Raw genomic sequence first — 72,089 nt, 5'->3', positions numbered from 1 at the left:
TGCTTTTGACAAATTTCGTTCATATCTCGTTCTAGCTAAAACAATGGTCTATACTGATCATTCTGCTCTTAGATACCTATTTTCAAAACAAGATGCCAAACCACAATTAATCCGTTGGATCTTACTCTTACAAGAATTCGATATTGAAATCCGAGACAAAAAAGGAGCAGAAAATCTCGCCACTGATCATCTTTCTCGCCTTGAAAATCCTGAATTAGAAGTTCTAAATGAATCGGCCATACAAGACAACTTTCCAGATGAATATCTTTTGAAAATCGATTATAATGTAATTCCATGGTTTGCAGACTATGCAAACTACTTAGTATGTGGATTTCTTGAAAAAGGGCTGTCATACCAAAAACGAAAGAAATTCTTTAGTGATATAAAACACTATTTCTGGGAAGATCCACATTTGTTTAAAAGTTGTCCCGATGGAATAATCTGCCGATGCGTATTCGGGGATGAAGCTGGTCAAGTCTTAAACCATTGTCACACAGGACCAACAGGAGGGCATTATGGGCCTCAACTCACAGCAAGGAAAGTCTACGATGCTGGATTCTATTGGCCTACAATTTTCAAAGATGCACACCTTCTTTGTAAATCCTGTGATGCTTGTCAAAGGGCCAGAAAAATAAGTCAACGTGATGAAATGCCACAAAATGTCATTCAAGTATGTGAAGTATTCGACGTTTGGGGTATTGACTTTATGGGCCCATTTCCAAAATCTCATAATAATCTCTATATTCTCATTACCATTGATTATGTATCTAAATGGGCGGAAGCACAAGCTCTCCCAACTAACGATACACGAGTTGTAGTCAACTTCTTAAAACGTCTTTTTGCTAGGTTCGGAACACCGAAAGCTTTAATAAGTGATCGGGGTACTCATTTTTGTAATAATCAACTTGAGAAAGTTCTCAAAAGATATGAAGTAACTCATAAAATCTCAACCGCTTATCATCCACAAACAAGTGTACAAGTTGAAAATACCAACCGAGCTTTAAAACGTATTCTTGAAAAAACCGTAGGATCAAATCCGAAGGAATGGTCCATGAAATTGGAGGATGCACTCTGGGCTTTTCGAACAGCCTACAAAACTCCAATTGGCACCACACCTTTTAAACTCGTTTACGGAAAAGCATGTCACCTTCCAGTAGAAATTGAGCACAAAGTATTTTAGGCTTTGAAGACATGTAATCTTGATTTGCATGAAGCCGGACGTCTACGATTAAGTCAATTAAACGAACTAGAAGAATTAAGACATGATGCATATGAAAATTCGTTAATCTATAAGGAAAGAACGAAGAAATGGCATGATAAAAGAATCAGAAGTTCAAAAGAATTTAAGGGAGGAGACAGAATCCTTCTTTTCAATTCACGATTCAAGCTATTTCCTGGAAAATTGAAATCTAGATGGTTTGGACCATTCATAGTCAAAAGAGTTTTCCCATACAGAATAATAGAGTTGATAAATTCAAACGAAATTAAATTTAAAGTTAATGGTCACAGAGTTAAACTTTACATACATGATCCGATGGAAGTTGACAATGAAGTCAATCATAATTTCACCACCAAAGAAAACCCTCATAATGAAAACATAAATATGTTTTCAACGACATATGAAAAGCCAATATTGGAAGTTGGGGAGGTTTCAGAAAGGAGTGATGAAGAAGAATTTTTATATGGGGCCTCCCATTCCAAGAAACGAGGAAAAATATGAACAAGAAGTCCAAGCAGAAGTGGAAGAACCAAGAAAGGATCACTCGAAAAAAGTTAACAAACCAACTTCACCTCCTAAATTTGGAGACCCAGGTGAATTTATCATTTTTTGCTTACTTAATGATGGTGCTATGTATAATGGGCTCGCAGATTTAGGAGCAAGTGCGAATGTTATGCCTCTTTCCTTATACAAAAGATTAGGTGTGGGTAAATTAAGACCAACCAGCATAGGTGTTCAATCATTTAACCTAACCATTAAACACCCGGTTGGAATAGCCAATAATTTACTTGTTAAAGTGGGAAGTTTGACCTTTGTCGCAGATATCATAGTAATTAATATGGAGGAAGACATTGATATTTCTCTAATTTTAGGTCGCCCATTTTTAGCAACCACCGAGGCATTCTTTGATGTAAGAGAGGGTAAAATGACACTTAGGGATGGTGACAAATTAGTCACCTTTGTGAACCGAAAGTTTAAATCTCCACCAACCAAAACTACTGAACCAATAAAAATGCCTAAGTATGGGTAAGATGAAGAAATGCCTAATGATGACCTGATAACAAAGAACCCCGTTGTTGATACGAAATTAGATGAACCCGTTTTTAACAGTTCAACGAAGAAACTTTATAAACGGATTCAAGATGCTAGGATTAAGGGGAACTTTAAGTTATGTAACCGATTAGTATCCAATTTGTTGCCTAAAGAAAAGGCGATGTTAATTGAATTTGTAAATGTTACAGAGGAAATCAACAAATGGCTTGAAGCAAAAGTCAGAGATATGAAAGTTGTTGATGGTTCAATTGAAGTTAATAATGAAGTTAATCACAATTTCGATACCACAGCTAACTAAGTGTGGGGAGATTTGAATGTTCTAAGAAATAATATAATGCTATCTAGAGTTAGATTTTCTGTTTTTGTGTAGTTCTCGAGAATGGAATCCGATTGGTCTTTCCCTAGCAGACCCTAAAGAACTAGTCTTCTCCCTCCATCCTGAATTTGTTTTTAGGTTTTACGAGATGAAGAATTCCTTTAATTTGAACCATGGCCTACTACTACATGCTATGATTACTAAACATAATAATAACACCATCTCGAGTGAACTGGTACCATTCATAAGAGGCAAAATGGATGAAGTAAGGAAAGAACTCAGGAAAGAACATCATAAGACACATTTTGGCAAAGGGAAATCAAAATCCGCAACAAAAAGAAGAGCACGACACCTTGAAAGATGTCATAAATGCAGAAAATGGTCACATGAAGGGAAATGTTAGAACAATCAAACACATTCCAATACCGAGTTCGTTACTTTATGCAGAGAAGTACCGTTCATATGTTTAGAAGAAAAGTTATTGAAAAATCGAGGTTACGCTTATGTAGCAAAGGAAAACCAAATCGAACGACTCTCCTATGAGTCAACTAAAGCAGGTATCGGAGAATTCTATCTCATATGTAAGTATGTACAGTTTTTATTTTATTTTTATTTATTGCTTTTAACCTTTTGATTATAAATGCTGAATCGTTCGCTATAAAGTATTAAATTGATATTCAATAAAATTAGGTATAATAAACCGAAATTGTTGATATCATACAAAAATTTAATTCATCACTGCGAAATTTACCGTTTATTCATAAGGTATAAATATCTTTAATCAATCAATTAAAAATATTTCAGAAATTCGTCAGGAGTAAAACTAGGTAATATAGCCGAAATTACTTTACCCAAAAGAGGGACGTATATTTTTGATAATATTTGATTGATTAAAGTGGGATAAAACACCAAAAAGATTTTAATTTTATTTTTTACCTTGTTTTTAAAATTAATATATAAATATTAAATTATTATTGTAAATTTTTAAAACTAATATATAATTATAATATTTTAAATGAAAGTTTGTAAAATTACTGTATATAAATATTAATAATATTTATATGAAATTTTATGCATTTTAAATTTAAGTTTGGTGTGAATTTAAAAACAAAATTTACTTAATTTCATTAAGTTAAAAAATTGATTTTTAAAATTCGTCTTGAGATGAAGACTAGATCGTTGAACCGAAATTGCTTTACCCGAGGGCGGGACGAGAAATTTTATTATCATTATTTTTAATTTTATTGATCTAAAGTATGCCAAAAACATTAAAAAACCCAAAAAAAAATCTTTGCTTTTAAAACAATCGCTTTAAAATGACAAATTTTAAAATTTTGTCGAGAGACGAACTAGGTAAACTTACCGAAACGCCCTCAATCTAAAAAGAAACAAAAATTTTAAATTAAGTAATTATTTGTTTTATTAGTTAAAAGTTTATATAAAAAAAGGAAAATACACCCCATGCGATTTCATGGTGTTTGGCCTTCTAAACCATGCGATCGCATGGTGGCCCATACCTGATCAGAATCATAAAAGCAGTCGACTAGTGTTCTGCCTCCTCACTTTCACATACACAAACGACCACACCCATAAACACTCCTTAAATCTTCAATTTTTCACCAAAATTCACAAAATTTGTTACTACAATCTGCTATAATCATGCGTTTGTTCAGATTGGGGAGCAAAAAGTTAGAAATTTCATCCCTAAACTCTTTAATTTCTCAGTTTTAGTGATAATTACAACTATTTGTCCTAATTTAATTTTGATGATTTCTAGTTTAATTAGAGTTAAATTGTTTATATATTATGTTTGTATAACCTAGATTGATGTTATTTGTCATGATTTGAAGCCTTAAACTTCAAAAAAAATTTAGAAATCTAGGGTTTGAGTTCTTGAGCAATTTGGGGTTTTTTGATATAAACAGGTTATGGCCGATTTTTGTTATGAATTAGTACTAAATTAAGTAGTGTAACATGTTTAGGTTGCTAAATGATCTAAACTTTGATCCTAAACATGATTTTTGAGCATCAAAGTGGACTTTTTAAGTCTAAAATTCATGAACTTGATTATTTTGATATAATTGCCATTTGAAACTTGTTTAATTGCTAGTAATGGTTATTTTAACATGTTATTTGAGATGAATGCTTATGAACATTGTATACATTTTCATATATGCTTATTTGAAAAATTGTAAAATTGATAAAAATATGAAAATGTGTATAAGTTTAATTTTGATTAAGCATGTTATTGAAATTGTGTTAATCTGTTATTTTGCTAACACTAATGCATATTTGGATGCACAAAATTTTGTGTTTAATGTGTTTTCCAGAGAAATATAGATACTGACGGTGCATCATTGTCTAGACAACCTGTACAAGAACCACAGCCAGAGATGCCACCTGAGCCACAGCAAGAGCAACAACATCATAATCAACACCTACCATATTATGAACCGGAACCACAATTTTTTACTGCCTACATACAATTTCCACCTCACCAGTTAATAGAACACTCAAGATTTCATGAACATGAGTTACATCCCAATCTAAGATTTGAGCGAAGCTGGAGAGATTACCCAACGTACCAACGTAACAAATTTAAGCTTTTGTGGAAGTATCAAGGGTAATAGATTGGAGAGCTTTGGAAGAAGTCAACCTAGCTAACTCAGTTAGGCTGTTACTAATCCAAAGGTATGGTAACTCTTCTTTTCCTGACTGGGAACGTTTGTTTACCATTCGTAGGCCTGTATATAAGAAATGGTGTGTTGAACTAATGAGTACTATAGCATTTAATAAGGATGTAGATATATTAGACGATAGGACTTTTCTTAGATTTTTACTTGGAGGTAGGATGTACAGGATGTCCATGCTTGACATGGCTAGGGCTTTACAGATTTACACCCCCTCTGAATTATTATCACCTGATTGTACAGCTTTAATTTATGAAGGTGAGAGGGTAGATAGAAATTTTGACGCTAACGCCATTTGGAGGCGAATGTCAAAATTTAATGTGTTTACGCGGGGTGGTAGACACTCCTATTTAGATATTGACAAGGCCGAGCTCTGTATAATGCATAGATTTTTAGCAAACTTGATTACACAAAGAGGTAGAAACAAGGAGAAAATGACCTTAAACGATTTATTCTACCTTAAGTGCATTCGAGAAACTAGAGGCTTTGTTAATATCCCCTACTGTGTTGGTTATTATTTGTCCAAAATGGTGAAAGGAATACAGGAGGGGGGAATAATAGGAGGAGGAATTTTTGTTACTCTCATTGGAGAGTATTTAGGTGTAGATAGGGAACAAGGGGGGGTCCAATGATGGTGGTTCAGGAACAAACCAAGAGTATAGGATTGCATGTTTATCAAGGTACAAAGGTACTAACTCTGTAGTGACCCGAACTTTTCCATGATTATATATTAAATGAAAACTATATTTGCATGATTAAATGTTTCCAACATGTTAAGCAATCAAACTTGTTAAGACTTGATTAATTGAAATGAGTTTATGTAGACAATTGACCACCCCGTTTGCCTGATGATTCACGAACGTCATAACTTGTGATAATTATATAATCGTTTTATTTTTTATGATGTAAGTTTTTATTTTATACATATATATACATATATATATATATATATATATATATATATATATATATATATATATATATATATATAAGAAAAAATACAATTAAATCAAAGATGTACAACTAAAACACTATTTGCTACAGTAAAATACTATTTGCTACAGTAAACACTATTTACTACAGTAAATTTTCGCTTTGCTACAGTAAACACTATTTACTACAGTAACACTATTTACTCGTATTCAATCCGTATTCGTACTCGTACAATACACAACTTCTAAATGTATATACTATTGATATATACACTTCAATGATCAGCTCTTAGCAGCCTTAATGAGTCATCTAAACATGTGGGAACCATCATTTGGCAACTAGCATGAAATATCTAACAAAAATACAAACTAATGGAACCTTATATTCAAGGGTAGGATCACGTTTTTCTTCACCAACCATAACACTTTTATTTTTCAACTTTCATGCATCAAACTTATCTCTCTCAAATTCTCTCTTGGTGTTCTAAGTGTTCTTCATCATCTTCAACAAAATCTAGCTCAATCTAGTTCATAAATCCTAACCTAGATCAACTTTCAAAACAACTACTCAAGTAAACTTCAAGAACACTTTCAAGTTTGTAAGTCTACTTACAAGCTTTCTAATCCATTCCAAGTAATCATTTAAGATCAAGAAACCTCTGTTATTTACAGTAGGTTATCATTCTAATTCAAGGTAATACTCATATTCAAACTTTGATTCAATTTCTATAACTATAACAATCTTAATTCGAGTAGAAATCTTACTTGAATTTGTTTTCGTGTCATGATTCTACTTCAAGAACTTTCAAGCCATCCAAGATCCTTTGAAGCTAAATCATTTCTTGTCACTTCCAGTAGGTTTACCTACTAAACATGAGGTAGTAATGATGTTCATAACTGTAGTGACCCGAACTTTTCTATGTTTATATATATTAAATAAAATTGTTATTTACATGATTAAGTGTTTCCAACATGTTAAGCAATCAAACTTGTTAAGACTTGATTAATTTAAATAGGTTTCATATAGACAATTGACCACCCATGTTGACCGGTGATTCACGAATGTTAAAACTTGTAAAAACTATATAATGACATATATATGATTATATATATAGTTAACATGATATTATGATAAGTAAGTATCTCATTAGGTATTTTAACAATGAGTTATATACATAAAATTGAGTTTATTGAAATAAGAAACTCGAAACGATATATATAACGATTATCGTTATAACAACGTCTTACTAAATACATATGAATCATATTGATTTAGCTAAAAACGAACATATATTTCATAACATTATCCCTCAAGAAAGACAAGCTTTTAGTTGCAATTGTTCTATTTACAAGTGATATTCGTTTAAATAATAAAAGGTGAAGATAAAAGACAGATTCGACGAATTGAAGATGCAAACGACCAAAAAGCTCAAAAGTACGAAGTACAATCAAAGTGGTTCAAATTATTGATGAGAAACGTCTAAAAATTACAAGAGTACAAGCCGTGAAACACAAAGTACAAGATATTAAATTGTACGAAAAGGCATTCGAAAATTCGGAACCGAGACATGAACTAACTTTCAGTGCGCGACGCAACGGACCAAAAATTACAAGTTTACTATGCACAAGAATATAATATTATATATAATTAATTATATATATTATATATTATTTTAATCAAAGCAGCCCACGTTTAATTCAATTTGTGAGCTGGATTCCAGACCTCCGCACTCGCGGAGGTTTAAAGCTTAAAAGTTCAGCACTCGCGGAGATCTACAGTGAAATGTGGGGCTATAAAAGTCGCGCATTCTAATCGATTTTAACACAACCTTTTTCTAATCTATCTCTCAATCTCTACGATATATATATATATATATATATATATATATATATATATATATATATATATATATATATATATATATAATTTATAATTTTAATTTTAATGTAATAATAATAAGGGTATGTTAGCGAATGTTGTAAGTGTATAAGTCGAAATTCTGTCCGTGTAACGATACGCTATTATTAACTATTGTAAGTTATGTTCAACCTTTTTAAATTAATGTCTCATAGCTAAGTTATTATTATGCTTATTTAAGCCGAAGTAATCGTGATGTTGGGCTAAATATTAAAATTGGGTAATTGGGCTTTGTACCATAATTGGGGTTTAAACAAAAGAACGACACTTGTGAAAATTAGACTATGGGCTATTAATGGGCTTTATATTTGTTTAATTGAATGATAGTTCATTAATTTAATATAAAGATTTACTAATAATCGTTCATTTAACCGGACACGGGAATGGATTAATAGTTAATGGATTTATTAAAACAGGGGTGAATTACATACAAGGAAAATTGGTGTAATTATAGTTTAAGTCCCCAATTAGTTGGATATTTGACTCCGGATATAAGGATAATTTGACGAGGACACTCGCACTTTATATTTATGACTGATGGACTGTTATGGACAAAAACCAGATGGACATATCGAATAATCCAGGACAAAAGACAATTAACCCATGGTAATAAACTAAAATCAACACGTCAAACATCATGATTACGGAAGTTTAAATAAGCATAATTCCTTTATTTCATATTTCATCGCATTTTTATTTACTGTCATTTTATTTAATTGCACTTTTAATTATCGTACTTTTTAATTATCGCAATTTTATTTATTGTCATTTTATCGCACTTTAATTTATCGCACTTTAATTATTGTCATTTACTTTACGCTTTAAATTAAGTTATTTTTATTTTACATTAGGTTTTAACTGCGATTAAAGTTTTAAAATCGACAAACCGATCATTAAACGGTAAAAACCCCCTTTTATAATTATAATACTACCTATATACATATTTATATATAAATATAGTTTTAAAAATATAGCGTTAAACTTGGCTAGATCCCTGTGGAACGAACCAGACTTACTAAAAACTACACTACTGTACTATTAGGTATACTGCCTATAAGTGTTGTAGCAAGGTTTAGGTATATCCACTCTATAAATAAATAAATAACTTGTGTAAAATTGTATCGTATTTAATAGTATTTCCTAGTAAAATATAAGCTATTTCGTATACACCTCTACGCACATCAAGTATTTTTGGTGCCGCTGCCGGGGAACTCCTAAACACCAAAAGCGCAACGCTATAAAAAAAGATTTTTATTAAGTCGTAATCTATTTCTGTAAAAATATACGTTTTAAATATTAAAAATACAAGAAAAAGAAAAATATATCTATATTTTTAAGTTTAGTTAAATTAAAAAGTTTATATATATTTTTTTATTTATTGTGAAAAAGTTATAAAAAAAAGTAATAAGTTATATTTTATTTATATTAAAAACAGAAAAATTAAAAAAAAAAAAACACTGAACCTGCACAAATTCGACCTGCACCTCAGCTGAGTCTGCATATTCCGCACTCGCGGTACTTTTTGCCAGCTGGGATCCGCACTCATTGAGGTTTCTGACAGGTCAACCATTGGACAGTAATTATTACGATTTAGGGTTTAAATTAATAAATATTATTATTATTAAACCCTAATTAGGGTTAGTTATTTTATTAATTAGTTTTAATTTTATTTAATTTGTAATATTTAGTTTAAATTAGTTTTATTATTTATAAAATTAATACTTTTATAAAAATAATAATATAAAAAATAATATTTTTATAAAAATTAGTAATTTTATCATTTTTTGTCTCTTTTTATAAATTGTATATTTTTATTATTTAGTACGTAATTTGTATTTTTATCGCTCGTAACTAGTTTTAAGATATAGTATTTACCGTAGTTATTTTTATTTCTAGATTTTTAAGCTTTGCCGTAAAATCCCTTAAGTGCTTTTTCTTTAGACTAAGATTTAAGTGCTTTAGAATTTTGCAACGCCGTTTTAATATATTTTAGTACCTTTTTAAGTTATTGCCGTTTTGGATATAGTATTCCTTTTAAGGTTTAATACCTTTAGACGCAAGTTTTAATATTTAGTTTTTAGACTTTTAAGTTTCGACACTTTACTTTCTTATTTTTGTATTTCGACCTTTTATTTTTTTCGACGTTTTTCGACGCACTCTTTTTCTTTCTTATTTCTCGGCGCTCTAGTTTTTAGGACATAAAATTTTCTTTATTTTCTTTAAATTTCACCAAAAAATTATTTTAAGCAGTTAAATTGATAGACATCCAAATTTTCTGCTTCGTAGTAATAGTTCGATTTGTTAGTGGCTGAGTTGTGAGCTTCCAATTTAAAGGGTTCTGGCTCCCTGCTACATCTTTTGGCTATTCGAAACGTGGACAAAAGCAGAAAAGTCTATTAATTTGATAGCTTATATAATTTTTATTTTTATAACTAATAGGATATTCTGTAAATACACTGAGCAAAACGTTCACCACCTTTTATACGTTCACCACCTGTAACCAGATCAAGACATCTAGCCAATATTGTCGCCGTTGATTTTTCTTTAGAATCGTCATAAAGTCGACCAAGTACTCCAATTCAAATTTTCGATAATCCATTTTTTGGACCCGACCTCACAATTGAGAATCTGGAGGATATTCAGGGACAATTCAGAGATCCTGAACCATTAATCTTTCCTCCGGAACCACCAATCATTCAAACAGAGATTGTCGAGGAAAAAACCATTAAATCGGAATCCTCTAGTGATTCAGATTCAACAAATTTAATCATGGAAAATCTGGAACCATTAAGTATGGAAGACCTAATGAGAGCTAAACGCACTGGCCAAGGTCATGCAATTACTCAACCAGACATTAATGCGCCAGATTATGAAATCAAAGGACAAATTCTACTCATGGTAACTAATCAATGCCAATTTAGTGGTGCGCCGAAGGAAGATCTAAATGAACATCATCGTACCTTTAATAGGATTTGTACTCTATTTAAAATCCGAGAAGTGGAGGATGAACAGATATATCTCATGTTATTTCCCTGGACTTTAAAGGGAGAAGCCAAAGATTGGTTAGAATCGTTACCTGAAGGGGAAATTGATACATGGGACGTTTTAGTTGAAAAATTCCTTAAACAATTCTTTCCGGAATCTAAAGCCGTAAGACTTCAAGGAGAAATAGTTACGTTCACACAAAAGCCAAATGAAACTCTATATGAGGCGTGAACAAGATTTGGAAAGTTATTGAGAGGATGTCCGCAACATGGTTTAGACACTTATCAAATAGTACAAATATTCTACCAAGGATGCGACATCACTACAAGAAAAGACATCGATATAGCAGCTGGTGGTTCCATTATGAAGAAAACCGCAACTGAAGCTTACAAAATTATTGATAACACTGCTTCCCACTCTCATGAGTGGCATCAAGAAAAAGATATCGTTAGATCATCTAAAGCAGCTAGAGCCGATTCTAGCCATGACTTTGATTCCATTACCGCAAAGATAGATGCTGTCGAGAGACGAATGGAAAAGATGACTAAAGATATTCACTCAGTAAGAATTAGTTGTGAGCAATGTGGAGGACCACATTTGACAAAAGATTGTCTCAGTATTGAACAAATAATGGAACAAAGAGATAATGTTTCATACATTAACCAAAGGCCTGGAAATAATTATCAGAATAATTATCAACCGCCAAGATCAATTTACAATCAAAATCAGAATTATAACCGAAGTGTTCCATACAATAATCAACAAGGTCCTAGCAATTAACAAGTATCCAACAATACTTACAATCAGCAAAGACCTATTGTTCAAAACAAATCACCACAAACCGATGATAAAAAGACAAATTTAGAAGATATGATGTCAAAGCTAGTTGAATCTCAAACGCAATTTTTCACATCTCAGAAACAAACGAATGAACAAAATGCCCAAGCATTTAGAAATCAACAAGCTTCTATCCAAAATTTGGAACAAGAAGTAAGCAACCTAACAAGGTTGATAGGTGAAAGAAAACCGAGAAGTTTACCTAGTGATACAAATGCTAACCCCCGGAATGAAACAGCTAAAGCTATTACCACAAGAAGTGGTATCACACTTAAACCACCTAAAATACCTGTAATTTCTGTTGACTCTATTCCTACTACACAAGAATCACAGTCTGAGCAAGAAAAGGAAAAAGAACCGGTAGTTAAAAAGGTTAATGAAGATAATACAGTTAAGGCTAAACCTTATGTTAAACAATACCAACCACCACTTCCTTACCCGAGTAAAATGAGAAAAGAAAGACTTGAAGCCGAGTAATCCAAATTCTTGGATATGTTTAAAAAAATAAATGTAAATCTTCCTTTCATTGATGTAATTTCAAGAATGCCAAGATATGCTAAATTCCTAAAAGATCTAATCACAAATAGAAAGAAAATGGAAGAACTCTCGGCTATTACAATGAATGCTAATTGCTCTGCAGTAATATTGAATAAGATACCAGAAAAATTATCAGATCCAGGAAGTTTCACGATTCCATGTTTTCTGAGAAGTCTTAGCTCAATAGAAGCATTGGCAGATTTAGGTGCTAGTATAAATTTAATGCCGTATTCACTATACGCTAAACTAGACCTTGGAGAATTGTAACCAACACGAATAAGCATACAACTAGCCGATCGATCAGTAAAATATCCTAGAGGGATAATGGAGAACATGCTAGTTAAAGTTGGTACTTTAGTATTTCCAGTAGATTTTGTTATTCTAGACATGGAAGAAGATTCTCGAGTTCCTCTCATATTAGGAAGACCATTCTTAAACACGGCTAAAGCAATTATAGACATGTTCGGTAAGAAACTGACCCTAAGTATAGAGGACGAGAGTGTTACCTTTTCAGTTGATAGAGTCATGCAATAACCGCAATCTATAGATGATACATGTTATTATATTCAAACTATAGATTCACATGCAGAATTGTTAGAAGAATTTTCAGAACTACAAGGAACAAGAGAATGTTCTTTAGGAGAAGGAACTTAACCAATTAATGAAGCTGAAATATTAGCTACACTCATAGCTAATGAATATGAACCAAAAACAGAAGAAATTCAAATGCGAAAAGAAGAAGACAGATATCGATACAAATCATCGATTGAAGAACCACCGACATTAGAGTTAAAGCTACTTCCAAACCATTTGGAATATGCTTATTTACATGGTGAATCTAAATTACCTGTAATAATATCGTCTTCTCTTACTGAAAATGAAAAATATCAGCTCATTTCTGTGCTAAAAGCTCATAAACCAGCTATTGCATGGAAGATTCATGATATTAAAGGCATAAGTCCTTCGTATTGCACACATAAAATCCTTATGGAAGAAGGTCATAAAACGTATGTGCAACGCCAACGAAGACTAAATCTTAGTATGCAAGATGTTGTCAAGAAAGAAATTATTAAACTGCTTGATGCAGGTTTAATTTATCCAATCTCTGATAGACCATAGGTAAGCCCGGTTCAATGCGTACCTAAGAAGGGTGGCATTACTTTCATCACAAATGAAAAAAATGAGCTTATTCCTACTAGTACTGTAACAGGATGGCGTGTTTGTATAGATTATAGAAAATTAAATAACGCCACTAGAAAAGATCACTTTCCCTTACCTTTCATTGATCAAATGTTGGAAATATTAGCCGGAAATAGTTACTATTGTTTTCTTGACGGTTTTTTCGGATATTTTCAAATCCCAATAGCACCCGAGGATCAAGCGAAAACCACGTTCACGTGCCCTTATGGTACTTTTGCTTACAAACGCATGCCATTTGGACTTTGCAACGCCCCTGCGACCTTTCAATGGTGCATGATGGCGATTTTTCACGACATGATAGAAGAATGCATGGAAGTTTTCATGGATGACTTTTCAGTCTTCGGTGATACTTTTGAAACATGTCTAGTCAATCTTGAACGAATGCTTATTAGATGCGAACAATCAAATCTAGTTCTTAATTGGGAGAAATGCCATTTCATGGTTAAAGAAGGCATTGCTCTTGGTCATAAAATTTCAAAGGAAGGAATTGAAGTGGATAAAGCTAAAGTAGATGTAATTGCTAAACTTCCACATCCCACCAATGTTAGAGGAGTTAGGAGTTTTCTAGGGCATGCCGGTTTTTACCGATGTTTCATAAAAGATTTTTCTAAAATTGCCACTCCTATGAAAAAACTCCTAGAAAAGGATGCTCCATTCATCTTTTCAGATGAATGCATCAAATCTTTTAATATTCTTAAAAAAAAACTCACTAATGCGCCAATCATGATAACTCAAAATTGAAATCTACCGTTTGAACTAATGTGCGATGCAAGTGATTTTGCAATGGGAGCCATTTTAAGACAAAGGATTGAAAAACAATTTCAACCTATTTATTACGCTAGTAAGACGTTACAAGGAGCACAAACAAATTACACAACTACTGAAAAAGAGCTCCTTGCTATTGTCTTTGCTTTTGACAAATTTCGTTCATATCTAGTTCTAGCTAAAACGGTGGTCTATACCGACCATTCTGCTCTTAGATACCTATTTTCTAAACAAGATGCCAAACCAAGATTAAACCGTTGGATCTTACTGTTACAAGAGTTCGATATTGAAATTCGAGACAAAAAGGGAGCAGAAAATCTCGCCGCTGATCATCTTTCTCGTCTTGAAAATCCCGAATTAGAAGTTCTAAATGAATCGGCCATACAAGATAACTTTCCTGATGAATATCTATTGAAGATAGATTATAGGGAAATTCCATGGTTTGCAGACTATGCAAACTACTTAGTATGTAGATTCCTTGAAAAAGGGTTGTCGTACCAAAAATGAAAGAAATTCTTTAGTGATATAAAAAACTATTTTTGGGAAGATCCACATTTGTTTAAAAGTTTTCCCGATGGAATAATACGCCGATGTGTATTCGGGGATGAAGCTAGTCAAATATTAAACCATTGTCACACAGGACCAACAGGAGGGCATTATGGGCCTCAGCTCACAGCAAGAAAAGTTTACGATGCTGGATTCTATTAGCCTATAATTTTCAAAGACGCACACCTTCTTTGCAAATCCTGTGATGCATGTCAAAGGGCCGGAAAAATAAGTCAACGTGATGAAATGCCACAAAATGTCATTCAAGTATGTGAAGTATTCGACATTTGGGGTATTGACTTTATGGGTCCATTTCCAAAATCTCATAATAATCTCTACATTCTCGTTGCTATTGATTATGTATCTAAATGGGCGGAAGCACAAGCTCTCCCAACTAACGATGCACTAGTTGTAGTCAACTTTTTAAAACGTCTTTTTGCTAGGTTCGGAACACCGAAAGCTTTAATAAGTGATCGGGGTACTCATTTTTGTAATAATCAACTTGAGAAAGTTCTCAAAAGATATGGAGTAACTCATAAAATCTCAACCGCTTATCATCCAAAGACAGGTGGACAAGTTGAAAATACCAACCGAGCTTTAAAACGTATTCTAGAGAAAACCGTAGGATCAAATCCGAAGGAATGGGCCATGAAATTGGAGGATGCACTCTGGGCTTTTAGAACAGCCTACAAAACTCCAATTGGAGCCACACCTTTTAAACTCATTTACGGAAAAGCATGTCACCTTCCAGTAGAAATTGAACACAAAGCATTTTGGGCTTTGAAGACATGTAATCTTGATTTACATGAAACCGGACGTCTACGGTTAAGTCAATTAAATGAATTAGAAGAATTGAGACATGAAGCATATGAAAATTCATTAATCTATAAAGAAAGAACGAAGAAATGGCATGATAAAAGAATCAGAAGTTCAAAAGAATTTAAAGAAGGAGACATAGTTCTTCTTTTCAATTCACGATTCAAGCTATTTCTTGGAAAATTGAAATCAAGATGGTCTGGACCATTCATAGGCAAAAGAGTTTTCCCGTACGGAACAGTAGAATTAATAAATTCAAATGGAATTGAATTTACGGTTAATGGTCACAGAGTTAAACATTACATAGATAGTCCAATGGAAGTTGAAGATGAAGTTAATCACAATTTTGATACCATAACTAACTAAGTGTTGGAAAATTCGAATCTTTTTAGGGTAATATGTATTTCTGTTAGAGTCAGATATTCTGTTTTTGTGTAGTTCTCGAGAATGGAATCCGCATGGTCTTTCCCTAGCAGACCCTAAAGAACTAGTCTTCTCCCCCCATTCTAAATTTTTATTTTTTTTAGGTTTTACGAGATGAAGAATTCCTTTGAACTAAAGCATGGTCTAATGCTACACGCTTTGATTACTAAACGTAATAATGACACACTCCCGAGTGACCTGGTGTCAGTAATAAGAGGCAGATGTGATGAAGTAAGGAACTCATGAAAGATCATCATCAGACACATTTTGGTAAAGGAAAATCAAAATCCGCAACAAAAAGAAGAGCACGACACCTTGAAAGATGTTATAAATGCGGAAAATGGTCACATGAAGGTAAATGTTCAAACAATCAAACATATTCAAATACCAAATTTTTTACTCTATGCAGAGAAGGACCGTTCATATGTTTAGAAGAAAAGATATTAAAGAATCGAGGTTACGCTTACGTAGCTATAGAGAACCAAATCACACGACTCTCCTATGAGTCGGTTAAAGCAGGTCTCTGAGAATTCTATCTCACAGGTAAGTATGTACATTTTTTATTTTTATTTTTATTGCTTTTAACCTTTTGATAATAAACGCTGAATCGTTCACTATAAAGTATTAAATTGGCATTCAATAAAATTAGGTATGTGTAACCAAAATTATTGATATCATACAAAAATTTATTACATCACTGCGAAATTTACCGTTTATTCTTAAGGTATAAATATCTTTAATCAATCAATCCAAAATATTTCAAAAATTCGTCAGGTGTAAAACTAGGTAATATAGCCGAAATTACTTTACCGAAAAGAGGAGCGTAAATTTTTGTTAATATTTGATTGATTAAAGTGGGATAAAAGACCAAAAAGATTTTTCATTTTAATTTTTACCTTGTTTTTAAAATTAATATATAAATATCAAATTATTAATGTAAATTTTTTAAAATCAATATATTTAAGTTTTTAAGTATTTTAAAAATTAATATTTTCAATATAAAGTTTGTAAAATTAATGTATAAAAATTTTAATGATATTTATATGAATTTTTAATATTATGCATTTTAAATTTAAGTGTGATGTGAATTTAAAAACAAAAATGTACTTTATTTCATTAAGTTAATAATTTGATATTAAAAATTCGTCGTGAGTTGAAGACTAGGTCGTTGAACCGAAATTGCTTTACCCGAGGGCGGGACGAGAAATTTTATTATCATTATTTTTAAATCTTATTTAATTTAAAGTATGCCAAAAACATTTAAAAAAAAAAACTCAAAAATCTTTGCTTTTAAAACAATCGCTTTAAAAACGACAAAATTTAAATTTTGTCGAGGGACGGACTAGGTAAACATACCGAAACTACCTAAGGTAAAAGGAAACAAAATTTTAAAAAATTATTTATTTAAATTGTTTTAATAAATAAAGATTTTATAAAAAATAATAATAATAATAATAATAATATTAAGTATGTTTGTAGTTTATCTTATGTACACAATAGGGTAAAACAGTACACTTTCAAAGACTGGCATTAAGTTCAGCAAAAACTACTAATTTTGACGATAAAACGAAAAACAAATGTGATGTAACAACAAGACGGAATGAACAAATGATGTGCACCATTTATCATTCAACAAACAAACGCCAATATGTTTGGAATCTTTGGTAAAATTTAATAATTTTTCTACGCTAATCACCCTCAATAATTTAAATTGTTACTGATTTCTTGCAAATGAGGGCATTGCAAGATCTTAAGTGTGGGAAGGGGTTAAATTCTTTCGGATTTTTAAAATTTTAATTTAAATACTTGTTTACCAATAAAAATACTAGTAACGCAGTAGTTGTATAGAATCTAGTGCTCTCTGATAATAAAGAACAGCCCTAGTCTTATATACTGACTACCCAATTCTAGTAAAATTTTTAAAAAAATTTCAAATAAATGAATTCAAAATCATGTTTATGCATATTTATGAACGATAAAACTAGGTGTTAACACCGAAATTATTGTTACCTCGAAAAGGACATAAATTGAGAAACAACCCAAAACGCTTGAATTCATTTAAAATGGAATAGAGGAGAATAAAAAGGCAAAGAAAGGAAAATAAAAGCCAAGTGTGGGAAAATTTACCAAGTTATTTAGAACATATGTCACATATTTTTTGTACAAATAATTGAAGATACTTTTGTTTTGGACGATATTAATCAGTTTTACCCAATTTATTGTAATATAAATGAAATTTAAAAGGAAGTAAAGTCTTCCGAGAGAAAAATACATGCGCTTCTTGATTTAGGTCGGGAAGTTGTCGCCCAGACCAATTGTAGAGTCTACGAAAAACCTTGAAAAGTTTTCTCGAAAATCCGCTGAAAATCCACCGACCTCAGCATCAAACAGGGTCGCCAAGTGGTCAGACTTATCCTAACCATGAGAGGATCTGTCTCGTACAATGGGGGGAACCGTGCAAATTAGCTTATAAGACTAATGAATCAGATCCCTAGAAAGGATAATCTCCTTAAAGATCAAAAATCAGCTTTTAAGACTGATATTACTCAATCCTTGAGATTGACCTTAAAGATTGAGAATTACAAACTCATGGAATTCGATGATATCTAAACTCGAGCTGGAACGAGAAAATATTTTGATCAAATTACAAACCGATTTGTTTTCTGAAAACCCATTTTCAATGCGTTCATTACCATTGAACGTAAAAACCTAGGAATTCACCTGGAATTCATTAGCTCACCTGAACCAAATCGGGTGTCAACCGTAAGAATGGTGGTTGCATAGCATGGTCGAAGACAGGACCTTGTGCCAGACCAAAAAACTATAGGGTGATCTTTACTATTGCTCTTACAAAGGATAGTAATTGCATCCGACACGTTATCGACCATAATTAAAAGCATGTCACGCGACATTGCCTCAACAGTTGCTTGTTCAACGCTTTCCTTTACAACCGGACGGTAGTTTACCGAAAGGTAATATACGGAGAAAGTAAACTGGACGTGTTGCTTTCCCAATACAAGGTTAGCAAGTGGGTGACACAAAACCGCAAGTTTTGAGCTAAAATTTTCAAATCTGAAACCCACAAAACCCACAAAAATAATTTGCAAACACCGGTGAAGGGTTATTCCGGAAAACTTATCTAGGGTAAAAGCTAGATTGAATTTTCAAAAAGATCAAATGTTTTCATATAGATCCAATTTCCTAAAGGATCTAAATTTTCATAGTCATGTGGGACTGTAAACCACATCGTTACTATCATTATTTATACCGCCAAATCAAAATCACTGATGTACAAAGTGTGAAGAATAAAGAAGAGATTCTTGTATTTTTATTTCAAGACTATATTGCTTGAGGACAAGCAACGCTCAAGTGTGGGAATATTTGATAATGCTAAAAAAGAACATATATTTCATAACATTATCCCTCAAGAAAGACAAGCTTTTAGTTGAAATTGTTCTATTTACAAGTGATATTCGTTTAAATAATAAAAGGTGAAGACAAAGACAGATTCGACGAATTGAAGACGCAAACGACCAAAAAGCTCAAAAGTACAAAGTACAATCAAAGTGGTTCAAATTATTGATGAGAAACGTATAAAAATTACAAGAGTACAAGCCGTGAAACACAAAGTACAAGATATTAAATTGTACGAAAAGGCGTTCGAAAATCCGGAACCAAGACATGAACCAACTTTCAGTGCGCGACGCAACGGACCAAAAATTACAAGTTAACTATGCACAAGAATATAATATTATATATAATTAATTATATATATATTATATATTATTTTAATCAAAGCAGCCCACGTTTAATTCAATTTGTGAGCTGGATTCCAGACCTCCGCACTCGCGGAGGTTTAAAGCTTAAAAGTTCAGCACTCGCGGAGATCTATAGTGAAATGTGGGGCTATAAAAGTCATTCTGATCGATTTTAACACAACCTTTTTCTAATCTATCTCTCAATCTCTACGATATATATATATATATATATATATATATATATATATATATATATATATATATATATATATATATATATATATATATATATATATATATATATATATATAATTTATAATTTTAATTTTAATTTTAATTTAATAATAATAAGGGTATGTTAGCGAATGTTGTAAGTGTGTAAGTCAAAATTCTGTCCGTGTAACGCTACGTTATTATTAATCATTGTAAGTTATGTTCAACCTTTTTAAATTAATGTCTCGTAGCTAAGTTATTATTATACTTATTTAAGCCGAAGTAATCGTGATGTTGGGCTAAATATTAAAATTGGGTAATTGGACTTTGTACCATAATTGGGGTTTGGACAAAAGAACGATAGTTGTGGAAATTAGACTATGGGCTATTAATGGGCTTTATATTTGTTTAATTGAATGATAGTTCATTAAATTAATATAAAGATTTACAATTGGACGTACCTATAAATAACCATATACACTCGATCGGACACGATGGGCGGGATATTTATAAGTACTAATAATCGTTCATTTAACCGGACACGGGAATGGATTAATAGTTAATGGATTTATTAAAACAGGGGTGAATTACATACAAGGATAATTGGTGTAATTATAGTTTAAGTCCCCAATTAGTTGGAATATTTGACTTCGGATATAAGGATAATTTGTCGAGGACACTCGAACTTTATATTTATGACTGATGGACTGTTATGGACAAAAACCAGATAGACATATCGAATAATCCAGGACAAAGGACAATTAACCCATGGTAATAAACTAAAATCAGCACGTCAACCATCATGATTACGGAAGTTTAAATAAGCATAATTCCTTTATTTCATATTTCATCGTATTTTTATTTACTGTCATTTTATTTAATTGCACTTTTAATTATCATACTTTTTAATTATCGCAATTTTATTTATTGTCATTTTATCGCACTTTAATTTATCGTACTTTAATTATTGTCATATACTTTACGCTTTAAATTAAGTTATTTTTATTTTACAATAGGTTTTAACTGCGACTAAAGTTTTAAAATCGACAAACCGGTCATTAAACGGTAAAAACCCCTTTTATAATTATAATACTACCTATATACATATTTATATATAAATATAGTTTTAAAAATATAGCGTTAAACTTGGCTAGATCCCTAAGGAACGAACCGGACTTACTAAAAACTACACTACTGTACGATTTAGGTATATCCACTCTATAAAATATAAGTGTTGTAACAAGGTTTAGGTATATCCACTCTATAAATAAATAAATAACTTGTGTAAAATTGTATCGTATTTAATAGTATTTCCTAGTAAAATATAAGCTATTTCGTATACACCTCTACGCACATCACATATTAAGATATTGATACACTATGTTTAATCATGATAAATGATAAGTAAACATGTCATTAAGTGTATTAACAATGAACTACATATGTAAAAAAAAGACTACTAACTTAATGATTTCGAAACGAGACATATATGTAACGATTATCGTTGTACCAACATTTAACTGTATATATATCATACTAAGATATATTAATATATCATAATATCATGATAATGTAATAATTTAACATCTCTTTAGATATAATAAACAATGGGTTAACAACATTTAACAAGATCGTTAACCTAAAGGTTTCAAAACAACATTTACATGTAACGACTAACGATGACTTAACGACTCAGTTAAAATGTATATACATGTAGTGTTTTAATATGTATTCATACACTTTTGAAAGACTTCAAGACACTTATCAAAATACTTCTACTTAACAAAAATTCTTACAATTACATCCTCGTTCAGTTTCATCAACAATTCTACTCGTATGCACCCGTATTCGTACTCGTACAATACACAGCTTTTAGATGTATGTATTATTGGTATATACACTCCAATGATCAGCTCTTAGCAGCCCATATGAGTCACCTAACACATGTGGGAACCCTCATTTGGCAACTAGCATGAAATATCTCATAAAATTAAAAAATATTAGTAATCATTCATGACTTATTTACATGTAAACAAAATTACACATCCTTTATATCTAATCCATATACCAACGACCAAAAACACCTACAAACACTTTCATTCTTCAATTTTCTTCATCTAACTGATCTCTCTCAAGTTCTATCTTCAATTTCTAAGTGTTCTTCATTAATTCTATAAGTTCTAGTTTCATAAAATCAAGAATACTTCCAAGTTTGCTAGCTTACTTCCAATCTTGTAAAGTGATCATCTAACCTCAAGAAATCTTTCTTATTTACAGTAAGATACCTTTCTAACACAAGTTAATACTCATATTCAAACTTTGATTCAATTTCTATAACTATAACAATCTTATTTCGAGTGGAAATCTTACTTGAACTTGTTTTCGTGTCATGATTCTGCTTCAAGAACTTTCAAGCCATCCAAGGATCCTTTGAAGCTAGATCTATTTTTCTCATTTCCAGTAGGTTTATCCACAAAATCTGAGATAGTAATGATGTTCATAACATCATTCAATTCATATATATAAAACTACCTTATTCAAAGGTTTAAACTTGAAATCACTAGAACATAGTTTAGTTAATTCTAAACTTGTTCGCATACAAAAGTTAATCCTTCTAACTTGACTTTTAAAATCAACTAAACACATTTTCTATATCTATATGATATGCTAACTTAATGATTTAAAACCTGGAAACACGAAAAACACCGTAAAACCGGACATACGCCGTCGTAGTAACACCGCGTGCTGTTTTGGGTTTGATAATTAAAAACTATGATAAACTTTGATTTAAAAGTTGTTCTTCTGGGAAAATGATTTTTCTTATGAACATGAAACTATATCCAAAAATCATGGTTAAACTCAAAGTGGAAGTATGTTTTTCAAAATGGTCATCAAGATGTCGTTCTTTTTACTGAAATGACTACCTCTTACAAAGATGACTTGTAACTTATATTTCCGACTATAAACCTATACTTTTTCTGTTTATATTCATAAAATATAGTTCAATATGAAACCATAGCAATTTGATTCACTCAAAACGGATTTAAAACGAAGAAGTTATGGGTAAAACAAGATTGGATATTTTTTGATTGTTGTAGCTACGGGAAATATTGTAACAATTCTATACAAATCATATCCTAGATAACTTATATTGTATTATACATATATTCTAATATATTATGTAATCTTGGGATACCATAGACACGTATGCAAATGTTTTGACATATCATATCGACCCATGTATATATATTATTTGGAACAACCATAGACATTCTATATGCAGAAATATTTGAGTTAGCTATACAGGGTTGAGGTTGATTCTAAAAATATATATACTTTGAGTTGTGATCTAGCCTGAGACGTGTATACACTGGGTCATGGATTGATTCAAGATAATATATATCAATTTATTTCTGTACATCTAACTATGGACAACTAGTTATAGGTTACTAACGAGGACAGCTGACTTAATAAACTTAAAACATCAAAATGTATTAAAAATGTTGTAAATGTATTTTGAACATACTTTGATATATATATATGTATATATTTGTTATAGGTTCGTGAATCGACCAGTGGCCAAGTCTTACTCCCGACGAAGTAAAAATCTGTGAAAGTGAGTTATAGTCCCACTTTTAAAATCTAATATTTTGGGATGAGAATACATGCAGTTTTATAAATGTTTTACGAAATAGACACAAGTAAATGAAACTACATTATATGGGTGAATGATCGAAGCCGAATATGCCCCTTTTGCTTGGTAGCCTAAGAATTAGTAAACCGATCTACTAATTGACGCGAATCCTAAAGATAGATCTATTGGGCCTAACGAACCCCATCCAAAGTACCGGATGCTTTAATACTTCGAATTCATTTTTATCATGTCCGAAGGATTTATCGGAATGATAGGGGATATTCTTATATGCATCTTGTTAATGTCGGTTACCAGGTGTTCACCATATGAATGATTTTTATCTCTATGTATGGGATGTATATTGAAATATGAAATCTTGTGGTCTATTATTATGATTTGATAATATATAGGTTAAACCTATAACTCACCAACATTTTTGTTGACGTTTTAAGCATGTTTATTCTCAGGTGATTATTAAGAGCTTCCGCTGTTGCATACTAAAATAAGGACAAGATTTGGAGTCCATGCTTGTATGATATTATGTAAAAACTGCATTCAAGAAACTTATTTTTGATGTAATATATTCTTATTGTAAACCATTATGTAATGGTCGTGTGTAAACGGTATATTTTAGATTATCACTATTTGATAATCTACGTAATGCTTTTTAAACCTTTATAGATAAAATAAAGGTTATGGTTGTTTTAAAAATGAATGCAGTCTTTGAAAAACGTCTCATATAGAGGTCAAAACCTCGCAACGAAATCAATTAATATGGAACGTTTATAATCAATATGAACGGGACATTTCAGTTGGTATCCGAGCGTTGGCCTTAGAGAACCAGAAATTTTCATTAGTGTGTCTTATCGAGTTTGTTAGGATACATTAGTGAGTCTGGACTTCGATCGTGTTTTCTTTAAAAACGATTGCTTAACACTTTTGTTGGAAACTATATATTATTAACATGTAAATATTATGTGTTATATTAACCTCTTAATGTGTTTGATATTGTGTGATAGATGTCTACCACTAGTACAAATCCCATTGATTCACCTAATAATAATGAAGAGTCGAATATATTTTGGGAAGATTCACAAATTTCCGAAGAGGAACCGGAAGAAGAGGAACCGGAAGAGGAGGAACCGGAAGAGGAGGAACCGGAAGAAGAGGAACCGGAAGAGGAGGAACTGGAAGAAGAAGAGGTTTCGGAGGAAGAAATATTGATACCTATAGTAAATCGATTAAATAAAAGAAAATCCTCAACTAACGGACCAAAGTTAATAATGGTCAATGGTGTTTCCGCCGAGGAAGCAACATATTGGGAAGATTATCAATTTTTCGATGAATCGGATTCCGATGAGGATTCCGATGATGTTATAGAAATTACCTCGACCCAATTTAATAAAGCAAAAGAAAATAATAAGGGAAAAGGTATAAAAATAGAGAAACCCGATTCCAACCCCGATGAACTTTATATGTATCGGCAACATCCGTATTTCCTAAAATGTAACAATGACCCAGGAACCTCTAAACCACCAGGTTTTTCTAAACCATTGTGGAAAACGACGGCTCGTATTAGAGGAACACCATATATTCCTAGAAAATTAGGAAAACGAACCAAGTCCGAAGAAGAAGAAACCAGTGATTCAGATTAGAGGGTTATAATCATGTTGTGTATTATATGTATTGTAGTGTGCTTGTACTTTTATGTTCTATGTAAAAATTGCTTGTATTGTTTGTTAATTATCTTTTACGAATCTAATCCTTGTCTATTTTACAGTATAAAAAAAATGGACGTTAAGGGTAGACAACCGAATATTTTAGAAGATCTACCAGAGGATATGATTGAGGAAATCTTGTCTAGAGTCGGTCAGAATTCATCAGCACAATTAATTATGGCAAAATTAACTTGTCAAACATTTGAAAGACTTTCCAGAAATGCCTTAGTTTATAAAAAGCTTTCCTTTGATAGGTGGGGTATATCACATTGGGGAGACCGTAAGTTACGCCGTGTTTTCTTTAAAGCGTTAAATGCGGGGAACCCAAATGAAATTTTACGCTACGGGTTAAGAACCTATTTTGACTCAACATATCCCAACATAGGATTTAGTGAATTAGAAAGAGCTTCTAACATGCAACATAAAGAAGCATGTTATGCTTACGGGTTAGTGATGTTCGCTTCTTACCAAAGTGAGAAAAAGAACATCGGATTGCAGCTTTTAAATAAAACCTTCCCACAAGTGACGGATTCAGTAGTTGGGGTGAGAAATAAGGTTTTTAGATTATTACAGGGCTATTGGACATTACGAAACCCTCGTCCTTTTGACGACATTACAACATGCTGCCTAACCAATGGTCATAACGGTTATTTTCCATAAGACCAAGGATGGGAAGTCGTCTTAGTAAAACCAAAATGCATGACTTGTTTCTGGACTTATGAATTACGTGTCTTTATTTCCTTTGCTGAAAAACTTGCGTATTAACTAGATTTATCTTCAAAACTGTCATGTATCATAGTGTACTATATTTCATGTTATATGTAATATAGCGATGTTGTAAGTTTGAAGAATATTTATATGTGATATATTATTATAATCAGTTTTTCATATGGAATTGTAGTAGTTGAATTGTGTATTAGCTACTAAGTATGAACTTAACGGGTAGGTAGTACCCGAATTTAAACTTATAAAACGCTAATATGAAGAAAAAGCTTTTATAAATGAGTTCATATTATGCTACGAAATACTATTGACTACTCTTAATATTCTGTATGATTAACTCGATTTAGTTGGCTATTTTGAAGGAAATGGCACCGACTACTCGACACACCATGAATATGAACAAAGAGTAAATAGCCACAGTACAGGCTGCGCTACATACCAACAATAACTCTGAATCGAGCAATGCAGCTAACGGCGCAAGAAATCGTGTAGGATGCTCCTACAAAGAATTCACTGCCTGCAATCCTTTGGAATTTGATGGAACTGAAGGACCAATTGGATTGAAACGGTGGACCGAGAAAGTCGAATCGATGTTTGCCATAAGTAAGTGTACTGAAGAGGACAAAGTTAAGTACGCTACGCATACCTTCACAGGTACTTCGTTAAAGTGGTGGAACACCTATCTTGAACAGGTAGGACAAAATGCTGCTTATGCACTACCGTGGTCGGCATTCAAGCAATTGATGAACGAGCAGTACCGTCCTAGAAACGAAGTCAATAAACTCAAGGTAGAGCTTAGAGAGTTACTAACACAAGGGTTCGACATTACCACGTATGAACGACGATTCACAGAGTTGTACCTATTGTGTCTGGGAGCATTCGAAGATGAAGAAGAGATGATCGACCCGTTTGTAAAAGGGTTACCAGTAAGGATTCAAGAAGATGTGAGTTCACACGAGCCCGCTTCCATACAAAAGGCAAGTCGAATGGCTCATAAACTCATAAATCAGATTGAGGGAAGAATTAAAGAGCAGGCGGCCAAAGAAGCCAACACGAAACAAATCAAGAGGAAGTAGGAGGAAAACGGTGAAAAGAGTCACCAGTACAACAACAATAATAATTACAACAACAATCGCAACAACTATCCCAACAACCGCAACAACAATCGCAACAATAACCGCAATCCTAACAATAACTACAACAAACATCCCAACAACAATAACAACTACAACAACTGTTTCAACAACAATAACAATCCCAACAACAACCTCAATAACAACAACGGCAACAAAAACCAAAAACAGCCATGTCATAGGTGTGAAGAAAATCATCAGGGGTTTTGCACGACATTTTGCAACATGTGTAAAAGAAATGGTCATAGCGCGACAAAGTGTGAGGTCTACGGACCAAAGTTTAACAGAACTAAAGGAACAAATAGTGTCGGAACAAGTAATGACGGAACGAATAGTGTCGGAGCAAGTAATACCAATGATAATGCTAAAAACGAACATATATTTCATAGCATTATTCCTCAAGAAAGACAAGCTTTTAGTTGCAATTGTTCTATTTACAAGTGATATTCGTTTAAATAATAAAAGGTGAAGACAAAAGACAGATTCGACGAATTAAAGACGTAAATGACCAAAAAGCTCAAAAGTACAAAAGACAATCAAAAAGGTTCCAATTATTGATAAGAAACGTCTCGAAATTACAAGAGTACAAGATTCAAAACGCAAAGTACAAGATATTAAATTGTACGCAAGGACGTTCGAAAATCCGGAACCGGGACCAGAGTCAACTCTTAACGCTCGACGCAACGGACTAAAAATTACAAGTTAACTATGTATATAAATATAATATAATATATAATTAATTATATTAATTATATATATATTATATATATATATTATAAACCGTCGGTAAACAAAGAGCCAAACTCCTCTGAGCTGTAAAAGTAACCTCCGCGACTCGCGGAGTTTGAAGGCAAAATTGGCCGCGAGTCGCGGAGCCCCAAAATGAAAAACTCCCTATAAAGCAAACCGAAATCTGATCATTTTGATCAATCTATTTCTCTCTTCTCTCATATATACGTAAAATATATATATATAATTTATATTTTAATTTTAATTTTAATCCTAATAATAAGGGTATGTTAGCGAATGTTGTAAGGGTGTAAGTCGAAATTCTGTCCGTGTAACGCTACGCTATTTTTAATCATTGTAAGTTATGTTCAACCTTTTTACATTAATGTCTCGTAGCTAAGTTATTATTATGCTTATTTAAAACGAAGTAATCATGATGTTGGGCTAATTACAAAAATTGGGTAATTGGGCTTTGTACCATAATTGGGGTTTGGACAAAAGAACGACACTTGTGGAAATTAGACTATGGGCTATTAATGGGCTTTATATTTGTTTAACTAAATGAAAGTTTGTTAATGTTAATATAAATATTTACAATTGGGCGTCCTTATAAATTACCATATACACTCGATCAGACACGATGGGCGGGGTATTTATATGTACGAATAATCGTTCATTTAACCGGACATGGGAATGGATTAATAGCCACTAGAATAATTAAAACAGGGGTGAAATTACATTCAAGGGTAATTGGTGTAATTGCTAACAAAGTAGTAAAACCTTGGTTTACACGCAGTTGATAACCTGGTGTATTCATTAAACAAAGTATTAAAACCTTGTTACAATTCGAATCCCCAATTAGTTGGAATATTTAACTTCGGGTATAAGGATAATTTGACGAGGACACTCGCACTTTATATTTATGACTGATGGACTGTTATGGACAAAAACAAGACGGACATATTAAATAATCCAGGACAAATGACAATTAACCCATGGGCATAAAACTAAAATCAACACGTCAAACATCATGATTACGGAAGTTTAAATAAGCATAATTCTTTTATTTCATATTTAATTTCCTTTATTTTATATTTAATTGCACTTCTAAATATCGCATTTTTATTATTATTGTATTTAATTGCACTTTTAATTATCGTACTCTTTAATTATCGCAAGTTTACTTTATCGCACTTTTATTATTCGCAATTTCATTATCGTTATTTACTTTACGCTTTAATTTAAGTCTTGTATTTATTTTTAATATTTTACATTTGGTTTTAACTGCGACTAAAGTTTTAAAATCGACAAACCGGTCATTAAACGGTAAAAACCCCCCTTTATAATAATAATATTACTTATATATATATTTGTATTTTTATGAAAGTAAACTAATATAGCGTTAAGCTTTGTTTAAAGATTTCCCTGTGGAACGAACCGGACTTACTAAAAACTACACTACTGTACGATTAGGTACACTGCCTATAAGTGTTGTAGCAAGGTTTAAGTATATCCATTCTCTAAATAAATAAATATCTTGTGTAAAATTGTATCGTATTTAATAGTTTTTCCTAGTAAAATAAGTACTATCACGTACCCCCACGCTACGACATCAAGTATTTTTGGCGCCGCTGCCGGGGAAATCTCTTAAAAGCCGGAAGCGGAACGCTAATATATATAAAAAAAAAGATTTTTAGTTAACTTTTATTAAAAGTCGCTTTTGTAAAAATACGTTTTAAATATTCGAAAATATAAAAAGAAAAACAAAAATTTATATATTTTTAAGAGTTTGTTAAAAGTTTTATAAGTTTCTTTATTTTTATTTTAGTTTATAAAAACATAAGTTTTATTTAAGTATTTTGTTTTTATTTAAAAACATATAAAAAAAATATATAAAAAAAAATTATATATAAATCTAGTTTTAAGATTTTTATTTATAAAATTATAAAGTGATTCTATTTTTATTTAAGTTTTAAATATAAGTTTTATTTATACACATATTTTTTTTATATAAACAGAAAAAATTAAAAACAGAAAATAAAATAAATAAATAAATAAATAAAAACGCGTCGATTCAAACTGTGCCAGAGTTGAATTTTGGAACCCCGCGACTCGCGGGGTTTGATGCATTAAATACCGCGACTCGCGGAGATAACCTGACACACCGACAGAAGCCCTAATTCAGCATTAATTACGGTTAATTATTAATTATTATTATTATAACCCTAACTAATTATTATTATTATAATTACTTTTACTTTTTATTTAATTTATATACTTTAGTTAAATTAGTTTTAATTAAATTGTAAAATTAATAGTTTAATAAAATAAATAATATAAAAATAATATTTTTATAAAAATTGTAATTTTTACAACTTTTTGTATATTTTTATATTTTGTCCCTTTTTCAATCGTTTTAGCGTAATATTTGTATTTTTAGCTCATATGTAATTTTAAACTTAGTTTTTGCTATAGTTATTTTTACTCCTAGATTTTTAGGCTTTGCCGTAGAATTCCTTAAGTGCTTTTTCTTTAGACTAAGATTTAGGTGCTTTAGAATTTTGCGACACCTTTTTAAGTTTTAGTTTCTTTTTAAGTTATTTCCATTTGGGATTTAGTTTTTCCTGTAAGCTTTAATATTTTTAGACACCTTTTACTATGTATCAATTATCATTCCAATTAGTAATTTCAATTTGCGATTATAATTTTAAGTTAGTTGTAGTAATAAGGTTAGGTTAGTCAAGTATTTTTAAGTTTTTATAAGTTTCTTTTATTTTTCCGTCACCTTTTATTTTTCAACCATTTTTCTTTTTCGACCTTTTTCGACGAACTCTTTTTCTTTCTTATTTCTCGCTATTCTAGTTTTAGGACATAGATTTTTATTCTACTTCTTATCTAAATTTCTTAAAATTACGAAAATTTATTTTGAGTGGTTAAATTGATAGACATCAAAATTTTCTGGTTCGTAGTAATAGTTGGATTTGTACGTGGACCGGGTTATTGGAGCCAAACAGTCCTCAATTATATTGAGACCAAACGAATCCTGCCCCTCTGCTGCATCTTTTGGCTATTCGAAACGTGGGCAAAATCAGAAAAGTCTATTGGTTGGATAACTTATTATAATTTTTCTTTCCTTTTTAAAACTAATAGGATATTCAGTGAATGCACCGAGCAAGACGTTCACCGCCGGTCATACGTTCACCACCTGTAACTCGATCAAGACATCGTTTAACAAATATCGCCGCCGTTGATTTTTCTTTAGAATCGTCATCTAGTCGACCAAATACTCAAATTTCCGATAATCCAGTTTTTGAAACCAACCTCACAATTGAGAATCCGGAGAATATTCAGGAACGGTTCATAGATCCTGAACCATTAAACTTTCCTCCGGAGCCACCAATTATTCAAACAGAGATTGTTGAGGAACGAACCATTAAATCGGAATCATCTAGTGATACCGATTCAACAAATTCAATTATGGAGAATCTGGAACCTTTAAGTATGGAAGACCGAATGAGAGCTAAACGCACTGGCCAAGGTCACGCAATTACTCATCCAGACATTAATGCGCCAGATTATGAAATCAAAGCACAAATTCTACACATGGTGACTAATCAATGCCAATTTAGTGGTGCACCGAAGGAAGATCCAAATGAACATCTACGTACCTTTAATAGGATCTGCACACTATTTAAAATACGAGAAGTGGATGATGAACAGATATATCTCATGTTATTTCCCTGGACTTTAAAGGGAGAAGCCAAAGATTGGTTGGAATCATTACCTGAAGGGGCGATCGATACATGGGATGTTTTAGTTGACAAATTTCTTAAACAATTCTTTCCTGCATCTAAAGCCGTAAGACTTCAAGCAGAAATTGTTACGTTCACACAGAAGCCAAATGAAACTCTATATGAGGCGTGGACTAGATATGGAAAGTTGTTAAGAGGATGTCCGCAACATGGTTTAGACACCTGTCAAATAGTACAAATATTCTACCAAGGATGCGACATCACTACAAGGAAAGACATAGATATAGCAGCTGGTGGTTCTATTATGAAGAAAACCGAAACAGATGCTTACAAAATTATTGATAATACTGCTTCCCACTCACATGAGTGGCACCAAGAAAAAGATATCGTTAGATCATCTAAAGCAGCTAGAGCCGATTCTAGCCATGACTTAGATTCCATTTCCGCAAAGATAGATGCTGTGGAGAGACGAATGGAAAAGATGACTAAAGATATTCACTCAATACGAATTAGTTGTGAGCAGTGTGGAGGACCACATTTGACAAAAGATTGTCTCAGTATTGAATTAACAATGGAACAAAGAGAGAATATTTCATACATAAACCAAAGGCCTGGAAATAATTATCAGAATAATTATCAACCGCCAAGACCGATTTACAATCAAAACCAGAATTATAACCGAAATATTCCATACAACAACCAACAAGGTCCTAGCAATCAACAAGTATCCAATAATAATTATAATCAGCAAAGACCAAATTTTCAAAACAAACTACCACAACAAACCGATGATAAAAAGCCGAATTTAGAAGATATGATGACGAAGCTAGTTGAAACTCAAACGCAGTTTTTCACCTCTCAGAAACAAACCAATGAACAAAATGCTCAAGCATTTAGAAATCAACAAGCTTCTATTCAAAATCTGGAACAAGAAATGAGTAACCTAGCAAGGTTAATAGGTGAAAGAAAACCGGGAAGTCTACCTAGTGATACAAATGCTAACCCCCGGAGTGAAACAGCTAAAGCTATTACCACAAGAAGTGGTACAACACTTAAACCACCTGAAATACCTGTAACTTCTGATGAAGCTATTCCTACTCCACAAGAACCACAACCTGATCAAGATAAGGAAAAAGAACCGGTAGTTGAAAAGGTTAATGAAGATAACACAGTTAAGGATAAACCTTATGTTTAACCATACCAACCACCACTTCCTTACCCGAGTAAAATGAAGAAAGAAAAACTTGAAGCCGAGCAATCCAAATTTTTGGATATGTTTAAACAGATAAATGTAAATCTTCCTTTCATTGATGTGATTTCAGGAATGCCTAGATATGCTAAATTCTTGAAAGATCTAATCTCAAATAGAAAGAAAATGGAAGAACTCTCGGCTGTTACTATGAATGCTAATTGTTCAGCAGTGCTGTTGAATAAGATACCAGAAAAACTATCTGATCCAGGAAGTTTCACAATTCCATGTTTTCTGGGTAGTCTTAGTTCAATAGAAGCATTGGCAGACTTAGGTGCTAGTATAAATCTAATGCCGTATTCACTATACGCTAAACTAGACCTTGGAGAATTGAAACCAACCAGAATAAGCATACAACTAGCCGATAGATCAATAAAATATCCTAGAGGGATAATGGAGAACATGCTAGTTAAAGTTGGTACTTTAGTATTTCCAGTAGATTTTGTTGTTCTGGACATGGAAGAAGATTCTCAAGTTCCTCTCATATTAGGAAGACCATTCTTAAACACGGCTAAAGCAATGGTAGACGTGTTCGGTAAGAAACTGACCCTAAGTATAGAGGATGAGAGTGTTACCTTTTCAGTTGATAGAGCAAGGCAACAACCACAATCTGCATATGATACATGTTATTATATTCAAACTATAGATGCACATGCAGAATTATTAAAAGAATTTCCAGAATTACAAGGAACAGGAGAATGTTCTTTAGGAGAAGGTAATGAACCAATTGATGAAGCTGAAATGTTAGCTACACTTATAGCTAATGGATATGAACCAACAACAGAAGAAATTCAAATGCTAAAAGAAGAAGACAGATATCGATACAAATCATCGATAGAAGAACCTCCGAAATTAGAGTTAAAGCCACTTCCAAACCATTTGGAATACGCTTATTTACATGGTGAATCTGAATTACCTGTAATAATATCGTCTTCTCTTACTGAAAATGAGAAATCACAACTCATTTCTGTGTTGAAAGCTCATAAACCAGCCATTGCATGGAAGATTCATGATATTAAAGGAATAAATCCTTCGTATTGCACACATAAAATCCTTATGGAAGAAGGTCATAAAACGTATGTGCAACGCCAACGAAGACTAAATCCTAATATGCAAGATGTAGTTAAGAAGGAGAGTATTAAACTGCTAGATGCAGGTTTGATATATCCAATTTCTGATAGTCCATGGGTAAGCCCAGTTCAATGCGTGCCTAAGAAGGGTGGCATGACTGTCATCACAAATGAGAAAAATGAGCTTATTCCTACTAGGACTGTAACAGGATGGCGTGTATGTATTGATTATAGAAAATTAAATGACGCCACCAGAAAAGATCACTTTCCCTTACCTTTCATAGATCAAATGTTGGAAAGATTAGCCGGAAATAGTTACTATTGTTTTCTAGATGGATTTTCCGGATATTTTCAAATTCCAATAGCACCCGAAGATCAAGAGAAAACCACATTCACGTGCCCTTATGGTACTTTTGCTTACAAACGCATGCCATTTGGACTTTGCAACGCCCCTGCAACCTTTCAAAGGTGTATGATGGAGATTTTTCACGACATGATAGAAGAATGCATGGAAGTATTCATGGATGACTTTTCAGTCTTCGGTGATACATTTAAATCATGTCTAGTTAATCTGGAACGAATGCTAATTAGATGCGAAAAATCAAATCTAGTACTTAATTGGGAGAAATGCCATTTCATGGTTAAAGAAGGCATCGTTCTTGGACATAAAATTTCAAAAGAAGGAATTGAAGTGGATAGAGCTAAAGTAGATGTAATTGCTAAACTTCCACATCCCACCAATGTTAGAGGAGTTAGGAGTTTTCTAGGGCATGCCGGTTTTTACCGACGTTTCATAAAAGATTTTTCTAAAATTGCCACTCCTATGAATAAACTCCTAGAAAAGGATGCTCCATTCATCTTTTCAGATGAGTGTATCAAATCTTTTAATATTCTTAAAGAGAAACTCACTAATGCGCCGATCATGATAACACCAAATTGGAATCTACCATTTGAACTAATGTGCGATGCAAGTGATTTTGCAATGGGAGCCGTTTTAGGACAAAGGATTGAAAAACGATTTCAACCTATATATTATGCTAGTAAGACATTACAAGGAGCACAAACGAACTATACAACTACTGAAAAAGAACTCCTTGCTATTGTCTTTGCTTTTGACAAATTTCGATCATATCTCGTTCTAGCAAAAACGGTGGTCTATACCGACCATTCTGCTCTTAGATACTTATTTTCAAAACAAGATGCTAAACCAAGATTAATCCGTTGGATCTTACTCTTACAAGAGTTTGATATTGAAATCCGAGATAAAAGAGGAGCAGAAAATCTCGCCGCTGATCATCTTTCTCGTCTTGAAAATCCTGAATTAGAAGTTCTAAATGAATCGGCCATACAAGACAACTTTCCTGATGAATATCTATTGAAGATAGATTATAAAGAAATCCCATGGTTTGCAGACTATGCAAACTACTTAGTTTGTGGATTCCTTGAAAAAGGATTATCGTACCAAAGACGAAAGAAATTCTTCAGTGATATAAAACACTATTTTTGGGAAGATCCACATTTGTTTAAAAGTTGTCCAGATGGAATAATACGCCGATGTGTATTTGGAGATGAAGCTAGTAAAATATTAAACTATTGTCACACAGGACCAACAGGAGGGCATTATGGGCCTCAACTAACAGCAAGAAAAGTTTATGAAGCTGGATTCTATTGGCCTACAATTTACAAAGACGCACACCTTCTTTGCAAATCCTGTGATGCATGTCAAAGGGCCGGAAAAATAAGTCAACGTGATGAAATGCCACAAAATGTCATCCAAGTATGTGAAGTATTTGACATTTGGGGTATTGACTTTATGGGTCCATTTCCAAAATCTCATAATAATCTATATATACTCGTAGCCATTGATTATGTATCTAAATGGGCAGAAGCACAAGCTCTCCCAACTAACGATGCACGAGTTGTAGTCAACTTTTTAAAACGTCTTTTTGCAAGGTTTGTAACACCGAAAGCTTTAATAAGTGATCGGGGTACTCATTTCTATAATAATCAACTTGAGAAAGTTCTTAAAAGATATGGAGTAACTCATAAAATCTCCACCGCATATCATCCACAAACAAGTGGACAAGTTGAAAATACCAACCGAGCTTTAAAACGTATTCTAGAGAATTCCGTAGGATCAAATCCGAAGGAATGGTCCATTAAATTGGAGGATGCACTCTGGGCTTTTAGAACAACCTACAAAACTCCAATTGGAACCACACCTTTTAGACTTGTTTATGGAAAAGCATGTCATCTTCCAGTAGAAATTGAACACAAAGCATTTTGGGCTTTGAAAACATGTAATCTTGATTTACATGAAGCTGGACGTCTACGATTAAGTCAACTAAATGAATTAGAAGAATTAAGACATGAAGCATACGAAAATTCGTTAATCTATAAAGAAAGAACGAAGAAATGGCATGATAAAAGAATCAGAAGTTCAAAAGAATTTAAAGAAGGAGACAGAGTTCTTCTTTTCAATTCACGATTCAAGCTATTTCCTGGAAAATTGAAATCAAGATGGTCTGGACCATTCATAGTCAAAAGAGTTTTCCCATACGGAACGATAGAATTAATAAATTCAAATGGGATTGAATTTAAAGTTAATGGTCACAGAGTTAAACATTACATACATGGTCCGATGGAAGTCGACAACGAAGTTAATCACAATTTCGACACCACAGCTAACTAAGTGTGGGGAGAATCAAGTCTTTAAAGGATAATATGTATTTCTGATAGAGTTAGATTGTCTGTTTTCGTGTAGTTCTCGAAAATGGAACCCGAATGGTCTTTCCCTAGCAGACCCTAAAGAACTAGTCTTCTCCCCCCATTCTGAATTTTTATTTTTTTTAGGTTTTTACAAAATGAAGACTGCCTGTGAGCTAAACCATGGTCTAATGCTACACGCTTTGATCACTAAATGTAATAATGACATACTACCGAGTGAAATAGTATCAGTAATCAGAGAAAGAATGGACAGAGTTAGAAAAGAATCCAGATGCGAAGATAATAAGTTACAATTTGGTAAAGGAAAATCAAAATCCGCAGCGAAAAGAAGAGCACGACACCTAGAACGATGTCACAAATGCGGAAAATGGTCACATGGAGGTAAATGTTCAAATAATCAAACCTATTCAAATACCGAATTTGTTACTTTATGCAGAGACGGACCGTTCATATGTTTAGAAGAAAAGACACTGAATGCGCGAGGTTACGCCTATGTAGCCATGGAAAACCAATTAAACCGACTATCTTATGAATGGGATAGATCATATAACTAAGAAATCTATTTCACAGGTATGTCTGTACAGTTTAAATTTTTATTTTTATTTTTAACCTTTTGATAATAAACGCTAATTTGTTCGCTAAAAAGTATTAAATTGGTATTGAATAAAATTAGGTTTGGCGACCTAAATTATTGATATCATTCAAAAATTTATTACATCACTGCGAAATTTAACGTTTATTCTTAAGGTATAAATATCTTTAATCAATCAACACAAAATATTTCAAAAATTCGTCATGAGTTAAAATAGGTCTTGGAACCGAAATTACTTTACCGAAAAGAGGGGCGCATATTTTTGATAATATTTGATTGATTAAAGTGGGATAAAAAGACAAAAAGATTTTTAATTTTATTCTTACCATGTTTTTAATATTAATATTTAAATCTTAAATTAATATTGTAACTTTGTAAAAATAATATATTTAAAATTGTAAATATTTGAAAAATTAATATAAGTTTGGTATGAATTTATAATATGAATTTTTAAATTAAGATTGGTGTGAATTTTTAATTTTTAAAATATGAATTTTTAATTTTATGCATTTCAAATTTTAAGTTTGGTGTGAATTTTTAATATTAATTTTGAATTTTACATTTAAGTTGTGTGAATTTAAAAATAAAAATTTACTTTATCTCATTAAGTTAAAAATATGATTTTTAAAATTCGTCGTAAGTTGAAGACTAGGTCTTTGAACCGAAATTGCTTTACCCGAGGGAGGGACGAGAACTTTTATTATCATTATTTTTAATCTTATTGAATTAAAGTATGCCAAAAACATTGAAAAAACCCAAAAATCTTAGCTTTTAAAACAATCGCTACAAAAAGACAAATTTTAAAATTTTGTCGAGGGACGGACTAGGACATCGATCCGAAACGACCTCGTCCTAAATAACAAGGGAAACAAAATTTTAAAATTAATTACTTAATTGTTTTAATAAGTTAATGATTATAAAAAAAAAAAAATATACCAAACTCCGCGACTCGCGGAGTTTGGAGCTTAAATCTCCGCGACTCGCGGAGGGGCCGGATTACAGAAAAAAAATAAAGAGCTGCAACAGCTCAGTTTCACACTCCACAACTCAAACAAACTGCGAAAACCCACGAAAAAACCCGAGAAAAAAACCCAAAAATCACAATTTTTAACCGTTAATCACTAAATCTTTTGCTAAAATCATGTTGAGAAGGATGCTATCTAAGAATTACTCAAGAAAAATGGTAAATTTCTACACCTAAACACCATTTAATCCTAAATTTGGTGTTCTTGAGCAATTTTTTCCCCAATTTGATTTTGATGCTTTTTAGTGTAATTAGGCTTAAATTGTTTATGTATTATGCTTGTATAACCTAGATTGATGCTGTTTAACATGATTAGAAGCCTTAAACTTCAAATTTTGAATAATCTAGGGTTTGTGTTCTTGAGCAAATTTGGGGCTTTTTGATATAAACAGGTTATGGCCGATTTTTGTCATGAATTGTTGCTAAATTAAGTAGTGTAACATGTCTAGGTAGTTAAATGATCCAAACTTTGAGCCTAAACATGATTTTGAGAATTAAAGTGGACTTTTTCAAGTCTAAAATTCATGAACTTGATTTTTGAAGGATAATGCCATTTTAGACTTGTTTAATTGCTAGTAATGATTATTTTGACATGTTATTTGAGTTGAATGCTTATGAACTTGGCGAACATTTTCGTATATGCTTATTTGAAAAAGTGTAGATTTGATAAAAATGTGAAAATGAGCTTAAGTTTGATATAAATTGATAATGTCATTGTAATTATTTTGATTGATGATTTTGCTGACACTAATGCATATTTGGATGCACAAAAATTGTGTTTGATGTGTTTTGCAGAATGAAAGGGGTGAATCTTCATCCCAAGCCCGCAATGCTCCTGCTGAGAATTTGGAACAACAGGAGGTGGATAACTACTACAAGCAGGATATACCTCATCCAGTCATGACCTTTTCTGATATGCACTTGGAAGAGTTGCACCCGAACCTGAGATTTGACAGACTTTGGATAGATTATCCAAAATATCAAAGGGGTTTGCATACTCTTCATTCTAAGGTTGTTGAGGTACCGAGGGTCATAGAATGGGGACCCTTAGAAGCTGTAGAATTGGCCGGGCCAATTAGGGAATTACTTGTACAGAGGTATGGTAATTCTTCTTTTAATGACTGGGTACATTTATTCACCATGCGTAGACCTGTATATAAAGTATGGTGTGAAGAATTGTTATGTAGTATAGAGTTGAATGATCGGGTAGCTAGTTTAACCGATCGTTCTTTTATTAGATTCTTGTTAGGCGGTTCGATGCGCCACATGTCTTTACTGGACATGGCTCAGGCTTTACGTATATATACGCCTGAGGAGTTAGCGTCTGCCGATTGTAGAGGATTGATACTAAACGGTAGAAAGATAGATGAAAATTTTGATACACACGGTGTGTGGAGTCAAATGACAAGCCATCACCGTTTCAAAGGGAGAAATTACTCTTATTTGGATATAGATAGAGCCGAATTAAGAGTGATACATAGGTTTTTAGCTAATTCGATTACACAAAGGGGTAAGAACAAGGAAAAAGTAAATGAACAGGATTTATTTTACCATATGTGTATTCGAGACCCACAAAGCGCTGTAAGTATACCGTATTGTGTGGGTTATTATTTATCAGCTATGGTTCGGGGGATGAGACCGCATAGCATAATAGGAGGTGGTATTTTTATTACTTTGATTGGTGAATATCTCGGTGTGGATATAAGTCGGGGGGGATTATTAGTAGAAGAACCGGAACCCCGCGATTGAAAGGACCCGTTCATATACATTATAAACGATTCACAATAGTTGATTACATTGCGAGGTATTTGACCTCTATATGATACATTTTACAAACATTGCATTCATTTTTAAAAGACAATCTTTCTTTACATCGAAAATTGACATGTATGCATACCATTTCATAATATCCAAACTATAAATGACCTAATCTGTCATTTACTTAATAATAATCTTTAATGAACTTCAACGACTCGAATGCAACGTCTTTTGAAATATGTCATGAATGACTCCAAGTAATATCTTTAAAATGAGCTAATGCACAGCGGAAGATCTCTTTCAAACCTGAGAATAAACATGCTTTCAAGTGTCAACCAAAAGGTTGGTGAGTTCATTAGTTTATCATAATCATTTATTTCCATCATTTTAATAGACCACAAGAATTTCATTTCCAGTTCTCATAAATATACGTCCCATGCATAGAGACAAAAATAATCATTCAAATGGTGAACACCTGGTAACCGACATTAACAATATGCATATAAGAATATCCCCTATCATTCCGGGATCCTCCTTCGGACATGATATAAATTTCGAAGTACTAAAGCATCCGGTACTTTGGATGGGGTTTGTTAGGCCCAATAGATCTATCTTTAGGATTCGCGTCAATTAGGGTGTCTGTTCCCTAATTCTTAGATTACCAGACTTTAATAAAAAAGGGGCATATTCGATTTCGATAATTCAACCATAGAATGTAGTTTCAATTACTTGTGTCTATTTCGTCAAACATTTATAAAAGCGCATGTATTCTCAGTCCCAAAAATATAAAGGGTAAAAAGGCAAATGAAACTCACCATACTGTATTTTGTAGTAAAAATACATATAACATCATTGAACAAGTGTAAGGTTGGTCTTGGATTCACGAACCTAAATTATTTATATATAATTATGTATTTGTCAATATTTGTCTAATACATTAAGTTAAGTCATAGTGTACCACAATCCTAATGCTCGAGTCTAGTATGCAAAGGTCGACAAAAATTAGTTTAACTCCAAATGATTTCAAAACTTTATAAATGTTTTATTATATAATTTAAATATCGTCGTTTTATATTTTTAAAATATTTTTTTTTTAAAGATTTAATAAAGTAAATAATATAATTCGTTTATAAATAAAATTTTATATTAAAATATACTTTTATATATCTTAAGTAATAAAACTTATAAAGTTCATTTAATATCATAAAAATACTGCGATAGATTCTATTAAGGTAGTTATATAATTTGTATTACATTTCTAGTTAATAATATAGTATTGATAATAATAATAAGTAACAGTCGTGTTATTTTGGAATAATAACAATTTGATAAAAAAAATTAAGACAACGATATTAACGACGATAATAATCATTTTTACGAAATTTTAATTGACTATAACTTTTAATCCGTCCATCAAATCTATTTGGCATCTAAAGGAAAAGTTCTTAATTTTTTTCTAGCTTTTTAAGGACATGCAAATCTTATATCTTCCTTCAACTATAATATAACAACCTTTAAGATTCGGCATAACCTATCTAAGGGCACTATCAAATTTACAAGCATGCATAATCCTATTTTCTCGAGCACTAGTCAGGGATACACTATTAGTATGTAAAAATTAAATTAGGAGTACTCACGTATCAATATTGAGGTTCAATATTGTAGGAAAGGTACGTAGACGCAATGGAGGTGACAAACACTAGTTTAACCTCACAAGCATACCCATGAACAATACCCATCACCTCCATAACCATAACTCATAATTTCCTTAGCTCTATCCCGCTCATAAAACCCGTTTTGAAATAACTCGCCCATGACCTCGTCGTAGTATTTTATGTATAATAATACTAATAATAATAATAATAATAACACTAACAATAATAATAATAAATATAATTATAGAGAGAGTGTGAGAGATAGATAGTTAGAAAACAATTATGATCGATCCTATATATATAGATTTATAAATAATATAATAATATAATATAATATTAATAAAAATTAAAAACATGTTGCATAGTGAGCCGCCACCAAAATATGTCGGCACAAGATTACACGTTTCGTGTAGATAGGTACACGATTCGTGTATGGTGTCTTCATGAAAGTTGTAGATTTTTGAGTTACGGTCGTTTGGACACCGGAATCACCCTTTTTCGAGTCAGTATGATTTAGTTATGATTTTTCTCGTGCAAGTGCGCAGGTTTAGTGATTTCCAACATTTTAACTTTCAATCTTGTGATGAAATGTTGTAGTCTTTTGGTGCTCATTAGAAATCTTTATTTTATATTTATTTTTATTTTTATATCATTGAAAATCCATAAAAATATTTTATAATCAAATTCTATTATATCGAAAAAAATGTGTCTGTACTAAATTGAATAAATATAATTTAGTTTTCCAGAATTAGTTATATTCAAAATCATTCTTTAAAAGGTTTCATCTATATCGTAAAACGTCTTCAATATTAAGAAAACTAAATAATTAACCTACCAAGTGACACAAGTCAATCATTGCAAGGTACGCTTTTGATAATTAAACGAGACTCTCCGCTAACCTCTGTCTAATCCTCAATAATAACACTTTTGTTCTTACATGGAATCACTTTACTAAATATTCCGAATACCGTTAAAAGTAAGAGTTTTCTAATTCAAGTGGACCTCATAACAAAGACTCGTAATTATAATTCAATGTACCTGATAAATCAATCACTTGATATTATCTTTTAATCTCATTGATAAACTTACATCGAACAAATACGTTCAAGTAAAGTATTATTCACTAACTACTGTGATAGCATTTCTATGTTCATAAAATAGATCTCGTAGCTTATATTCATATCAACTAATTCGTTCAATGCTTTCAAGTCACATAATAATCTCATAATCTATTTTTGTATCACCAAGCTCTTAAATGTTTTATCAATATTTCTTAGCTTAAAAAAAATACACATATGTACATACACATACATTTCTATTTACACATTTTTGTTCGTGAATCGTCAGACATGGTCAAAGGGTAATTGATTACATGAATATAGTTTTCAAACTTTTCGAGACTCAACATTACAGATTTTGCTTATCGTGTCGGATACATATAAAGATTAAAGTTTAAATTTGATCGGAAATTTCCGGGTCACTACAGTACCTACCCGTTAAAAGAAATTTCGTCCCGAAATTTGATAGAGGTCGTCATAGCTAATAGTAAGAATGTTATTATGACGAATATAAGCTGATACATAGAGTTTTATCATGATTAAGAAGTACGGATAAAATAATTCGATTTCTCGAAGCGTATGAGTGAAGCTATCGTAAAAGAGCGAAATGAGTAAATGTAGATTTGTTTTAACTGATGACGTAGCTATGATTGATTTCCGGAATTTAAGGGATTTAAAGAAAATTTTCGTAATAAGATTTGGTTCTTCGGCGACTTAGGAAATCAGGATCTTCTTTGAGTAAATGTAATAATCTGTTCCGATTGCTCTGTCGGATATTTTTCTATAAATCCACCCTCTTTGTTTCCTTACAACTCACACCTTCTATTCTTTCTCCTCAGTTCATACTTTAAAACATTCGTCAATATGCTCCATCCCATTTTGATCCTTGATATACTCTTAATTTTTACATCTATCATCCTTCTCTTTCATCTACCACCGGAAGATTTTATTTACTTCTACTATTATCTTGGGGTTATAGTGTTATTAATTTTTCCGTGCCTTTACGTGGCAATACGTATTGATATGCACGGTTTGTAGCTTCAGGGTGGTTGTTGAGTTTTATATCTTCCCTTATATTTCGATGCCCCTGCATCTGTCTTCTATAATCATTGTCACCCATAATTAATATTCTCTTTTATTTGCTGCGGTTTATGCTCCAATTTCTAGTTTGGAGCTTCATTCTTTCGTTTCCTCTTCCCGTCCTCGAGTCAAGCGAGTAATGGTCCAGAATTTGCAGTTATGAATTTCGGAATGAACATAGTTAATGTTCTAAGAAGGAAATCTTAATGATGCGATTTTGACTTGTCAAATTACCAGAATATCCTGTAAAAGATCGAATCATCAAGAAATATTTTCTTGCTATGTTTAAGGATTAGATCGAATGTAAGAGTCGTGTAAATGGCACATGATGATGGTGCTGTGAATCATCACATCCCATTAGAAACTTAACATGACCTACTGTAATATAATGACGTTGATCAAGTGTCATTATATTATATTAACTCATGTATCAGTTCCCAACACTACTTCAAAAACATTCATATTCGAATTTTTCAGTATTTAGAAACTAACACAGTTTCTTTTTATGTTGCAGATATTACAGAGAGATAATTGATTTCAAATGAGAATACTTATGAAAATATCTTCAGAATTATCAAGGATATTTATAATGAAATATACTATGATATCTTAGAATATTCAAGATATGATGATGATGAATAATATTTGTCTGTGGAGATTTAGAATAAGAAATAAGGTGTTCGCTAACGAGTTCAGCAGGCACTGAATCATTTGGATCCTTTGAAGGCAGATTCAGTCTCTGTGATTTGTCCATGGCTTCCTTCATACTTTGCTCAATCCATTTTTCAGTACCAAATCCTTTCTTTTTCTGAGCTTTACCAACTCACTATCTTTTATCATCAAACTTTTGACCGTTTAAACCATCTACCATTTTTATGTTTCCTCTGCATTTAATGCAATAATATCTGAATCTCTGGTTATCAATCTGAGGTGGGTTCAGAAGAATCGTGTTTTAGATGATTAAACGCTGGTGGTAATATGGTGGAATATGAAAGGTTCCCCAGTAATAATGACGAAAGGGCAACGTATCTATCAGGGTTATAATAAGACTGGTCCGACTGAAAAAATCGAAGTTGACTTGCTGGATCCGTGACAAAATTGGCTACTTTGAAAAGGAATCGAAATGTTGTTCTTGCTAGAAGAATTCGACGCAGGTACATGTTAGATTATGACTTTGGTTTCGAGTGTTTTTCAGGTACAAAACTTCGGGTAACGTGTGGTTGGATCATCATCTCAATTGTTTATTATTTGAAGTGTCTTCTAGAATTTCGGAGGGTTTTGATTGCAGATTGTCATAGTCAATATCCAAATGATGAAATCGTCCTAAATCCCGAATGATTTCTCATATCCATCTTGTGTGTTACGATTAAAAGTGATGTGCTATCACAGTTTTGAAGTCAAAGTATAGCTTTGAAAAATATAAGGATCTAAGAGTGATGATTTTGGTTGTATCTCAAGTTGAATTCTGAAATTCCCAAAATCAGAATATGTAATTAGATTCGAATGAGTATGATTGTTTTGATTTCTATAGAAGAATGTATATTGGTTTAGTTGATGATTATTGAATCAGAATTGAAGAATGTAACATATTAATTGTGATTTTATATATCTCTCGGGTATTACCTACCCGTTAAAAAAAATTTCACAAATAATATTTTGAACAAGAATTCTCATTACAATCTTTATGAAAATATATGTGGGTATATTTTCTTCAGATGTAGTACAGATTCAATGAGTTAATATCATACTAAGCTCATTTGATTTTCGGATTGAATTAGAAATGAATTTTCTCTAAAACATTAGAGATTACATAAACTTTGCGGAGTATTTCACTAATGTAATCAGTGCTTCAATATTTATATGTATTTCCTTAGTGAATCATGCTGATGCTCATGGAACTCTTGCTAACTTCGCAAGATACGAATATTGTTTTCCCGTAAATTTCGGGTATATCAAAGATGAAAGTGTATAATCAAACATGTTATTGAATGATACACTTGATTTATTATGAAATAAAATTCATTGAGTTGAAGCAGAGATTGTAGTTAACAATGATTAAATTGTTAATGAAGAATGTACATCATAGCAAATTAGTAATATGAATTAACCAGATAGTTAAGTTCCATACATAATAGCTTAGTACAGAAAGATTTATTATGGTAAATTTTTTTTTATAGAATATACATATAAATTCTTCGAAGGAACTGAGTTAATACTTCATAACTCGTTGATACAATATACTTGTTATTAATTTGTAATGGTTTCCACAGTGATTCTTGAATTGGCGAAACTTGTGAGGTTAGAGGTGCTGACGATTCTAACAATGTTGACAGCATTGACTGTGTTGGTGAGGCTATTGGTACTACTGATGATGTTGGTAAAACAAGTCTAGCTTGTACCTTACGCACCAGTCTTGTTAGGGTTTCGGTTCTTCTCTCTATCATCTCTGTCCACTCATCTGGTTTACGGTTAAGGCTGAGATAGATAATCTCTAAAACTTTAGAGATTACCTAATCACCACAGAATGTTTCTCCGATGAAGTTATGAATCAATACTTCATCGTTTGTTGTTGTTGGTACTCCTTGGTATCTTTGGTGCGTGTGACATTGATATCCGATATACAGATTGGGATATTGAGGTGTGTGATGCGGATGTGATTGTTGGTGGTGGTAATGATCCTGTTGATGTTAATAATGGTGGTTGATGTTGATGTCAGTGATGCTGCTGGTGCTTTTAGTATTGAGACTTGCGATGTGGATGTTACTGGCGGTACTGGTTACGCTGCTGGTGCTGCTGATGGTGTTTGTAACCTTCGCACCGTATTCTCCAAAGCCACTACCCGAGCGCGAAGCTCGTTAACTTCTTCTATTACACCGGGGTGATCGTCGGTTCGGACGAGCGGATAAATATAATCAAGAATTTGGTGTAGTATATAATCGTGATGAGATACTCTGGAGATGAGAGAGAAAATGGTTTCTCGAACAGGTTCGCCGGTAAGTGCTTCAGGTTCATTGTCAATAGGGCAATTTGGTGGATGGAAAGGATCACCTTCTTCTTGTCTCCAATAATTGAGGAGGCTACGAACCCATCCCCATTTCATCCAGAATAGGTGATGACTGATTGGTTGATCTATTCCGGTCATACTGCTTTCGGAGCTGGAATGAGACTCCATATCGGAATAGCTGTCGTAATCTGAGGAATTCGAACTGGTTGAGGGATCCATCTCGTATGATCAAGGGAATGAATTTTTGATATGAAATAGATTATAGGAGTTAGATTTGATATCTTTCTATACATAATTTACATATGTATATATAATACCAAAATCCCATAAATTACGGAGAATCTTTGAAAAATGTCAGTCAAAGTTCACAGTATCAGATATGCTAAGATAAGAATTCGTCTATACACTATTATGCAATAAATGCAGGAAAGCGCGTCTAGACTTAAAAATGATAAGCAGGTAATTTTCGACACGAAATGATAAGCAAAACTTTTGACATGCAGACACGGTCGAAGTCCAGACTCACTAATGTATCCTAACGACATATCAGTTAGACACACTAATGCAGACCTGGTTCGCTAAGACCACCGCTCTGATACCAACTGAAAGGACCCGTTCATATACATTATAAACGATTCACAATAGTTGATTACATTGCGAGGTATTTGACCTCTATATGATACATTTTACAAACATTGCATTCGTTTTTAAAAGACAATCTTTCTTTACATCGAAAATTGACATGTATGCATACCATTTCATAATATCCAAACTATAAATGACCTAATCTGTCATTTACTTAATAATAATCTTTAATGAACTTCAACGACTCGAATGCAACGTCTTTTGAAATATGTCATGAATGACTCCAAGTAATATCTTTAAAATGAGCTAATGCACAGCGGAAGATCTCTTTCAAACCTGAGAATAAACATGCTTTCAAGTGTCAACCAAAAGGTTGGTGAGTTCATTAGTTTATCATAATCATTTATTTCCATCATTTTAATAGACCACAAGAATTTCATTTCCAGTTCTCATAAATATACGTCCCATGCATAGAGACAAAAATAATCATTCAAATGGTGAACACCTGGTAACCGACATTAACAATATGCATATAAGAATATCCCCTATCATTCCGGGATCCTCCTTCGGACATGATATAAATTTCGAAGTACTAAAGCATCCGGTACTTTGGATGGGGTTTGTTAGGCCCAATAGATCTATCTTTAGGATTCGCGTCAATTAGGGTGTCTGTTCCCTAATTCTTAGATTACCAGACTTTAATAAAAAGGGGCATATTCGATTTCGATAATTCAACCATAGAATGTAGTTTCAATTACTTGTGTCTATTTCGTCAAACATTTATAAAAGCGCATGTATTCTCAGTCCCAAAAATATAAAGGGTAAAAAGGCAAATGAAACTCACCATACTGTATTTTGTAGTAAAAATACATATAACATCATTGAACAAGTGTAAGGTTGGTCTTGGATTCACGAACCTAAATTATTTATATATAATTATGTATTTGTCAATATTTGTCTAATACATTAAGTTAAGTCATAGTGTACCACAATCCTAATGCTCGAGTCTAGTATGCAAAGGTCGACAAAAATTAGTTTAACTCCAAATGATTTCAAAACTTTATAAATGTTTTATTATATAATTTAAATATCGTCGTTTTATATTTTTAAAATATTTTTTTTTTAAAGATTTAATAAAGTAAATAATATAATTCGTTTATAAATAAAATTTTATATTAAAATATACTTTTATATATCTTAAGTAATAAAACTTATAAAGTTCATTTAATATCATAAAAATACTGCGATAGATTCTATTAAGGTAGTTATATAATTTGTATTACATTTCTAGTTAATAATATAGTATTGATAATAATAATAAGTAACAGTCGTGTTATTTTGGAATAATAACAATTTGATAAAAAAAATTAAGACAACGATATTAACGACGATAATAATCATTTTTACGAAATTTTAATTGACTATAACTTTTAATCCGTCCATCAAATCTATTTGGCATCTAAAGGAAAAGTTCTTAATTTTTTTCTAGCTTTTTAAGGACATGCAAATCTTATATCTTCCTTCAACTATAATATAACAACCTTTAAGATTCGGCATAACCTATCTAAGGGCACTATCAAATTTACAAGCATGCATAATCCTATTTTCTCGAGCACTAGTCAGGGATACACTATTAGTATGTAAAAATTAAATTAGGAGTACTCACGTATCAATATTGAGGTTCAATATTGTAGGAAAGGTACGTAGACGCAATGGAGGTGACAAACACTAGTTTAACCTCACAAGCATACCCATGAACAATACCCATCACCTCCATAACCATAACTCATAATTTCCTTAGCTCTATCCCGCTCATAAAACCCGTTTTGAAATAACTCGCCCATGACCTCGTCGTAGTATTTTATGTATAATAATACTAATAATAATAATAATAACACTAACAATAATAATAATAAATATAATTATAGAGAGAGTGTGAGAGATAGATAGTTAGAAAACAATTATGATCGATCCTATATATATAGATTTATAAATAATATAATAATATAATATAATATTAATAAAAATTAAAAACATGTTGCATAGTGAGCCGCCACCAAAATATGTCGGCACAAGATTACACGTTTCGTGTAGATAGGTACACGATTCGTGTATGGTGTCTTCATGAAAGTTGTAGATTTTTGAGTTACGGTCGTTTGGACACCGGAATCACCCTTTTTCGAGTCAGTATGATTTAGTTATGATTTTTCTCGTGCAAGTGCGCAGGTTTAGTGATTTCCAACATTTTAACTTTCAATCTTGTGATGAAATGTTGTAGTCTTTTGGTGCTCATTAGAAATCTTTATTTTATATTTAATTTTATTTTTATATCATTGAAAATCCATAAAAATATTTTATAATCAAATTCTATTATATCGAAAAAAATGTGTTTGTACTAAATTGAATAAATATAATTTAGTTTTCCAGAATTAGTTATATTCAAAATCATTCTTTAAAAGGTTTCATCTATATCGTAAAACGTCTTCAATATTAAGAAAACTAAATAATTAACCTACCAAGTGACACAAGTCAATCATTGCAAGGTACGCTTTTGATAATTAAACGAGACTCTCCGCTAACCTCTGTCTAATCCTCAATAATAACACTTTTGTTCTTACATGGAATCACTTTACTAAATATTCCGAATACCGTTAAAAGTAAGAGTTTTCTAATTCAAGTGGACCTCATAACAAAGACTCGTAATTATAATTCAATGTACCTGATAAATCAATCACTTGATATTATCTTTTAATCTCATTGATAAACTTACATCGAACAAATACGTTCAAGTAAAGTATTATTCACTAACTACTGTGATAGCATTTCTATGTTCATAAAATAGATCTCGTAGCTTATATTCATATCAACTAATTCGTTCAATGCTTTCAAGTCACATAATAATCTCATAATCTATTTTTGTATCACCAAGCTCTTAAATGTTTTATCAATATTTCTTAGCTTAAAAAAAATACACATATGTACATACACATACATTTCTATTTACACATTTTTGTTCGTGAATCGTCAGACATGGTCAAAGGGTAATTGATTACATGAATATAGTTTTCAAACTTTTCGAGACTCAACATTACAGATTTTGCTTATCGTGTCGGATACATATAAAGATTAAAGTTTAAATTTGATCGGAAATTTCCGGGTCACTACAGTGATACGATAGGTTTAAATGTATACCATGGTGCGAAAGTTTTGAAGAGGCAAAATAACACCGCAGTACGATACCATGGTAGACATCCACAGGTGGAGAGAAACCAGCAGCAAGGTAATGTAGGAGGGGGGAATGAAATGCAAGAAATGCAAAGGTTTATAGCTTCTCAGGAATACGAAAATGCTAGACAGAGAGCATTTGAAGATTGGCAAGTTCATCAGAACCAAATCATAGCTCATTGCCAACATATAGGTAGAAACTATATTCCTACACCGAAACCCATCTTCCCTCCTTGGTCTATAGAGATGCAGCCACCATATCCTACGTATGACCCTGGCGAAGCATTCTATAGCACCTATGGTTATGCCTGGAACCCCTATTGGTACCAATATCATCCTTAGTTTACTTATTATTATTTTTTTGTTTGTAATTTGTAATTATAGATACGTTTAATGCTTTTGTTAATATTGTAATCATTTTTATAATTATCTAACTTTTATTCTTAGATTTTAATAATTTTTGAATGTGGGATAATATACCAAACTTCAAAAATATGTATATATGTTTGCAGTTTATCTTATGTACACAACAGGGTAAAACAACGCATTTTCAAAGACTGGCATTAAGTTCAGCAAAAGCAACTAATTTTGACGACAAGATGCAAAATATATGTGAAATAACAACAAGACGGAATGAAAAAATGATGTGCACCATTTATCATTCAGCAAACAAACGCCAATATATTTGGAAACTTTGGTAAAAATTTAATCATTTTCACACAAATCACCCTCAATAATTTAAATTGTTACTGATTTCTTGCAAATGAGGGCATTGCAAGATCTTAAGTGTGGGAAGGGGTTAAATTCTTTCGGATTTTAAAATTTTTATCTTAAACACTTGGTTACCATTAAAAATACTAGTAAAGCAGTAGTTGTATTAGAATCTAGTGCTCTCTGATAGAAAAGAACAGCCCTAGTCTTATATACTGACTACCCAATTCTAGTAAAATTTTTCAAAATTTTCAATTAAATGAATTCAAAATCATGTTTATACATATTTATGAACGATAAAACTAGGTTTTAACACCGAAATTATTGTTACCTCGGAAAGGACATAAATTGAGAAACAAACTAAAATGTTAAAATTCATTTAAAATGGAATAGAGGACGATAAAAAGGAAAATAAAAGCCAAGTGTGGGAAAATTTACCAAGTTATCTTAAACATATGTCACATATATCTGTAACAAATAACTGAAAATACTTTTGCTTTGGACTAAACTAAACTGTTTTACCCGATGAAAGAAAAGAAGAGATGGATCTACACGATGAATCAATTCCATCATTAAATGGAAGTAAAGTCTTCCGAAAAAGACACGCGCTTCTTGATTTAGGTCAGGAAGTTGTCGTCCAGACCAGCTGTAGGTTGACGAAAAATCTAGAAAAGTCATCACTAAAATCAGCAGGAAATCCACGGACCTCAGCATCAAACAGGGTCGCCAAGTGGTCAGATTTATCCTAACCATGAGAAGGATTTATCTCGTAAAATGGGGGGGCACCGTGCAAATTAGCTTGATAAGACTAATGAATCAGATCCCCAGAAAGGATAATCTCCTTAAAGATCAAAAATCAGCTTTTAAGACTGATATTACTCAATCCTTGAGATTGACCTTAAAGATTGAGAATTACAAACTCATGGAATTCAATGATATCTAAACTCGAGCTTGAACGAGAAAATATTTTGATCAAAAATACAAACCGATTTGTTTTCTGAAAACCCTATTTTCAATGCGTTCATTACCATTGAACGTAAAATCCTAGGAATTCACCTGGAATTCATTAGGTCACCTGAACCAAATCGGGTGTCAACCGTAAGAACGGTGGTTGCATAGTGGTCAAAGACAGGACCTTGTGCCATACCGAAAAATTATAAGGGTGAGCTTTACTATTGCTCCTACCAAGGATAGTAATTGCATCCGACACGTTACAGACCATAATTAAAAGCATGTCAGGGGACATTGCCTTAACAGTTGCTTGTTCAACGCTTTCCTTTACAACCGGACGGTAGTTTACCGAAAGGTAATATACGGGACAAGTAAACTGGACGTGTTGCTTTCCAAATACAAGGTTAGCAAGTGGGTGACACAAAACAGCAAGTTTTGAGCTAAAATTTTCAATTCTGAAACCCACCAAACCCACAAAAATATTTTGCAAACACCGGTAAAGGGTTATTCCGGAAAACTTATCTAGGGTAAAAACTAGATTTTCAAAAGATCAAATGTTTTCATATAGATCCAATTTCCTTAATGGATCTAAATTTTTATAGTCATGTGGGACTGTAAACCATATCGTTACTACCATTGTTTATACCGCCGTATAGAAATCACTGATGTACAAAGTGTGAAGAATAAAGAAGTGATTCTAGTATTTCAAGACAATATTGCTTGAGGACAAGCAACGCTCAAGTGTGGGAATATTTGATAATGCTAAAAACGAACATATATTTCATAGCATTATTCCTCAAGAAAGACAAGCTTTTAGTTGCAATTGTTCTATTTACAAGTGATATTCGTTTAAATAATAAAAGGTGAAGACAAAAGACAGATTCGACGAATTAAAGACGCAAACGACCAAAAAGCTCAAAAGTATAAAAGACAATCAAAAAGGTTCCAATTATTGATAAGAAACGTCTCGAAATTACAAGAGTACAAGATTCAAAACGTAAAGTACAAGATATTAAATTGTACGCAAGGACGTTCGAAAATCTGGAACCGGGACCAGAGTCAACTCTTAACGCTCGACGCAACGGACTAAAAATTACAAGTTAACTATGTATATAAATATAATATAATATATAATTAATTATATTAATTATATATATATATTATATATATTATAAACCGTCGGTAAACAAAGAGCCAAACTCCTCTGAGCTGTAAAAGTAACCTCCGCGACTCGCGGAGTTTGAAGGCAAAATTGGCCGCGAGTCGTGGAGCCCCAAAATGAAAAACTCCCTATAAAGCAAACCGAAATCTGATCATTTTGATCAATCTATTTCTCTCTTCTCTCATATATACGTAAAATATATATATATAATTTATATTTTAATTTTAATTTTAATCCTAATAATAAGGGTATGTTAGCGAATGTTGTAAGGGTGTAAGTCGAAATTCTGTCCGTGTAACGCTACGCTATTTTTAATCATTGTAAGTTATGTTCAACCTTTTTACATTAATGTCTTGTAGCTAAGTTATTATTATGCTTATTTAAAACGAAGTAATCATGATGTTGGGCTAATTACTAAAATTGGGTAATTGGGCTTTGTACCATAATTGGGGTTTGGACAAAAGAACGACACTTGTGGAAATTAGACTATGGGCTATTAATGGGCTTTATATTTGTTTAACTAAATGAAAGTTTGTTAATGTTAATATAAAGATTTACAATTGGGCGTCCTTATAAATTACCATATACACTCGATCGGACACGATGGGCGGGGTATTTATATGTACGAATAATCGTTCATTTAACCAGACACGGGAATGGATTAATAGCCACTAGAATAATTAAAACAGGGGTGAAATTACATTCAAGGGTAATTGGTGTAATTGCTAACAAAGTAGTAAAACCTTGGTTTACACGCAGTTGATAACCTGGTGTATTCATTAAACAAAGTATTAAAACCTTGTTACAATTCGAATCCCCAATTAGTTGGAATATTTAACTTCGGGTATAAGGATAATTTGACGAGGACACTCGCACTTTATATTTATGACTGATGGACTGTTATGGACAAAAACCAGACGGACATATTAAATAATCCAGGACAAAGGACAATTAACCCATGGGCATAAAACTAAAATCAACACGTCAAACATCATGATTACGGAAGTTTAAATCAGCATAATTCTTTTATTTCATATTTAATTTCCTTTATTTTATATTTAATTGCACTTCTAAATATCGCATTTTTATTATTATTATATTTAATTGCACTTTTAATTATCGTACTCTTTAATTATCGCAAGTTTACTTTATCGCACTTTTATTATTCGCAATTTCATTATCGTTATTTACTTTACGCTTTAATTTAAGTCTTGTATTTATTTTTAATATTTTACATTTGGTTTTAACTGCGACTAAAGTTTTAAAATCGACAAACCGGTCATTAAACGGTAAAAACCCCCCTTTATAATAATAATATTACTTATATATATATTTGTATTTTTATAAAAGTAAACTAATATAGCGTTAAGCTTTGTTTAAAGATTTCCCTGTGGAACGAACCGGACTTACTAAAAACTACACTACTGTACGATTAGGTACACTGCCTATAAGTGTTGTAGCAAGGTTTAAGTATATTCATTCTCTAAATAAATAAATATCTTGTGTAAAATTGTATCGTATTTAATAGTTTTTCCTAGTAAAATAAGTACTATCACGTACCCCCACGCTACGACATCAACCAACGCTGTTTGTTATAAATGTGGAAAACCAGGCCACATTATTAGAAATTGCCCGAATCAGGGGAATACTAATGGGCAGGGCCGTGGAAGAGTTTTCAATATTAATGCGGCAGAAGCACAGGAAGACCCGGAGCTTGTTACGGGTACATTTCTTATTGACGATAAATCTGCTTATGTTTTATTTGATTCGGGTGCGGATAGACGCTATATGAGTAGAGAATTTTGTGCTAAATTAAGTTGCCCATTGACGCCTTTGGATAATAAATTTTTACTCGAATTAGCAAATGGTAAATTAATTTCAGCAGATAATATATGTCGGGATAGAGAAATTAAACTAGGTGATGAAACGTTTAAGATTGATTTAATACTAGTCGAGTTAGGGAGTTTTGATGTAATAATTGGCATGGACTGGTTGAAGAAGGTAAGAGCAGAGGTCGTTTGTTACAAAAATGCGATTCGCATTATGCGTGAAAAAGGAAAACCTTTAATGGTGTACGGAGAAAAGAACAACGCAAAGTTAAATCTTATTAGTAGTTTGAAGGCGCAAAAACTAATAAGAAAAGGTTGTTACGTCATTCTAGCATACATCGAGGAAGTTAAACCTGAAGAAAAGAACATCAGTGATGTTCCCGTCGCAAAAGAATTTTCCGATGTATTTCCGAAAGAATTACCGGGATTACCCCCACATCGATCCGTTGAATTTCAAATAGATATTGTACCAGGAGCTGCACCAATAGCTCGTGCTCCATACAGACTCGCACCCAGTTAAATGAAAGAATTACAAAGTCAGTTACAGGAACTTTTAGAGCGTGGTTTCATTCGACCAAGTACATCACCATGGGGAGCTCCTATTATGTTTGTCAAGAAGAAAGATGGTACATTCAGGTTGTGTATCAACTACCGAGAGTTGAACAAACTTAACATCAAGAAACGTTACCCATTACCGAGAATCAACGACTTATTTGATCAACTACAAGGCTCGTCGGTTTATTCGAAGATCGATTTACATTCTGGATATCACCAAATGCGGGTAAAACAGGATGACATTCTGAAGACTGCATTTAGGACGCGTTACAGTCATTACGAGTTTATGGTTATGCCGTTTGGATTGACTAACGCACCAGCTATGTTCATGGACCTCATGAACCGAGTGTGTGGGCCATATCTTGACAAGTTTGTCATTGTTTTCATCGATGACATATTTATTTACTCGAAGAATGATCAAGAGCACGAAGAACATTTGAGAAAAGTGCTATAGTTGCTGAGAAAAGAAAAACTGTACGCTACGTTTTCAAAGTGTGCATTTTGGTTGGAAGAAGTTCAATTTCTCGGTCATATAGTGAACAAAGAAGGTATTCAGGTGGATCCAGCAAAGATTGAAACCGTTGAAAAGTGGGAAACCCTGAAAACTCCGAAACACATACTCCAATTTTTAGGGCTAGCTGGTTATTATAGGAGATTCATCCAAGATTTTTCCAAAATAGCAAAACCCTTGACTGCATTAACGCATAAAGGGAGGAAATTTGAATGGAAGGATGAACAAGAAAAAGCGTTTCAATTGTTGAAGAAAAAGTTAACTACGGCACCTATATTGTCATTACCTGAAGGGAATGATGATTTTGTGATATATTGTGATGCCTCAAAGTAAGGTCTAGGTTGTGTATTAATGCAACGAACGAAAGTAATTGCTTATGCGTTTAGACAATTGAAGATTCACGAGCAGAATTATACGACGCATGATTTGGAATTAGGCGCGGTTGTTTTTGCATTAAATACTTGGAGGCACTACTTATATGGGGTCAAAAGTATTATATATACCGACCACAAAAGTCTTCAACACATATTTAATCAGAAACAACTGAACATGAGGCAGCGCAGATGGATTGAATTGTTGAATGATTACGACTTTGAGATTCGTTATCACCCGGGGAAGGCAAATGTGGTAGCCGATGCCTTGATCAGAAAGGACAGAGAACCCATTCGAGTAAAAGCTATGAATATAATGATTCACACTAACCTTACTACTCAAATAAAGGAGGCGCAACAAGGAGTTTTAAAAGAGGGAAATTTAAAGGATGAAATACCCAAAGGATCGGAGAAGCATCTTAATATTTGGGAAGACGGAACCCGGTATATGGCTGAAAGGATTTGGGTACCAAAATTTGGAGATATGAGAGAAATGGTACTTAGAGAAGCTTATAAAACCAGATACTCAATACATCCTGGAACGGAGAAGATGTACAAGGATCTCAAGAAACATTTTTGGTGGCCAGGTATGAAAGCCGATGTTGCTAAATACGTAGGAGAATGTTTGACGTGTTCTAAGGTCAAAGCTGAGCATCAAAAACCATCAGGTCTACTTCAACAACCTGAAATCTCGAAATGGAAATGGGAAAACATTACCATGGATTTCATCACTAAATTGCCAAGGACTGCAAGTGGTTTTGATACTATTTGGGTAATAGTTGATCGTCTCACCAAATCAGCACACTTCCTGCCAATAAGAGAAGATGACAAGATGGAGAAGTTAGCACGACTGTATTTGAAGGAAGTCGTCTCCAGACATGGAATACCAATCTCTATTATCTCTGATAGGGATGGCAGATTTATTTCAAGATTCTGGCAGACATTACAGCAAGCATTAGGAACTCGTCTAGACATGAGTACTGCTTATCATCCACAAACTGATGGGCAGAGCGAAAGGACGATACAAACTCTTGAAGACATGCTACAAGCATGTGTTATTGATTTCGGAAACAGTTGGGATCGACATCTACCATTAGCAGAATTTTCCTACAACAACAGCTACCATTCAAGCATTGAGATGGCGCCGTTTGAAGCACTTTATGGTAGAAAGTGTAGGTCTCCGATTTTTTGGAGTGAAGTGGGGGATAGACAGATTACGGGTCCGGAGATAATACAAGAAACTACCGAGAAGATCATCCAAATTCAACAACGGTTGAAAACCGCCCAAAGTCGACAAAAGAACTATGCCGACATTAAAAGAAAAGAGATAGAATTTGAAATTGGAGAGATGGTCATGCTTAAGGTTGCACCTTGGAAAGGCGTTGTTCGATTTGCTAAACGAGGGAAATTAAATCCAAGGTATATAGGACCATTCAAGAATATTGATCGTGTCGGACCAGTAGCTTACCGACTTGAATTACCACAACAACTCGCCGCTGTACATAACACTTTCCACGTCTCAAATTTAAAGAAATGTTTTGCTAAAGAAGATCTCACTATTCCGTTAGACGAAATCCAAATCAACGAAACACTTTAATTCATCGAAGAACCCGTAGAAAAAATGGATCGTGAGGTTAAAAGACTTAAGCAAAACAAGATACCAATTGTTAAAGTTCGATGGAATGCTCGTAGAGGACCCGAGTTCACCTGGGAATGAGAAGATCAGTTGAAGAAGAAATACCCGCACTTATTTCAAGAAGATACGTCAACACCTCCAACTGCTTAAAATTTCGGGTCAAAATTTATTTAACGGGTAGGTACTGTAGTGACCCGAACTTTTCCATGTTTATATATATTAAATGAAATTGTTATTTACATGATTAAGTGTTTCCAACATGTTAAGCAATCAAACTTGTTAAGACTTGATTAATTTAAATAGGTTTCATATAGACAATTGACCACCCATGTTGACCGGTGATTCACAAACGTTAAAACTTGTAAAAACTATATGATGACATATATATGATTATATATATAGTTAACATGATATTATGATAAGTAAGTATCTCATTAGGTATTTTAACAATGAGTTATATACATAAAATTGAGTTTATTGAATTAAGAAACTCGAAACGATATATATAACGATTATCGTTATAACAACGTCTTACTAAATACATATGAATCATATTAAGATATTGATACACTATGTTTAATCATGATAAATGATAAGTAAACATGTCACTAAGTGTATTAACAATGAACTACATATGTAAAAACAAGACTACTAACTTAATGATTTCGAAACGAGACATATATGTAACGATTATCGTTGTAACAACATTTAACTGTATATATATCATACTAAGATATATTAATATATCATAATATCATGATAATGTAATAATTTAATATCTCTTTAGATATAATAAACAATGGGTTAACAACGTTTAACAAGATCATTAACCTAAAGGTTTCAAAACAACATTTACATGTAACGACTAACGATGACTTAACGACTCAGTTAAAATGTATATACATGTAGTGTTTTAATATGTATTCATACACTTTTTAAAGACTTCAAGACACTTATCAAAATACTTCTACTTAACCAAAATGCTGACAATTACATCCTCGTTTAGTTTCATCAACAATTCTACTCGTATGCAGCCATATTCGTACTCGTACAATATACAGCCAGAGATGCCACCTGAGCCACAGCAAGAGCAACAACATCATAATCAACACCTACCATATTATGAACCGGAACCACAATTTTTTACTGCCTACATACAATTTCCGCCTCACCAGTTAATATAACAATCAAGAGTTCATGAACATGAGTTACATCCCAATCTAAGATTTGAGCGAAGCTGGAGAGATTACCCAACGTACCAACGTAACAAATTTAAGCTTTGCACCAAAAATGTGGAAGTATCAAGGGTAATAGATTGGAGAGCTTTGGAAGAAGTCAACCTAGCTAACTCAGTTAGGTTGTTACTAATCCAAAGGTATGGGAACTCTTCTTTTCCTGACTTGGAACGTTTGTTTACCATTCGTAGGCCTGTATATAAGAAATGGTGTGTTAAATTAATGAGTACTATAGCATTTAATAAGGATGTAGATATATTAGATGATAGGACTTTTCTTAGATTTTTACTTGGAGGTAGGATGTACAGGATGTCCATGCTAGACATGGCTAGGGCTTTACAGATTTACACCCCCTCTGAATTATTATCACCTGATTGTACATCTTTAATTTATGAAGGTAAGAGGGTAGATAGAAATTTTGACGCTAACGTCATTTGGAGGTGAATGTCAAAATTTAATGTGTTTACGCGGGGTGGTAGACACTCCTATTTAGATATTGAAAGGCCGAGCTCTGTATAATACATAGATTTTTAGCAAACTCGATTACACAAAGAGGTAGAAACAAGGAGAAAATGATCCTAAATGATTTATTCTACCTTAAGTGCATTCGAGAAACTAGAGGCTTTGTTAATATCCCCTACCGTGTTGGTTATTATTTGTCCAAAATGGTGGAAGGAATACAGGAGGGGGAATAATAGGAGGAGGAATTTTTGTTTCTCTCATTGGAGAGTATTTAGGTATAGATAGAGAACAAGGGGGGTCCAATGATGGTGGTTCAGGAACAAACCAAGAGTATAGGATTGCAGGTTTATCAAGGTGAAAAGGTACTAACTCTGTAGTGACCCGAACTTTTCCATGATTATATATTAAATGAAAACTATATTTGCATGATTAAATGTTTCCAACATGTTAAGCAATCAAACTTGTTAAGACTTGATTAATTGAAATGAGTTTATGTAGACAATTGACCACCCCGTTTTCCTGATGATTCACGAACGTCATAACTTGTGATAATTATATAATCGTTTTATTTTTTATGATGTAAGTTTTTATTTTATATATATATATATATATATATATATATATATATATATATATATATATATATAAGAATAAATACAATTAAATCAAAGATGTACAACTAAAACACTATTTGCTACAGTAAAACACTATTTGATACATTAAAACACTATTTGCTACAATAAAACACTATTTTCTACAGTAAATTTTCAATTTGCTACAGTAAAATACTATTTACTACAGTAAACACTATTTACTACAGTAACACTATTTACTCGTATTCAATCCGTATTCGTACTCGTATAATACACAACTTCTAAATGTATATACTATTGGTATATACACTTCAATGATCAGCTCTTAGCAGCCTTAATGAGTCATCTAAATATGTGGGAACCATCATTTGGCAACTAGCACAAAATATCTAACATAAATACAAACTAATGGAACCTTATATTCAAGGGTAGGATCACGTTTTTCTTCACCAACCATAACACTTTCATTTTTCAACTTTCATGCATCAAACTTATCTCTCTCAAATTCTCTCTTGGTGTTCTAAGTGTTCTTCATCATCTTCAACAAAATTTAGCTCAATCTAGTTCATAAATCCTAACCTAAATCAACTTTCAAAACAACTACTCAAGTAAACTTCAAGAACACTTTCAAGTTTGCAAGTCTACTTACAAGCTTTCTAATCCATTCCAAGTAATCATTTAAGATCAAGAAACCTCTGTTATTTACAGTAGGTTATCATTCTAATTCAAGGTAATACTCATATTCAAACTTTGATTGAATTTCTATAACTATAACAATCTTAATTCGAGTAGAAATCTTACTTGAATTTGTTTTCGTGTCATGATTCTACATCAAGAACTTTCAACCCATTCAAGATCCTTTGAAGCTAACTCATTTCTTGTCACTTCTAGTAGGTTTACCTACTAAACTTGAGGTAGTAATGATGTTCATAACTATATTGACCCGAACTTTTCCATGTTTATATATATTAAATGAAATTGTTATTTATATGATTAAGTGTTTCCAACATGTTAATCAATCAAACTTGTTAAGACTTGATTAATTTAAATAGGTTTCATATAGACAATTGACCACCCATGTTGACCGGTGATTCACGAACGTTAAAACATGTAAAAACTATATGATGACATATATATGATTATATATATAGTTAACATGATATTATGATAAGTAAGTGTCTCATTAGGTATTTTAACAATGAGTTATATACATAAAATTGAGTTTATTGAATTAAGAAACTCGAAACGATATATATAACGATTATCGTTATAACAACGTCTTACTAAATACATATGAATCATATTAAGATATTGATACACTATGTTTAATCATGATAAATGATAAGTAAACATGTCATTAAGTGTATTAACAATGAACTACATATGTAAAAACAAGACTACTAACTTAATGATTTCGAAACGAGACATATATGTAACGATTATCGTTGTAGCAACATTTAACTGTATATATATCATACTAAGATATATTAATATATCATAATATCATGATAATGTAATAATTTAACATCTCTTTAGATATAATAAATAATGGGTTAACAACATTTAACAAGATCGTTAACCTAAAGGTTTCAAAACAACATTTACATGTAACGACTGACGATGATTTAACGACTCAGTTAAAATGTATATACATGTAGTGTTTTAATATGTATTCATACACTTTTGAAAGACTTCAAGACACTTATCAAAATACTTCTACTTAACAAAAATGCTTACAATTACATCCTCGTTCAGTTTCATCAACAATTCTACTCGTATGCACCCGTATTCGTACTCGTACAATACGCAGCTTTTAGATGTATGTACTATTGGTATATACACTCCAATGATCAGCTGTTAGAAGCCCATGTGAGTCACCTAACACATGTGGGAACCATCATTTGGCAACTAGCATGAAATATCTCATAAAATTACAAAAATATTAGTAATCATTCATGACTTATTTACATGTAAACAAAATTACACATCCTTTATATCTAATCCATATACCAACGACCAAAAACACCTACAAACACTTTCATTCTTAAATTTTCTTAATCTAATTGATCTCTCTCAAATTCTATCTTCAAGTTCTAAGTGTTCTTCATAAATTCTATAAGTTCTAGTTTCATAAAATCAAGAATACTTCCAAGTTTGCTAGCTTACTTCCAATCTTGTAAAGTGATCATCCAACCTCAAGAAATCTTTCTTATTTACAGTACGATATCTTTCTAATATAAGGTAATACTCATATTCAAACTTTGATTCAATTTCTATAACTATAACAATCTTATTTCGAGTGGAAATCTTACTTGAACTTGTTTTCGTGTCATGATTCTGCTTCAAGAACTTTCATGCCATCCAAGGATCCTTTGAAGCTAGATCAATTTTTCTCATTTCCAGTAGGTTTATCCACAAAACCTGAGATAGTAATGATATTCATAACATCATTCGATTCATATATATAAAACTACCTTATTCGAAGGTTTAAACTTGAAATCACTAGAATATAGTTTAGTTAATTCTAAACTTGTTCGCAAACAAAAGTTAATCCTTCTAACTTGACTTTTAAAATCAACTAAACAGATGTTCTATATCTATATGATATGCTAACTTAATGATTTAAAACTTGGAAACACGAAAAACACCGTAAAACCGGACATACGCCGTCGTAGTAACACTGCGGGCTGTTTTGGGTTTGATAATTAAAAACTATGATAAACTTTGATTTAAAAGTTTTTCTTCTGGAAAAATGATTTTTCTTATGAACATGAAACTATATCCAAAAATCATGGTTAAACTCAAAGTGGAAGTATGTTTTTCAAAATGGTCATCAAGACGTCGTTCTTTCGACTGAAATGACTACCTCTTACAAAAATGATTTGTAACTTATATTTCTGACTATAATCCTATAATTTTTCTGTTAAGATTCATAAAATAGAGTTCAATATGAAACCATAGCAATTTGATTCACTCAAAACGGATTTAAAACGAAGAAGTTATGGGTAAAACAAGATTGGATATTTTTTGATTGTTGTAGCTACGGGAAATATTGTAACAATTCTATACAAATCATATCCTAGCTAACTTATATTGCATTATACATGTATTCTAATATATTATGTAATCTTGAGATACCATAGACACGTATGCAAATGTTTTGACATATCATATCGACCCATGTATATATATTATTTGGAACAACCATAGACACTCTATATGTAGTAATATTTGAGTTAGCTATACAGGGTTGAGGTTGATTCCAAAAATATATATACTTTGAGTTGTGATCTAGCCTGAGACGTGTATACACTGGGTCGTGGATTGATTCAAGATTATATATATATCAATTTATTTCTGTACATCTAACTATGGACAACTAGTTGTAGGTTACTAACAAGGACAGCTGACTTAATAAACTTAAAACATCAAAATGTATTAAAAATATTGTAAATGTATTTTGAACATACTTTGATATATATATGTATATATTTGTTATAGGTTCGTGAATCGACCAATGGCCAAGTCTTACTCCCGACGAAGTAAAAATCTGTGAAACTGAGTTATAGTCCCACTTTTAAAATCTAATATTTTGGGATGAGAATACATGCAGTTTTATAAATGTTTTACGAAATAGATACAAGTAAATGAAACTACATTATATGGGTGAATGATCGAAGCCGAATATGCCCCTTTTGCTTGGTAGCCTAAGAATTAGTAAACCGATCTACTAATTGACGTGCATCCTAAAGATAGATCTATTGGGCCTAACGAACCCCATCCAAAGTACCGGATGCTTTAGTACTTCGAATTCGTTTTTATCATGTCCGAAGGATTTCCCGGAATGATAGGGGATATTTTTATATGCATCTTGTTAATGTCGGTTACCAGGTGTTCACCATATGCATGATTTTTATCTCTATGTATGGGATATATATTGAAATATGAAATCTTGTGGTCTATTATTATGATTTGATAATATATAGGTTAAACCTATAACTCACCAACATTTTTGTTGACGTTTTAAGCATGTTTATTCTCAGGTGATTATTAAGAGCTTCCGCTGTTGCATACTAAAATAAGGACAAGATTTGGAGTCCATGCTTGTATGATATTATGTAAAAACTGCATTCAAGAAACTTATTTTTGATGTTATATATTCTTATTGTAAACCATTATGTAATGGTCGTGTGTAAACGGTATATTTTAAATTATCATTATTTGATAATCTACGTAATGCTTTTTAAACCTTTATAGATAAAATAAAGGTTATGGTTGTTTCAAAAATGAATGCAGTCTTTGAAAAACGTCTCATATAGAGGTCAAAACCTCGCAATGAAATCAATTAATATGGAACGTTTATAATCAATATGAACGGGACATTTCAATAACATCATTCGATTCATATATATATAACTATCTTATTCGAAGATTTAAACTTGTAATAACTAGAACATAGTTTAGTTAATTCTAAACTTGTTCGCAAAAAAAGTTAATCCTTCTAACTTGACTTTTAAAATCAACTAAACACATGTTTTATATCTATATGATATGTTAACTTAATGATTTAAAACCTAGAAACACGAAGAACACCGTAAAACCGGACATACGCCGTCGTAGTGAAAACGGGGGCTGTTTTGGGTTAGATAATTAAAAACTATGATAAACTTTGATTTAAAAGTTGTTCTTTTGGGAAAATGATTTTTCTTATTAACATGAAACTATATCCAAAAATCATGCGTTAAACTCAAAGTGAAAGTATGTTTATTCAAAATGGTCATCAAGATGTCGTTCTTTCGACGGAAATGACTACCTCTTACAAAAATGACTTGTAACCTGTATTTCTGACTATAAACTTATACTTTTTCTACTTAGTTTCATAAATTTCAGTTCATTATGAAACCATAGCAACTTGATTCACCCAAAACGGATTTAAAACGAAGAAGTTATGGGTAAAACAAAATTGGATAAATTTGCTTGTTGTAGCTACGTGAAATTTGTAACAAATCTATACCAACCATAACTTAACTAACTTATATTATATTATATATGTATTCTAACATATATTATGTAATCTTGATAGAGCATAGACATGTATAAAATGTTTTGACATATCATATCGACGTCATCATTATATATATTATTTGGAACAACCATAGACACTCTATATGCGGTAATGATCGAGTTAGCTATACAGGGTTGAGGTTGATTCCAAAATAATATATATACTTTGAGTTGTGATCGAGTCAGAGACTTGCATACACTGGGTTGTGTATTGATTCGAGATAATATATATTGATTTATTTCTGTACAACTAACTTTAGACAACTAATTGTGGACTACGAACGTTGGACTGTTAACTTAACAAACTTAAATCGTTAAAACATAATCAAACATATTGTGAATATATTTCGATCATACTTTGATATATATGTATATATTTGTTATAGGTTCGTGAATCGACCCGTGGCCAAGTCTTATTTTCCGACGAAGTGAAAATCTGTGAAAGTGAGTTATAGTCCCACTTTTAAAATCTAATATTTTTGGGATGAGAATACATGCAGCTTTATAAATGTTTTACAAAATAGACACAAGTGCGTGAAACTACATTCTATGGTTGGATTATTAAACCGAATATTGCCCCTTCAAGTGTGGTAGCCTAAGAATTAGGGAAATGGACCCTAATTGACGCGAATCCTAAAGATAGATCTACTGGCCTAACAACCCCCATTCAAGTTATGAATGGCTTTAGTACTTTGAATTATATGGTGATTGCGATTGCCAATTTATGACATACTTGCGAGTATGCGGGGAATATTCTATATGCATTAAAGTTAATGTCGGTTACCAGGTGTTCATCGTATGAATGATTTTTATACACTTGCGAGTGTAAGATTATTGAATAAGTGAAATCTTGTGGTCTATTATTACGATTTGATAAATGTATAGGTTAAACCTATAACTCACCAACATTTTTGTTGACGTTTTAAGCATGTTTATTCTCAGGTGATTATTAAGAGCTTCCGCTGTTGCATGCTAAATAAAGACAGGATTGGAGTCTGCATGCTTGTATAATATTGTTTAAAAACTGCATTCGAAGACTTAAGTTGTTGTGTAATATTATTGTAAACCATTATGTAATGGTCGTGTGAGAACGCTATATTTTAGATTATCATTATTTGATAATCTTCGTAATGTTTTTAAACCTTTATCGATAAAATAAAGGTTATGGTTTGTTTTTAAAAATCGAATACAGTGTTTGAAAAACGTCTTATATAGAGGTCAAAACCTTACAACGAAATCAATTAATATGAAACGTTTATAATCGATATGAACGGGACATTTTAATCTCGGAGTCACAATAGGCCAATACCATATTGGGGCACCCATCCACAGGTAGAGAGGGGTTCGGATGAGAAAATGGAGGAAGCATATGACATTAGGGATGTCATTAGGGTATGTTTTTCAGCATGTAGATGAGGTGGAAATGAATAACCAGGCTAGGCATCGTCAGTATAAGCAGTGGAGAGCCGTGGATGAGTACGAGCAATCCTGACAATGCCAGCATGATAGTTGGGCCGTTCATCAGCACCAGATCATGAGCCAGCTATCATATCAGGTACCACAGAACTACATCCCGACTCGACTGTAGTGACCCGAACTTTTCCATGTTTATATATATTAATTGAGATTGATATTTACATGATTAAATGTTTCCAACATGTTAAGCAATCAAACTTGTTAAGACTTGATTAATTGAAATATGTTTCATATAGACAATTGACCACCCAAGTTGACCGGTGATTCACGAACGTTAAAACTTGTAAAAACTATATGATGACATATATATGGATATATATATATAGTTAACATGATACTATGATAAGTAAACATATCATTAAGTATATTAACAATGAACTACATATGTAAAAACAAGACTACTAACTTAATGATTTTTAAACGAGACATATATGTAACGATTATCGTTGTAAAGACATTTAATATATATATATCATATTAAGAGATATTCATACATGATAATATCATGATAATATAATAATTTAAAATCTCATTTGATATTATAAACATTGGGTTAACAACATTTAACAAGACCGTTAACCTAAAGGTTTAAAAACAACACTTACATGTAACGACTAACGATGACTTAACGACTCGGTTAAAATGTATATACATGTAGTGTTTTAATATGTATTTATACACTTTTTAAAGACTTCAATACACTTATCAAAATACTTCTACTTAACAAAAATGATTACAATTACATCCTCGTTCAGTTTCATCAACAATTCTACTCGTATGCACCCGTATTCGTACTCGTACAATACACAGCTTTTAGATGTATGTACTATTGGTATATACACTCCAATGATCAGCTCTTAGCAGCCCATGTGAGTCACCTAACACATGTGGGAACCATCATTTGGCAACTAGCATGAAATATCTCATAAAATTACAAAAATATGAGTAATCATTCATGACTTATTTACATGAAAACAAAATTACATATCCTTTATATCTAATCCATACACCAACGACCAAAAACACCTAAAAACACTTTCATTCTTCAATTTTCTTCATCTAATTAATCTCTCTCAAGTTCTATCTTCAAGTTCTATCTTCAAGTTCTAAGTGTTCTTCATATATTCTACAAGTTCTAGTTACATAAAATCAAGAATACTTTCAAGTTTGCTAGCTCACTTCCAATCTTGTAAGGTGATCATCCAACCTCAAGAAATCTTTGTTTCTTACAGTAGGTTATCATTCTAATACAAGGTAATAATCATATTCAAACTTTGGTTCAATTTCTATAACTATAACAATCTTATTTCAAGTGATGATCTTACTTGAACTTGTTTTCGTGTCATGATTCTGCTTCAAGAACTTCGAGCCATCCAAGGATCCGTTGAAGCTAGATCCATTTTTCTCTTTTCCAGTAGGTTTATCCAAGGAAATTAAGGTAGTAATGATGTTCATAACATCATTCGATTCATATATATAAAGCTATCTTATTCGAAGGTTTAAACTTGTAATCACTAGAACATAGTTTAGTTAATTCTAAACTTGTTCGCAAACAAAAGTTAATCCTTCTAACTTGACTTTTAAAATCAACTAAACACATGTTCTATATCTATATGATATGCTAACTTAATGATTTAAAACGTGAAAACACGAAAAACACCGTAAAACCGGATTTACGCCGTCGTAGTAACACCGCGGGCTGTTTTGGGTTAGTTAATTAAAAACTATGATAAACTTTGATTTAAAAGTTGTTATTCTGAGAAAATGATTTTTATTATGAACATGAAACTATATCCAAAAATTATGGTTAAACTCAAAGTGGAAGTATGTTTTCTAAAATGGTCATCTAGACGTCGTTCTTTCGACTGAAATGACTACCTTTACAAAAACGACTTGTAACTTATTTTTCCGACTATAAACCTATACTTTTTCTTTTTATATTCATAAAATAGAGTTCAATATGAAACCATAGCAATTTGATTCACTCAAAACGGATTTAAAATGAAGAAGTTATGGGTAAAACAAGATTGGATAATTTTTCTCATTTTAGCTACGTGAAAATTGGTAACAAATCTATTCCAACCATAACTTAATCAACTTGTATTGTATATTATGTAATCTTGAGATACCATAGACACGTATACAATGTTTCGACCTATCATGTCGACACATCTATATATATTTCGGAACAACCATAGACACTCTATATGTGAATGTTGGAGTTAGCTATACAGGGTTGAGGTTGATTCCAAAATATATATAGTTTGAGTTGTGATCAATACTGAGATACGTATACACTGGGTCGTGGATTGATTCAAGATAATATTTATCGATTTATTTCTGTACATCTAACTGTGGACAACTAGTTGTAGGTTACTAACGAGGACAGCTGACTTAAGAAACTTAAAACATCAAAATATATTAAAAGTATTGTAAATATATTTTGAACATACTTTGATATATATGTATATATTGTTATAGGTTATTGAATCAACCAGTAGCCAAGTCTTACTTCCCGACGAAGTAAAAATCTGTGAAAGTGAGTTATAGTCCCGCTTTTAAAATCTAATATTTTTGGGATGAGAATACATGCAGGTTTTATAAATGATTTACAAAATAGACACAAGTACATGAAACTACATTCTATGGTTGAATTATCGAAATCGAATATACTCCTTTTTATTAAGTCTGGTAATCTAAAAATTAGGGAACAGACACCCTAATTGACGCGAATCCTAAAGATAGATCTATTGGGCCTAACAAACCCCATCCAAAGTACCGGATGCTTTAGTACTTCGAAATTTATATCATATCCGAAGGGTGTCCCAGAATGATGGGGATATTCTTATATATGCATCTTGTTAATGTCGGTTACCAGGTGTTCACCATATGAATGATTTTTATCTCTATGTATGGGATGTGTATTGAAATATGAAATCTTGTGGTCTATTATTATGATTTGATATATATAGGTTAAACCTATAACTCACCAACATTTTTGTTGACGTTTTAAGCATGTTTATTCTCAGGTGATTATTAAGAGCTTCCGCTGTCACATACTTAAATAAGGACGAGATTTGGAGTCCATACTTGTATGATATTGTGTAAAAACTGCATTCAAGAAACTTATTTTGTTGTAACATATTTGTATTGTAAACCATTATGTAATGGTCGTGTGTAAACAGGATATTTTAGATTATCGTTATTTGATAATCTACGTAAAGCTTTTTAAACCTTTATTGATGAAATAAAGGTTATGGTTTGTTTTAAAATGAATGCAGTCTTTGAAAAACGTCTCATATAGAGGTCAAAACCTCGCAACGAAATCAATTAATATGGAACGTTTTTAATCAATAAGAACGGGACATTTCAGTTGGTATCAGAGCGTTGGTCTTAGAGAACCAGAATTTTGCATTAGTGTGTCTTATCGAGTTTGTTAGGATGCATTAGTGAGTCTGGACTTCGACCGTGTTTACTTGAAAAATGATTGCTTAACAAATTTTGTTGGAAACTATATATTTTTAACATGTGAATATTATGTGATATATTAATCTCTTAACGCGTTTGATATTATGTGATAGATGTCTACCTCTAGAACAAGTCCCATTGACTCACCTAATAATAATGAAGAGTCAAATGTAAATTAGAATGATTCGTGGACTGATTCACAAGTTCCCGAAGAGGAACCGGAAGAGGAGTCGGAACCGGAAGAAGAATCGGAACCGGAAGAAGAATCGGAACCGGATGAAGAAATAGAACCGGTGGGGGAAATAATAAAACGGTTAAGTAAAAGAAAATCCTCAACCAACCGACCAAGGTTAATTATGGTCAATGGTGTTTCCGCCAAGGAAGCAAAATATTGGGAGGATTACCAATTCTCCGATGAATCGGATTCCGACGAGAATTCCGATGATGTTATAGAAATTACCCCAACTGAATTTAAAAAGGCAAAAGAAAATAATAAGGGAAAGGGCATAAAAATAGAGAAATCTAATTCCAACCCCGATGAACTTTATATGTATCGTCAACCCCCGAAGTCCTTAAGTTGTAACAATGACCCGGGAACCTCTAAACCACCAGGTTTTTCTAAACCAATGTGGATAACGACGGCTCGTATTAGGGGAAAATCATATATCCCTAGAAACTTGGCAAAACGAACCAAAACCGAAGAAGAAGAAACAAGCGAGTTGAAATAAGATAGTTGTATTCATGTGGTGTAATATATGTAATATAGTGTGCTTATGCTTTATGATATATGTAAAAATTGCTTGTATTAATAAGTATTTTTTTTTATGAATCTAACTCTTGTCTATTTTACAGTATAAAAACGCAAAATGGATAGACAACCCAATATTTTAAGAGACATACCCGGAGACATGATTGATGAAATCTTGTCTAGAGTCGGTCAGAATTCCTCGGCACAACTATTTAAGGCGAGATCAGTTTGTAAGACATTCGAAGAACGTTCCAAGAATGTCTTGGTTTATAAGAGACTTTCGTTTGAAAGATGGGGGATATCACATTGGGAAACCCATAAGTTACGATGTGTTTACTTTGACGTATATATTGCGGGGAACCCAAATGCTATTTTACGCAACGGGTTAAGAAA

Source organism: Rutidosis leptorrhynchoides, chromosome 10 (genome assembly GCF_046630445.1).
Source record: "Rutidosis leptorrhynchoides isolate AG116_Rl617_1_P2 chromosome 10, CSIRO_AGI_Rlap_v1, whole genome shotgun sequence".
Classification (NCBI taxonomy): Eukaryota; Viridiplantae; Streptophyta; class Magnoliopsida; order Asterales; family Asteraceae; genus Rutidosis; species Rutidosis leptorrhynchoides.
This window is presented reverse-complemented; position numbering follows the sequence as displayed.